Raw genomic sequence first — 72,089 nt, 5'->3', positions numbered from 1 at the left:
TCTTTATCCTCATACTGAAGATGGTCGAAGATTGCTTCAAGCGCCTTGACCCACTCGACAGCCACTAACGGATCAGTGCTACCTGCGAATTCCGGTGGATCCATTCTCTTAAAAGCAGAAAAGACGGCATCAGTGCCAACTGCCTGAGCTACTTGGCCTCTCACTTGGCCTCTACCCTGTCCTGTTCCTTGCAATCGAAGCTGCTGCTGAATCTGCTCGCTATGGACTTTGGCCTGCTCTTTAAGCAACTTGCCGAACTCGTCGACAACCCTCGAGGAAGAACTATCCTCACCCTCTGACGCCTTACGCTTAGGAGGCATACTCTACAATGTGCTCGCAAAATACATATCAATAAATAACAATGAATAGATGCAAAAGAAAACATACCCGGACAGTTGAAAGTAGACGAAGTCATATGCATTGGTCCGAAGAACGGTGCTCTGATACCACTAAATGTGACACCTCGACCCGTTAACAATAAAAATAGCAGCGGAATTTAAAATTTTCTTATAAAATGAAGGAAGGTTTCAAAATACATCACCATAAGATGTTTAAAAGTAAATAAATGATCATTCAAATGATATAACAAAATACAAAATATCATTCCTATGATCATGATCCAAAAATACTTGCAAAATAACATCTTCCTTCCAACTTCGTATGCATATGACTCCGGGCCACAATCAACGTCCTGGTCCGTCACTCTTATCTGCATCACATGAAATAACTGAAATGAGTATAAAACTCAGCAAGTGGAACTCTTACATAGCAATGATACATAGTATATTCTGTAAAACATGGCTTTGAAAACACAAAATACCATCAACTCTGAAACATGTATATCGTAGCAATAGCATAACAATGAGATGGTATTTCTCTTTACTATGGTGGATTGATACCAATAGTAACTCTGTCTGTGGTGCTCTTATCCCATCGATATAAATCGACAACTCTGAGGGATATAAACCTATGGTCGTTGATCAACTAATTGCATACAATCTCTGACTATGTATCTATCAATCCATAAAACATTTAAACTCTTTCTTTGGGACATTTTATCAAACACCTTGAATACTATATCTTTGTATTCCCTTTCAATACAATTGAGACATACAATGCCTCCAATAGATATAACAAATGAATCAATACATAACTATGAAGCAAATGAAGGGAATAACACATTACAACCTTTGAAACACAATACATATAACATCATGTGAGCACAAGGGATGAATTTCCACTTACAAACCACAAGAACACCTTGAATCTAACTCCTTGGTTGAAATCCTACAAAAATAACCCGTATATAACACCATCATCAACTCTATAATCAAGAACCAATGCCAAATAATCCATAAAACCAACATAAACAACAAACTCATATCATCTCTCTTCCAAAACCAAGAAATAACAACACCAAAAGCTTACCTTAGCTTCCTAGCTTGAATCGAAGATAGGAAGTGAAAGAAATAAGGAACCCTAGCCTTCCCAAGGAGAGAAATCCAAAAATGAGAGGTGAGAAATGAGAGAAATGGAGCAACACTTGTATATAAGCACTTGAAACTCCAAAAACACGCTTTTAAAAAATCGTTGGCCGCTCGGGCGGACATCTTTTTCCGCCCGAGCGCAGAACTCTCGGCCAGAAATCCAAAATTTTCGAAGTAGGCTCGCCCGGGCGGACATTTATTCCCGCTCGGGCGCGCACTCTACGCACTGCCACTCCAAAGATCGCTTCTGAAAAGCCTCTTCCCTTCATAATTTGGAAAAGTGGTAAACTACAAAGTTGTAGCTCTATGTCTTATCTTGAATCCCTCAAAATTTCAGATCAATTGGATGTCTGAGTAAAAGGTTATGCCCATTCACCCAACATGTGTCATTGGAGGAATGTCGAAACACACGAAACACTTCGGGGCACTTTTGGCTTACCTTCCACAATGATTTGAACAAAACTTAAAATAAGAAAGCTACACCTCTATGTCTTATCTTTCTAATGGAAAAGGCCTCACTTCATTTGGATCAATATACAATTTATCATGAATTTAATCGTAACGCCGCTACAAAAGCACTACACATCATCTATAACCAACCATACTATAAATCATAAATCGAAACTCTTAACATCCAAACTATACCTAAACATGACCAAGTAGTCAATAAACTTATGAAAACTTAAACCGTACCGTACACCAGGCTTGGCTATTACATTATCAAATCAAACTTATCAACGGATTTATCTTTTGTGGCGTTTGTCAATCGAATATCACGAGGGTTGCCAAGGACGGGTTCTTTGGAGGTTCTCTTGAACGAGATTGTTTCTATCGTTGATGAATTGTTGCTAGACCGCGTGATCTAGAGGCGATTTTCACACCTATCAATTACTTGTTTCAAAGATCGGGAAAAATTAAAGATCTCGTGGGCGGGATCGCATCACGAAACACCACCAATACCTACACCTGAAGCATCACATTCAATTTCAAAAGTATTAGAAAAATCAGGCAAAACAAGTAAAGGCGCATTAATTAACTTTTGTTTAATAATATTAAAAGACTTCTCTTGCTCTTCGGCCCAATGGAATGGAACGTTCTTCTTAATCACCGCCGTCATCGGTGCCGCCAGTGTGCTAAAATCTTTTACAAACCTCTCCTATAGAAGCTTGCAAAACCATGAAAGCTTCGAACTTGACCAACAGAAGCAGGCGTTGGCCAATCTCGAATAGCACTTACCTTGTCCTCATCCACTTGTATCCCCTGCGAACTTACCACAAAACCAAGGAAGACAAGTTTGCTTGTACAAAAATCACATTTCTTTAAATTAGCATATAAATTTTCAGCCCTTAGTGTGATTAGCACAAGTCTCAAGTGATTAACATGCTCATCCAAGTCTTTGCTATATACTAGGATATCATCAAAGTAAACAACAACAAATTTTCCTATGTATGCACGCAAGACATGGTTCATTAACCTCATAAAAATGCTAGGAGCGTTAGTTAAGCAAAAAGGCATGACCATCCACTCATATAACCCGTACTTGGTTTTAAAAGCCGTTTTCCACTCATCATCTTCCCTCATCCTAATTTGGTGATAACCACTTTTCAAGTCAATCTTGCTAAAAATACAAGCACCATGCAATTCATCTAACATATCATCTAGTCTAGGTATGTGATGCTTATATTTGATGGTTATATTATTGATTGTGATGTGAATCTTTGTGATTTTCACCTCTAAACTATGAAAAGTCTAGCAAAAATAATCACGAAATAAAAAACCGAAATTATAACGAACCTTCGAAGAACAAGTCAACGACAATCCACACAAGCACGATCGACAAACGCCACAAAGTTAAAAACTTTGATAAGTTTGATTTTTGAATAACAAAGCAAAAGCTTTAATTGTTTGAGAGAAAACTCAAGAACAATGATAAAATATCAATAATAATCTGAATAATGTTCAAAATTTCGTGAAAATATGTCTACATATTAGAAAAAGATTGCAAATCTAGTTACAAAAATAATCAAAACTCTAACTAGGAAACTAGGATTTTTTCGGAACTGGTTCGCGCTCGGGCGGTAGAATATTACCGCTCGAGCGCCAAGGGCTCTGCACTATTCGCGATCGGGCGGTAGAATGTTGCCGCTCGGGCGCCGGGTGTTCTGGAAATCACGTCTTGGACAGTCCATCTGGCGCTCGAGCGGTAGTTTTTTATCGCTCGGGCGCGAAGCATTTTGCCACTTTTCTTCGTTCATCACTTGAATGGTGTTCCATGCAGCACAAACCCTTCAGCACTCTGCTCCTTGCTTGTAAGTCCTTCTTCATTGCTCATAAGTCCGTGCAACGTGTCCTTGAATTTCTTCAATAATCCCCTCGTGATTGGTCCCTCCGGCAACTCCAAAGGGTCCCATGCTTTCCTTGGCGCCTGACCATCCGTGCTCGCATCATCCTCCCCTTCTTGAAAAGGATTTGTCCTCAAATCCATCTCGTCACCTACATCAAACAACGACAAGTCACTAACATTAAAAGTAGAACTCACGTTATTCTCACCTCGTAGATCGAGGTTGTAGGCATTGTCATTGATCCTTTCAAGGACTTGAAATGGTCCATCGCCCCTAGGTAATAGCTTTGAAAGTCTCTTCTCGGGGAACCTCTCCTTCCTCAAGTGTAACCACACCCAATATCCCTTCTCAAATATCACTTTCTTCTTTCCCTTGTTGGCTTGCGTGGCATTTTGCTCATTCTTCTTTTCAATATTGGCCTTGACCTTTTCATGCAAACCCCTAACAAATTCAGCTTTCTTTTTGCCATCCATGTTTAACTTTTCACTCACAGGTAAAGACATCAAATCCAACGGAGTCAAAGGATTAAAACCATAAACAATCTCAAATGGCGAATAATTCGTAGTTGAATGCATGCAACGATTATACGCAAACTCAACAAATGGTAAACAATCTTCCCAATTCTTTAAGTTCTTTTTAAGAATCGCACGCAAAAGTGTTCCTAACGTTCTATTGACAACTTCAGTTTGTCCATCCGTTTGAGGATGAAATGTAGTAGAAAACAACAATTTTGTGCCAAGTTTAGCCCATAACATCTTCCAAAAGTAACTCAAGAATTTAACATCGCGATCAGAAACAATAGTCCTAGGCATGCCATGCAACCTAACGAGTTCTCTAAAGAATAGGTCCGCAATGTGAGATGCATCATCAGTTTTGTGACAAGCAATAAAATGTGCCATCTTAGAAAACCTATCCACAACAATAAATATAGAATCCCTCCCCTTCTTTGTCCTAGGCAACCCCAAAACAAAGTCCATAGAAATATCAACCCAAGGTTCACTAGGGACGGGAAGTGGTGTATACAAGTCATGTGGTTGTGTTTTAGATTTAGCTTGCCTACAAGTAATACACTTATCACAAACACGCTCAACGTCACGTTTCATGTGTGGCCAATAGAAATGTTCATGCAATGCACTTAAAGTTTTAGCCACACCAAAATGTCCCATTAGGCCACCCCCATGCGCTTCCCTAACAAGTAATTCACGTATGGATGATTTAGGGATGCACAACCTATCTTCCTTAAACAAGAAACCATGATCCAAATAAAACTTGTCATGTGGACCATGCATACATATTTCAAATTCATTCTTAAAATCCTCATCTAGCACATATAATTCCTTCATATGCTCAAATCCCAAAACTTTAGACTCCAAAGTAGAGATTAGTACATATCTCCGTGATAGTGCGTCGGCCACTACATTTTCCTTACCTTGCTTGTACTTGATGATGTAAGGAAATGTTTCAATGAATGCCACCCACTTGGCGTGCCGTTTGTTCAACTTCTGCTGCCCCTTAAGGTGCTTAAGAGACTCATGATCCGTGTGAATCAAAAACTCCTTAGGCCTCAAGTAGTGCTGCCACGTCTCTAGAGTCCTCACAAGTGCGTAGAACTCCTTATCATACGTGGGGTAGTTCAAGGCTGCTCCATTGAGCTTCTCGCTAAAGTACGCCACTGGCCGTCCCCCTTGCATCAAAACTCCGCCAATACCTACATCTGACGCATCACATTCAATTTCAAAATTGTTAGAAAAATCAGGTAAAACAAGTAAAGGAGCATTAATCAATTTGTGCTTAATAAGATTAAAAGACTTCTCTTGCTCCTCGCCCCAATAGAATGGAACGTTCTTCTTAATTACCGCCATCATCGGTGCTGCAAGTGTGCTAAAATCCTTTACAAACCTCCTATAGAAGCTTGCAAGTCCATGAAAACTTCGAACTTGACCAACAGTAGTAGGCAATGGCCAATCTCGAATAGCACTTACCTTGTCTTCATCCACTTGTATCCCCTGTGAGCTTACCACAAAACCAAGAAAGACAAGTTTGCTTGTAAAAAAAACACATTTCTTTAAGTTAGCATATAGATTTTCAGCCCTTAATGTGATTAACACAAGTTTCAAGTGACCAACATGCTCATCCAAGTCTTTGCTATATACTAGGATATCATCAAAATAAACAACAACAAATTTTCCTATGTATGCACGCAAGACATGGTTCATTAACCTCATAAAGGTACTAGGAGCGTTAGTTAAGCCAAAAGGCATGACCGGATACTCATATAACCCGTATTTGGTTTTAAAAGCAGTTTTCCACTCATCACCTTCCCTCATCCTAATTTGGTGATAACCACTCTTTAAATCAATTTTGCTAAAGATACAAGCACCATGCAACTCATCTAACATATCATCTAGTCTAGGTATGGGATGCCTATACTTAATGGTTATGTTATTGATTGCCCTACAATCTACACACATACGCCATGAGCCATCTTTCTTAGGAACTAATAAAACAGGTACAGCACAAGGTGACATGGACTCACGCACAAAACCCCTATCTAACAACTCACTTACCTGCCGTTGAAGCTCCTTCGTCTCCTCCGGATTGCTCCTATAAGCTGGACGATTTGGCAATGCACTCCCGGCACCAAATCAATTTGGTGTTCAATCCCCCTCAAAGGCGATAGTCCTTGAGGTAGCTCCTCCGGCAATATATCATCAAATTCCTGCAATAGTGAAATAACAATGCTCGGAAGGGAACCGGCTATATCACTTGTGTTAAAGAGGATCTCTTTATAAAGAATCAACACAAGTAGTTCATGTGTGTGCAACAAGTGTTTCAACTCACTTTTTTGGGCCATACATGATTTCTTTTTGGCCTCTTTCCTCTCATTTTCTTTCATCTCTTTTTCTTCCCTCTCATTTTTCTTTTGTATGGCTATCTCACTCTTTTTATCACTCTTTTTTTCAGCCATCTCATTTTTGTTTTCAAAGGCTATCTCACTTTTTAGTTCACTCTTTTTTTCGGCCTCATCTCTCTTTTTTTTTTAAATGGTTCTCCAACACTTGCTTTGAGGACAATGGAAGTAAAACAATGGAATCTTTCTTCATCATAAATGAATACCTATTCTTGTACCCATCATGTGTCACCCGCCTATCATATTGCCAAGGTCTACCCAACAAGATATGACATGCATGCATGGGTGCCACATCACACAAAACCTCATCCACATACTTCCCAATAGAAAAAGACACCAACACTTGTTTGTTCACCTTCACCTCCGCACAATCGTTCAACCATTGAAGCCTATATGGTTGGGGATGCTTTAATGTAGGTAAACCCAATTTTTCCACCATCTCACTACTAGCCACATTGGTACAACTCCCCCCATCTATGATTAAATTGCAAACCTTTTGATTTACAAAACACCTAGTATGGAACAAGTTTTCCCTTTGGTTAATCTCCTCCTCCTTGACTTGGGCACTCATAATACGCCTAGTCACTAGTGCTTCACCTACAACCGCCTCATACCCCTCATCGAGATCCTCTAACGCAGGCATCTCATCATCGTCACTCTCACTTTGAGACTAATATTCACCATAGTCATTTAAAATCATCACCCTTTTATTAGGACATTCACTAGAAATATGCCCTAACCCTTGACACCTAAAACATTTAACATCTCTAGATCGATTAGAAGGAGTTTCAGATTTACCTTGTACTCCTTGCTTAGGCGCCTCTGGTTTGGTTTCAAATTTGGGCTTGGCCACCACTTTACTCTCCTCACGCTTCACTACATTTGACCTCCAAGAAGATGATGAACCCCCAGTTTGATTGGTGCGGCCAACTCCACGCCTTTTGAGTTGTTGCCCCACTTTTATGGCCATTTGCACCATCTCGTCTAGATCCAAGTAGTGCCGAAACTCCACTTGATCTTGAATTTCCCTGTTTAATCCACAAAAAACGTGCCATGGTCGCCTCAATATCCTCCTCAATGTTTGCCCTAATCTTGACTACTTCCATCTCCTTATAGTAGTCCTCAACACTCTTCACCCCTTGCCTTAAAGTTTGTAACCTCTTAAACATCTCCCTATAGTAGTGATTGGGCACAAACCTTTTTCTCATCACTCTTTTCATCTCATCCCAAGACTCAATAGGTCTCTCATTATACCTCCTTCTAGTGGTCACTAATTGATCCCACCAAATAAGAGCATAGTCTAAGAATTCCACCACCGCCAACCTCACCTTCTTTTGTTCGCAGTAGTGGTGACATTCAAACACAAACTCTACCCTCTTTTTCCACTCTAAATACGTCTTCGGGTCAGATTTCCCATGGAACGATGGAATTTTCATCTTAATGCTACCCATGTTACCATCTTCCCTATCCCCATCATATCTACCCCGTACGGCTTCTCTTTTTCCTCTACCGTATCCTCTACCTCTTCCACTCCTACCCCAATTTTCATTTTGACTCTCCTCGTCTCCTCCCAACTCGTACTCCTCATCCTCTCTACTCAAATCCTAGGTTTAGACTTACTCCCACTAACACCAACCTCAAGCTTATCCAACCTTTCATGTAACGACTCCATTTGGGTCGACATCATCCTACTAAAATGCCCAAACAACGCCTCCATTTGAACCTTAGACAACCCCGGGTTCGAACTATCTCCTACCTCCCTCTCCATCTAATTTTCAAATTTGTACCTGCAAGAAAAACGTTAGTAGAAACAAAATAATCCTCACCCAAATGCTCATGGTCACTCCAAAAAAATTCACTCGTCTTTTCTCTCAATTTTTTTTTTTGCTCACAACAAATACTCACTAGCCACTCCAAAGAAATAACACCCACACTCAAATATTTCCACTCGAATTTGATGCTTCTCTCGAAGGTGTGCTCAAGCTTTATATTTGAGTATATCAAACAATCAAGTTCCAACTTGTGAACAAATGCGACCGACTCACTTGTACTGTGTAGACAAGAAATTCGAATATATGAAATATATATATATATATATTTTTTTTTTGACTGTGAGAGGCAATTGAATATGACTCTCTAAAGAAAATAAAACAAGATATCAAAAAGAAATAATGGTGAATTTTCGGAATTTTTGTACTCCTTTTTTTTTTTTTTGGCTGAGTACTACTCGAAAATCCCAAAAAAAAAAGACACCAACAAATTTCGAGAATCACAGATTCACGAAAAATACGAAGAACGATAGAACAAACAGATCTGAAAGCGAAATTAAAGGATAATTAGATCTGCTAATAGAATGAATGATAAACTTACTTGAATTCAATTAACCTAAGCTCCGATACCAAATGATGTGAATCTTTGTACGACGAATAGCAAACACGATTAAAATCGAATCGCGCCCTCAATTCAATAACGAACAAAGAATCGTTGTTGTCCCGATCTTTTGAATCAAGTGTGTGTGTTGTGATTTTCACCTATAAACTATGAAAAGTCTAGCAACAATAATCACGAAATAAACAACCGAAATTATAACGAACCTTCGAAGAACAAGTCGACGACAATCCGCACAAGCACGATCGACAAACGTCACAAAGTTAAAAACTTTGATAAGTTTGATTTTTGAATAACAAAGCAAAAGCTTTAATTGTTTGAGAGAAAACTCAAGAACAATGATAAAATATCAATAATAATCTGAATAATGTTCAAAATTTCGTGAAAATATGTCTACATATTAGAAAAAGATTGCAAATCTAGTTACCAAAATAATCAAAACTCTAGCTAGGAAACTAGGATTTTTTCGGAACTGGTTCGCGCTCGGACGGTAGAATATTACCGCTCGAGCGCCAAGGGCTTTGCACTATTCGCGCTCGGGCGGTAGAATGTTGCCGCTTGGGCGCCGGGTGTTCTGAAAATCACGTCTTGGACAGTCCATCTGGCGCGCGGGCGGTAGTTTTTTACCGCTCGGGCGCGAAGCATTCTGCCACTTTTCTTCGTTCATCACTTGAATGGTGTTCCTATGCCTTCCGAACTCAATCCCATGCACCACAAACCCTTCAGCACTCTGCTCCTTGCTTGTAAGTCCTTCTTCATTGCTCATAAGTCTGTGCAACGCTTCCTTGAACTTCTTCAATCGTCCCCTCGTGATTGGTCCCTCCGGCAACTCCAAAGGGTCCCATGCTTTCCTTGGCGCCTGACCATCCGTGCTCGCATCAGATTGCCCTACAATCTACACACATACGCCATGAGCCATCTTTCTTAGGAACTAATAAAACACGTACAACACAAGGAGACATGGACTCACGCACGAAACCCCTATCTAATAATTCACTTACCTGCCGTTGAAGCTCCTTGGTCTCCTCCGGATTGCTTCTATACGCTGGACGATTTGGTAATGCACTTCCGGGCACAAAATCAATATGGTGCTCAATCCCCTTCAATGGTGGTATTCCTTGAGGTAGCTCCTCTGGAAATATATCATCAAACTCCTGCAAAAGGGAAACAACAATGCTCGGAAGATTTCCGGCTATATCACTTGTGTTAAAGAGAATCTCTTTGTAAAAAATCAACACAAGTGTATCATGTGTGTGCAACAATTGTTTCATGTCACTCTTTTGGACCATATATATTTTTTTTTTGGTCTCTTTCCTCTCATTTTATTTTTCCTTATTTTTCTTTTGTATGGCTATCTCAATTTTTTTATCACTTTTGTTTTTAGCCATTTCATTTTTTTTTCAAAGGCCATCTCACTTTTTAATTCACTCTTTCTTTCGACCTCATCTCTCTTCTTCTTTTTCAATTGGTCCTCCAACACTTGTTTTGGGGACAAAGGAAGTAAAACAATGGGTTCTTTCTTGAGTACAAAAGAATATTTATTTCTAAACCCATCATGTGTCACTTGCCTATCATATTGCCATGGTCTTCCTACCAAAATATGACAAGCATGCATTGGTACCACATCACACAATACCTCGTCAACATACTTCCCAATCGAAAACGCAACCAAAACTTGTTTGTTCACCTTCACTTCAGCACAGTCGTTCAACCACTGTAGCCTATATGGTTGAGGATGTTTCAAAGTAGGCAAGCTCAATTTTTCAACCATCTCAAGACTAGCAACATTGGTACAACTTCCTCCATCTATAATAACGTTGCAAACTCTTCCACTGACAAAACATCTAGTATGGAACAAGTTTTCCCGCTGATTCGTCTCCTCTTCTTCGACTTGGGCACTCATGATACGCCTAGTCACTAATGCCTCACCCACAACTGCTTCATATCCCTCATCAGGATCCTCTAATGCAGGCATCTCATCTTCATCCTCTCCATCATCTCCCTCACTATGAGATTCATACTCCCCATAATTATTCAACATTATCACCCTTTTATTGGGACATTGGCCTGCAATATGTCCAACTCCTTGACACCTAATACATTTAATATCTCTAGAACGATTAATAGGAGTTTCAGGTTTACCTTGCATTCCCTGCTTAGGCGCCTCCTATTTAATGTCAACTTTGGGCTTGACCACTACCTTGCTTTCTTCACGTTTGACAACGTTGGAACGCCAAGGTGTTTGTTGATGTATTCCCAGTTTGTGTGGTACGACCAACTCCTCTCCTCTTGAGTTGTTGCTCCACTTTTATCGCCATCTGCACCATTTCATCTAGATCCAAGTAATGTCTAAGTTCCACTTGGTCTTGAATTTCCATGTTCAAACCACACAGAAAACGAGCCATAGTAGCCTCACTATCCTCATCTATGTTTGCTCTAATCATGACTACTTTCAATTCTTTAAAGTAGTCCTCAACACTCTTCACACCTTGTCTCAAAGTTTGTAACTTCTTAAACATTTCTCTATAATAGTGATTTGGTACAAACCTCTTCCTCATTACGCTTTTCATCTCCGCCCAAGTTTCTATAGGCCTCTCATTGCATCTTCTCTTAGTGGTCACTAATTGATCCCACCAAATAAGTGCATAATCAACAAATTCAACCACGGCCAACCTAACCTTCTTTTGTTCGGAATAATGGTGACAATCAAACACAAATTCAACTCGCTTTTCCCATTCTAAATAAGCCTCTGGATCCGACTTACCATGGAACGACGGAATTTTCATCTTAATGCTGCCTATGTTATTATCTTCCTTATTCCCATCATCGTACCTACCACGTAAGGCTTCTCTTCTTCCCCTACCAAATCCTCTACCTCTTCCGCTTCTACCCCAATTCTCGTTTTGGCTCTCCTCTTCTCCTTCCAAATCATAATCATTCTCTTCTTCATCCACTCTACCCAAACCTTTAGGCTTAAATTTATTTTCACTCGTACTAACTTCAAGCCTATCCAACCTCTCATATAAAGGATCCAACTCGGCCCTCAACATTCTACTAAAATGCCCAAATAACGCCTCCATTTGAACCTTAGATAACCCTTGGTTCGAACTCTCTCCTACTTCCCTCTCCATTTTAATTTCAGATTTTGTACATGCAATAAAATATTAGTAGAAATAAAAGATTTTCCTCACCCAAATTCTCATGATCACTCCAAAGAAATAACACTCGCACTCAAATGTTTTTCACTAGAATTTGATAGTTCTCTTAAAGGTGTGCTCAATCTTTATATATATATATATATATATTTTTATCAAACTAACAAGATTCAACTTGTGAACACTTGCAACTGTTTCACATGGATTGCAAAAAAAAAGAACGACAGAATAACACAGAACAAATTTTTCGGGAATTCTGGATTATCAAAAGATGATAGAAAAAACGCAGATCTTAAAATAGAACAAAGGATAACACAAAACTTGAAACAGAACAATTTTTTTGTTTTTGTTTTTGGTAGATATGACAATAGAAACAAAAGGATACCACAGATCTGAAAACAGAATGAAATTTGAGACAAATATGAAAAATAACAACAACGATACTTACTTGAATTCAATGAGCCAAAGATCTGATAACAAATGATACGAATCCTCGTACGAATGAAAGGCAAGCACGAATATATAAATCGCACCCTCAATTCAATAACAAACAAGGAACGATTATTTTGTCCCGATCTTTTGAAACAAGTAACGATTTTGTGATATTCACCTCTAAGCGATTATAACTTAGCAACAAATATCAACGATAAAATAATTGAATTTCAAACGAACCTTCAAAGAACTTGTTTTGACAATCCGTGCGAAGAACAATCGACAAACGCCACAAAGATGCAATCTTTGATAAGTTTAATTTTGATAAACACAAAGCACAAGCTTTGCAAATTGAGAAAAAACTCAAGAACTTTTTTCTATCATTCATCATAATTCGTTCATGGTCTGATACACTGAATATATATTCAACAAAGTATGAAAAAGTAGTGTAAAAAGGCTTAATTATGATAACAAGCAAATTTGACACGGAAGTTGACAAAAGACCGCGGGTGTGCTGCAGACTGGACCGCGGGTACGTTGCCGCTTCGGAGAAGTTCGGATGCAAAGGACCGCGGGTGCGGTCCTTTTAGGAGCGCGGGTGCGCTCGCCTTCTGACCGCGGGTGCGGTATAGCTTCGACAATATTCTCTTAAATTTGATTATTATGGACCGCGGGTGCAGTCCCTGAACTGGCGCGGGTGCGCTGTACCTTCGGCAATTGCACTTGAATAACATTCCAAAAACCTCCAATATTATTCCCATGATTCTCAACCTCCTCTAATTTATACATCCAACTTGTAGAACTTCCTTGATAGCTCATCATGAGTCCTTGAAGTGCATCTTTAAACTTCTTGCTTCGTCCCCTCGTTATAGGTCCTTCGGGCAACTCCAACGACTCCCATGGTTTCTTTGGTGCTTGATCAACCACATTTGCATCACTTACCCGGAGGCCTACACGGGGTGCGTGTCCTACTATATTTGCGAAGATTTGGTGCAGATTTTGTTACCTAGTTATCTTTTTGTTATCTTTGATTTTGGGATGAATATATGGACGAATTTATCATTGTACAATACATTATTCATTGAGTTTTAATCATAGTTTTGAGTTTTCTCTCAACTTTTTCAAAGCGTGGCTTTGTATACACATTCGTGTGTCTCTCAAATCAAACTTATCAAAGTTTAATACTTTGTGGCGTTTGTCGATTGTTCTTCACTCAGATTGTCAAAGACGAGTTCTTTGAAGGTTCGCTTGAATTACGATTGTTTATCCTTCGTTAATATTTGTTGCTAAATTCTTCGTGATTTAGAGGAGAATATTACACACTTACTTGTTCAAAAAGATCAGGACAACACAACGATTCTTTGTTCGTTATTTAATTGAGGGCGCGATTCGATTTTAATCGTGTTTGCTATTCGCTCGTACCTCTGGGGCCTTTTCCCCTCACGATATGATATGAATCTTTGTACGAGCGAATAACAAACACGAATAAAATCGAATCGCGCCCTCAATTCAATAACGAACAAAGAATCGTTGTGTTGTCCCGATCTTTTTGAACAAGTAAGTGTGTAATATTCACTTCTAAATCACGAAGAATTTAGCAACAAATATTAACGAAGGATAAACAATCGAAATTCAAGCGAACCTTCAAAGAACTCGTCTTTGACAATCCGAATGAAGAACAATCGACAAATGCCACAAAGTATTAAACTTTGATAAGTTTGATTTGAGAAACACACAAATGTGTATACAAAGCCACGCTTTGAAAAAGTTGAGAGAAAACTCAAAACTATGATTAAAACTCAATGAATAATGTATTGTACGATGATAAATTCGTCCATATATTCATCCCAAAATCAAAAGATAACAAAAAGATAACTAGGTAACAAAATCTGCACCAAATCTTCGCAAATATAGTAGGACACGCACCCCGTGTAGGCCTCCGGGTAAGGGTCCGTGTACACTCGGGAAAATACTCTCCAGAAAACAATGGACACGGGCCCCGTGTAGGGGTCCGGAGCGGGGCCGTGTAGGCTCGAGAATTCTTCATCCTCGGCTGTAATGGGCACGGACCCCATGTACAGGTCCGTGTAGACTCGGCCGTGTTTTAATGGTATTCGTTTGGCCTTCAAGCTCACTCCCATGCCTCACGACTCCTTCAACCTTGCTTGCAAGCTCTTCTTGATCGCCCATGAGTCCATGCAATGCATCCTTGAATCTTTTTCCAACCATTAGCATGTCATGCCCGGTCAGATTCATATCATGCTCCCCTTCTTCAAAAAGATTTGTTCTCAAATCTTGCCCACCTATGCAAAAGTGAAGCAAGTTAGTAATAAGAAAGATTAAATTATCAACATGCTTACCTTTAAACTTAATTTTGTAGGTGCTATTGTTAGCTTGCTCCCTCGGCACTGGAAACTCCAACATCACCGTTGTCTTTCCTATAAACTCATACATTGCTCCATACGATAAATGAATAACGATACAAAATGACACTAATAAAATCTCATTAAGCATCACGAAAATTAAGTTCCTCCCCTTCTTAGACCTAGTTAACGCACAAATGAAATCCATACACGTGTACGACCATAGCTCACTAGGAATAAGACGTAGTTCATGTATGATAAATGAATCTAGCCGAAATGTCAATCTCTTATATGCAATGCATGTTCCACCATCCCACTCAACATACCTCTTCATATGTAACCAACACATATAATCATGCATTTTATCAAAGATAAAAACACCACTATATGCACCACCAGTAAGTAAGTCATGCAATGAATATATAATGAAGAATTTATTCTCCTTAAAGTTGTACTCATTATGAACATAAAAATTCTGATATTCATTCATGCTCTTTCCAACGCCATCATCAGACAAATATGAATCATGCAAATAGAACACACTTAATGTACTATCCATGTAATAATTTAGCACATCACAAAGATTTGAACAAAATGCATACAATTCATTGTCATAACAAAAACTCATCAATTTGACAACTCTTGAAAAATCACAATGACTAACATTTAAATTTGATCTATTCAATATGTCATCATTCTCAAATCTATGACACCAAGGCAACAAGGTTAAATCACAATTATACCTCATAAATATCACATTTTCAACCCATTCTCCCAATTCATGAAAACAAAGCGACAATGAATTAAGGTAAGGAAGTAAATCATACCTCATGGTTGTTGCGTTGGCAACTAACCTTATCTCACCTTGATTGCACCCAACGTGATGCGAATCCTCGTACGAATGAAAGGCAAGCACGAATATATATATCGCACCCTCAATTCAATAACAAACAAGGAACGATTATGTTGTCCCGATCTTTTGAAACATGTAACGATTTTGTGATATTCACCTCTAAGCGATTATAACTTAGCAACAAATATCAACGATAAAACAATTGAATTTCAAACGAACCTTCAAAGAACTTGTTTTGACAATCCGTGTGAAGAAAAATCGACAAACGCCATAAATATGCAATTTTTGATAAGTTTTATTTTGATAAACACAAAGCACAAGCCTTGCAAAGTGAGAGAAATCTCCAATAATTTTATATCAATCTTCAATGATTTCGTTCATCCCCCTTACAATACATTATATAAACAAATTACGGGTCAAAATTTTGCTTTTAACATTAAATCAAATGTTTACAACTCAAGCACAAGATAATTCTATATTCATTTCATTACAACAAACATAATATACATGCCTCGTTTTATTCATATTCTACAAACCAGTAATTAAATACAGTACATATCAAAAGTACAACTACTAGTTCATCTGCTACGCCCGTGATCACCACACTATGTCCATCTCTCATCTCTGTCGCGACCCTGATCCTGCCCCACCTGTTGTTATGCACACATACAGACATAACAACAGCCGGAAACTCCGGTGAGAACAAATCCCAGTATAAAACATGTATACATGCTGATACACAATCATAAATCATGAATCAAAGCAATAATAATGGGCTCCATAGTCTATGAAACCAATCTATATAAACATGCAATTCAAATCAAATCATGTCTTGACTCGAATCGACTCTACTCTAGGGATCCCGGTGTGAATAAGACGTCACACTGTCTGTCACCTACCCTCCCAATCGGGGTAACTGTACGTCTTATTCCTAGACTTCGGTCATGTCTGTATCGAATGTCTACAATCGGAGTGAATCTGATCCGAAGCGTCGATACCACCGAACATCTAGTTTGGCAAGTCTGCCAATGACTCTCCTATCTCAAAGGCTTGAATATAAATCTATAAACAAGACAGCATCCTATCAAGAGATTTTAATATAAATCTATAAACAAATCAAATTCATATCAAAAGATAAACAATAATTCTAGTATGTGATTTGGTTGGGAAACTCAAATTGAATCTCATTTGAGTTGTGTCTTCCCCAAACAAAACATGAATTATACCTTTCGTCGTAGTATAATCGTCGTCGTAGTCGAAGTCTTGTTCCCAAATTTACCAATACAAATCTGAAATGGCATAATCAATGTGTATTCTATCAAACTTCTACTCAATTCAACACATATATGAATTGATAATCAATCTCAATACAAATCGACGGTACAACGGCATAATCCTGCGATACCGATCACTCAATAACATCATAATCAATCACAATCAACTCATACTCCTCATTAAAATATAATGTATCATACTGAACTCTTCACTATCTTAACTCAATAGACATGCTGGAAAATCGACACCATCTCAAACGGTATCTAAAAATCGATCCGATTGTATTTCCATACTCACCATAATCATAAGAACATATAATATAACTCATATCTGATTTTCTCATACAACTCAACTTCAAAACATGCTGAAAGGAAACAATACGTACATTCCCTTGTAGCCTTCAAAGAGAGGAATCCAAATCTATATTTAGATTCAAGTTTTAATGTATAAATCTCACACAATCACAATTATAAATTTGGACAACTTGAGGAATTGTTGAAGATGCTCTCGGTTCTGAGTTCTGAAAATGAGAAAGACTAAATCAGTCCAATATCTATATATATATATTCCATGTGTCACAACAAGGAACAAAGGTGGATTTCTCGCATGCAACACCGCGGGTGCGGTCACTCTTCACCACGGGTGCGCTGTGCCCACGGCATGCCTTTCATTTTCTGAAATTCGACGACCGCGGGTGCGGTCCTTCCTTGACCGCGGGTGCGTTCTTGCTTCGAATAAAATTTCCTACCCTACTGGACATCAACCGCGGGTGCACTCTCTCTAGACCGCGGGTGCGGTGACCCTACTGTAAAAATGGCCATCTTTCTGTCCATGCACCGCGGGTGCGGTGCTTCTCTAGGCGCGGGGGCGGTCTCCCTTCAAGCAACATTTCATCTTTGCATTTTAAATATGACCATCTAGGGCATTACAGCCAAGGACTGTCCGAGAGGCTCGAGTAAAGAGAAGGTACAGGGTCGCATCTTTACCATGACGAAGGAAGATGATGGAGATAAGGAAGGTATGCTCGCCAGTGCAGGTACTTCGCTGGTCCTTCCTTTTATTTCATGTCTTGAGGATAAGAAGTTGTTGTTTAGAGGTTGTGATGGGTTTTTGGCTTCGATTGTTGATATGGATAGAATGGTTAAGTTGAATATTGATGATATTGATACGGTGAGAGAGTTCCCTGATGTATTTGAGGATGATGTTCCGAGTTTACCGCCGGACAGATATGTAGAGTTTGTGATTGATCTAGTTCCGGGTACGGTTCCTATTTCTAAGGCTCCGTATAGAATGGCCCCAACAGAGATGAAAGAGTTGAAGACGCAGTTGCAGAATCTTTTGGATAAAGGCTTTATTCGGCCGAGTTCTTTGCCTTGGGGAGCTCCGGTTCTTTTTGTTAAAAAGAAAGTGTAACGCCCCGAGAATTTAAAGGTCCACGCGAACCACATGCGCAAATTATTAAATTGATTGTGTATATTAATTAAATGTTTTAATTGCATTAATTAATAAGTTGTGCATATTTGCATGTTTAAAATATATTTTCTACATTGTTGCATTAAAATTGTATTTTTAAAGGTTATTCGAGTTGCGATCGAGGAACGGAGATCGAGGGCTGAAAAATTATAAATTGTTTTTATTAAATAATTGTTTTTAATTATTTAAAATATGATTGATGTTTTCTTTAGTATTTTTGAAAACATAGGGTTTTGAGGTGATTTTATACGCCGGGACGTAAATTTTATCGGTGTTGGTTTTTCAACTAAAATACGAACTTTTTGGCAACCCGGCTAATAAATTCACATATTTAATTAAAGAAAAACTTTGTTAATATTTTAATTATGTCCTAATTTAAACTAATGGGCTTAAATTTCAAGGCTTAATAGGCCTAAAGCCTAGTTAGTGGTTAATTAGAGTATATAATATATTAAAAAATCCCAAAACCCTATTCTACTCCATCAAACAATCGGCCACACACTATTTTAATTCTGAAAAACTCTCCCCACCCCACCCTACATACACACGGCACACACACTATCAAGCTAGAAGAAGTTTTCGAAGGTTGAAGCCAAAGAACAAGCCAAAGTCGTCTCCCGTTCTTCGTCGTCAACGGATTTTCGAGCGTATAAAACGCAAAGGCACGCCTTAATCTTCCTTTTCTCATCCATCATATCATAATATTATTTAAATTATGTGTGCATGAAAAGCTTGAAGTTATTTTCGCAATATTGCATAACCATGGGTAAAAGTCATGATTTAAAGTTTCAAAAGCATGTTTTTATGATACTAAGGGGCTGCCATGATGTCTAGGTATGGTTAAGTAAGGTTTATACATGTCTTAAGGTCAAACACACGCACCACACATGTTGTTAAATAAAGGAAACAAGCTGGTGCAAGTTTCATGCTGTCACGTTGTGACAGCAGCCTCGTAAGGGGAGAGGGGCTCGGCCTGAGGGGCTTCGGGCTGGGATAGTGTGTCTCACTAGGGTCCTTGGTGGGTGCACAACAGGCTGGTTCTAGGGCTGGGTCGGTGGCTAGGGACCTGGGCACAAAATCGTAGAGTCCATGCTTGTTGGGAGTCCTCGGCCAAGCCTGTTGCTGGTGTTGGGCTTCGGTTTCAGGCTAGGGGGCTGGTTCATAAGGTCATGTCGAGTTAGAAGGAGTATCTAGGGTCCTAAGCAAGTGCACATGGGTTGGGTTCAAGGGTGGGGCGTTGGCTGGAGCCACAAGCGCCATAACGTAGAGTCCTTCCTAGGTGAATTTCTCGGCTAAGCTTAAGGCATTATAGGGGCTGCACGCTTTAGCAGTTTAGGTAGGTTTCTGAGTGGTCTAAGGGTCCAGGTGGTTAGTTTAGGATGTTGGGCAGGTTTGGCTCGACTTAGTTCGGGGGTAACTCGTGAAAATCAAAAGTTGGCTCGGGGTCGAAGTTTGGTGTCAAATAGGGTTTTTAAATAAGGAAAAAAATGGAAAACGGCTCACGGGGGTCGAGTCGTGGTCCATAAGGGCTGAAATAATATAAAAAGACTAAATTTAGACTTTAGGAATTTTTTATTAAAGTTTGGGATTTTTCGGGATTAAAACACCGTCAAAACAATTAATTAAAATATAAATGAAAAAGTATAATATTTAAGCTAAATAAAATTATGGAAAAATTCATGTAAGATTAAATAATTATTTGGGACATGTTAGAGTCATGAAATCAAGAAAACGTCAAGAAACGTAAAATGTCAAGTCCAGGGGTAAAAAAGTCTTTTTACACCTAGAAATTAGTAAACGTCATGGCAGTGCCCTAAATGCTATTTTTATGGAATTATGATTATTTTTAAATGTTATGAAATGTTCATGATTAAATTATGATTTTTAATGTTTAAGGGATTTTGTGATTTAAGGAAGACATTTAAAAGACATGTTGCATGCTTGGTTTCAAAAACAAAATGTAAGGCTATTCATGATTTTTATAAAGTGATGAGAATGTAAATGTTGAAGGAAGTGAAGTGATTGTGACTAATTCGTTAATGTTGGCGACGTCGTGAGGGTTATGGTCCCAGTGGGAGCCCGACGATCGTGTTTCCATCATTACGAATATGTGGTAACGGTTATGTGGTAACAGTTTTGTGGTAACGGAAGAATGGGAATATCGTGATATGAATCTGAAAGGGCGTGACATGCTAATGGTTGGAAGAAGATTCAAGGATGCATTGCATGGACTCATGGGCGATCAAGAAGAGCTTGCAAGCAAGGTTGAAGGAGTCGTGAGGCAGGAGAGTGAGCTTGAAGGCCAAACGAATACCATTAAAACACGGCCGAGTCTACACGGACCTGTACAAGGGGTCCGTGCCCATTACAGCCGAGGATGAAGAATTCCCGAGCCTACACGGACCCCGCTCCGGACCCCTACACGGGGCCCGTGTCCATTGTTTTCCGGAGAGTATTTTCCCGAGTGTACACGGACCCTTACCCGGTGGCCTAGACGGGGTCCGTGTCCTACTATATTTGCGAAGATTTGGTGCAGATTTTGTTACCTAGTTATCTTGTTGTTATTTTTTGATTTTGGGATGAATATATGGACGAATTTATCATTGTACAATACATTATTCATTGAGTTTTAATCATAGTTTTGAGTTTTCTCTCAACTTTTTCAAAGTGTGGCTTTGTATACACATTCGTGTGTTTCTCAAATCAAACTTATCAAAGTTTAATACTTTGTGGCGTTTGTCGATTGTTCTTCACTCGGATTGTCAAAGACGAGTTCTTTGAAGGTTCGCTTGAATTTCGATTGTTTATCCTTCGTTAATATTTGTTGCTAAATTCTTCGTGATTTAGAGGTGAATATTACACACTTACTTGTTCAAAAAGATCGGTACAACACAACGATTCTTTGTTCGTTATTGAATTGAGGGCGCGATAAGATTTTAATCGTGTTTGCTATTCGCTCGTACAAAGATTCATATCATTTGGTATCAGAGCTTTAGGTTCCCTTTGATTCAAGTAAGTTTATCCTTTTTGTTTTTTTTTTTTTTCAGATCTGTGTTTATCCTTCGTTTGTATCAGGATCTGTTTTATCCGTTCGTTTTTCATCTTTCGTGAATCATTGATTTTCGAAATTTCTGAAATTTTTTTCTTTTTTTCGTGTGCAAAAATCCATCTTGTGCAAGAGGAAAAAAAAAGTACCAAAATTTCGAAATTTTACCATAGATTGATTTTGGTATTTTGTTCTATTCTCTTGTGGGAGCCATATTGAAGTGTCTCTCACAATCAAAAATAAAAAATAAAAAATATTTCAAATTTCTTGTTTTACGCAGTGTGTGTAAGTCAGTTTGCAAGTGTCGTGAAGATTGAACTTGTGGGTTTGATGCACACAAGCTACAAAGCCTGAAACTGTACCCTACGAGAGAACTCTCAAATTCGAGTGAAAATACTTGAGGGCGAGTGTATTTCTTGGAGTGACGTGCGAGGTTTTGTAGTGAGGACAAAAAAAAAAGAGAGAGAAAAAAAAAAGAGTCGAGTGAATTTTCATTGGAGTGACCGGTGAGGATTCGTGGTGAGGAAACTTATCTTTTATTGTTTTATACTAACCTTTTCTTGCAGGTATAATGATTGACGATCGTCAATTTCAATTAATATTAGGAGGGTTGGATAAAATGTGGGAGAAGGAGTTTAAACCCGTTCGTGAGAAATATAGGCGGTGCGGAATGAATGATCCACGTGAAGTTGATTGGGCTAGGAGATTCAAGGAGAGTGGAGCACCACGCCTGGTATCAGGTGATGATAGGAGGCGCAAATCGAGTGGTAGGCATGGAAGTGACTCGTGGAAGGAGTTTTTGACATCCGCACGAAGGTCGAGTGAGGAGAAGAAGGTCATGACTAGACCGAAGTTGGTTTTGAAGCATGGGTATCAAGGTACATCTAAAATTTCAAATGTTAGTACTTATGATATTCAATGTATTTGGTGTTTAGAGTTTGGACATGATATTATCCAATGTCCAAATGAGGAGGTGAATGTACTGGGTTCTAGAGTTGAATGTGAATCTAAGGATGCAGTCGAATGTGGAGTTGCAGTGAGCATTGTTGTTGAACCTAAAGTGGATGTTGAGAGAATTGAGGAGGTTGGTACTCCACTGATTTCTGACTTGAGCATAGAATGTTGTGCTGTGGAGAGTGAATCATTAGATGGTGAATTTTCTTCTATTATGTGCGCCATGGAGGAGAAAGAAGAAAGTAGTAATAATTTGTTGCACACATGTTATGATTCATCATGTACCTTTCTTGATCAACCTCTTTCAATTGTAATTACTGATGATCAACTGCAATTTAATTGTGAGAGTGAAAAAGAATTTAAAATGGCCGAAAGAATGAGTGATTAAAAGAGTGAGATGGCCATGAAAAGAAAAAAATATGAAAAAAATGAGATGAAAGAAAAAGAGGCCAAAGAAAAAGAAAAGAAAAATGAATTAAAGGCCAAAGAGAGTGAAAAGAGTGAGGATGAGAGTTATTTACTTTTGTATAAACCCCTTAAAGTACCTTTACAAAGAGGTTTATTATTATTGTGATGATATAGCCGGTTCAATCCCGAGCATTTTTACTTTGTCTTTGCAGGATTATGGTAATGTCATGATGAGAAGGAGAGCAAGTGTTGATGGTAGTATGATGCAATGGGATGATCCGCATGACCTTGTGATGCAAACGTGGTTGATCAAGCACCAAAGAAAACATGGGATTCATTGGAATTGCCCGAAGGACCTATAACGAGGGGACGTAGCAAGAACTTTAAAGAAGCACTTCAAGGACTCATGATGAACTACCAAGGAGGATCTACAAATTGGATGACTAAATTAGAAGAGGTTGGGAATCATGGGAATAATATTGGAGGTCTTTGGAATGTTATTCAAGTGCAATTGCCGAAGGTCCAGCGCACCCGCGCTAAAGCAGGGACTGTACCCGCGGTCCATGATAATCAAATTTAAGAAAATTTCCCGAAGCTGCACCGCACCCGCGGTCAAATCATTAGCGCACCCGCGGTTTGTTGCCGAAGCTACACCGCACCCGCGGTCTTTTGGCGCACTTCCGTGTCAAAGTTTCTAGTTATCTTATTTAAGCCTTTTCACACAAATTTTCTTATTTTTATTGTTTATATAATGTATTGTAAGGGGGATAAACGAAATCATTGAAGATTGATATCAAATTATTGGATATTTCTCTCAATTTGCAAGGCTTGTGCTTTGTGTTTTTCAAAATCAAACTTATCAAAGATTGCATCTTTGTGGCGTTTGTCGATTGTTCTTCGCACGGATTGTCAAAACAAGTTCTTTGAAGGTTCTTTTGAAATTCAATTGTTTTATCATTGATATTTGTTGCTAAGTTATAATCGCTTAGAGGTGAATATCACAAAATCGTTACATGTTTCAAAAGATCGGGACAACATAATCGTTCCTTGTTTGTTATTGAATTGAAGGTGCAATTTCTATATTCGTGCTTGCCTTTCATTCGTACGAGGATTCGCATCATTTGGTATCAGAGCTTTGGCTCATTGAAATTCAAGTAAGTATCTTGTTCTTAATTTTCAGATCTGTCTAAAATTTTGTTCTGTTATCAGATCTGTGGTATCCTTTCGTTTCTTTTGTCAAATCTTTCTATATATATAAAAAAAAATATCTAAGAAAAGAAAAATATAAATTTCATTCTGTTATCAGATCTGTGTTATTCCTTCATTTCTGTTTTCAGATCTGTGTAATCCTTTGTTCTGTTTTCAAATCTGTGTTATTCTAGTGTTCTTGGCTTTGTGCAATCCAAGTGAGACAGTTGCAAGTCTTACGAGTTGAATCTTGATAGTTTGGTATACAAATATAAAGATTGATCACATCTTTGAGAGAACTATCACATTCGAGTGAAAATATTTAAGTGCGAGTGTTATTTCTTTGGAGTGATTGTGAGAATTTGGGTGAGGAACATCTTTTATTTCTACTAACATTTTCTTGCAGGTACAAAATCTGAAAGTAAAATGGAAAAGGGAAGTAGGAGAAAGTTCGAACCATGGGTTGTCTAAGGTTCAAATGGAGGCGTTATTTGGGCATTTTATTAGAATGATGAGGGCCGAGTTGGATCCTTTATATGAGAGGTTGGATAGGCTTGAAGTTAGCACTAGTGAAAATAAATCTAAACCTAAAGGTTTGGGTACAGTCGAAGAAGAAGAGGATGATTATGAATTAGGAGTAGAAGAGGAGAGTCAAAACGAGAACTGGGGTAGGAGAGGAAGAGGTAGAGGATTTGGTAGGGGAAGAAGAGAAGCCTTACGGGGTAGGTACGATGATGGGAATAAGGAAGATAATAACATAGGTAGCATTAAGATGAAAATTCCGTCGTTCCATGGTAAGTCGGATCCAGAGGCTTATTTAGAATGGGAAAAGCGAGTTGAATTCGTGTTTGATTGTCACCATTATTCCGAACAAAAGAAGGTTAGGTTGGCCGTGGTTGAATTTGTTGATTATGCACTTATTTGGTGGGATCAATTAGTGACCATTAAGAGAAGATGCAATGAGAGGCCTATAGAAACTTGGGCTGAGATGAAGAGCGTAATGAGGAAGAGGTTTGTACCAAATCACTATTATAGAGAAATGTTTAAGAAGTTACAAACTTTGAGACAGGGTGTGAAGAGTGTTGATGACTACTATAAAGAGTTGGAAGTAGTCATGATTAGAGCAAACATAGATGAGGATAGTGAGGCTACTATGGCTCGTTTTCTGTGTGGTTTGAACATGGAAATTCAAGACCAAGTGGAACTTAGACATTACTTGGATCTAGATGAAATGGTGCAGATGGCGATAAAAGTGGAGCAACAACTGAAGATGAGAGGAGTTGGTCGTACCACACAATCTGGTAATACATCAACATCTTGGCGTTCCAACGTTGTTAAACGTGAAGAAAGCAAGGTAGTGGTCAAGCCCAAGGTTGACATTAAACAGGAGGCGCCTAAGCAGAGAGTGGAAGGTAAACCTGAAACTCCTATTAATCGTTCTAGAGATATTAAATGTTTTAGGTGTCAAGGAGTTGGATATATTGCTAGCCAATGTCCCAATAAAAGGGTGATGGTGTTGAATAATGATGGGGAGTATGAATCTCATAGTGAGGGAGATGATGGAGAGGATGAAGATGAGATGCCTGCATTAGAGGATCCTGATGAGGGATATGAAGCAGTTGTGGGTGAGGCATTAGTGACTAGGCGTATCATGAGTGCCCAAGTCAAAGAAGAGGAGACGAATCAGCGGGAAAACTTGTTCCATACTAGATGTTTTGTCAGTGGCAAAGTTTGCAACATTATTATAGATGGAGGGAGTTGTACCAATGTTGCTTGTCTTGAGATGGTGGAAAAATTGAGCTTGCCTACTTTGAAACATCCTCAACCATATAGGCTACAGTGGTTGAATGACTGTGCCGAAGTGAAGGTGAACAAACAAGTTTTGGTTGCGTTTTCGATTGGGAAGTATATTGATGAGGTATTGTGTGATGTGGTACCAATGCATGCTTGTCATATTTTGTTAGGAAGACCATGGCAATATGATAGGCTAGTGACACATGATGGGTTTAGAAATAAATATTCTTTTGTACTCAAGAAAGAACCCATTGTTTTACTTCCTTTGTCCCCAAAGAAAGTGTTGGAGGACCAATTGAAAAATAAAGAGAGATGAGGCCGAAGAAAAGAGTGAATTAAAAAGTGAGATGGCCTTTGAAAACAAAAATGACATGGCTAAAAGAAAAAGTGAGATAGCCATACAAAAGAAAAATGAGGGAAAAGAAAAAGAGAGGAAAGAGGTCAAAAAGAAAACATATATGGCCCAAAAGAGTGAGTTGAAACAATTGTTGCACACACATGATCCACTTGTGTTGATTCTTTACAAAGAGATTCTCTTTAACACAAGTGATATAGCCGGATCCCTTCCGAGCATTGTTGTTTCACTTTTGCAGGAATTTGAAGATGTATTTCCGAAGGAGCTACCTCAAGGATTACCACCATTGAGGGGGATTGAGCACCAAATTGATTTGGTACCCGGAAGTGTATTGCCAAATCGTCCAGCTTACAGAAGCAATCCGGAGGAGACTAAGGAGCTACAACTACAGGTAAGTGAGTTGTTAGATAGGGGTTTTGTGCGTGAGTCCATGTCTCCTTGTGCTGTACCTGTTTTACTAGTTCTAAGAAAGATGGCTCATGGCGTATGTGTGTGGATTGTAGGGCAATTAATAACATAACCATCAACTATAGGCATCCCATACCTAGATTAGATGATATGTTAGATGAGTTGCATGGTGCATGTATTTTTAATAAAATTGACTTGAAGAGTGGTTATCATCAGATTAGGATGAAGGAAGGTGATGAGTGGAAAACAACATTTAAAACCAAATATGGGTTATATGAGTAGATGGTAATGCCTTTTGGTTTAACAAACGCTCATAGTACCTTTATGAGGTTGATGAATCATGTCTTGCATGCTTACATAGGGAAATTTTTTGTGGTCTAATTTGATGATATTCTTGTGTATAGTAAAGATTTAGAAGAGCATGTTGAGCATTTGAGACTTGTACTAACAACACTTAGGGCTGAACATTTATATGCTAATCTTAAGAAATGTGATTTTTGTACAAGCAAACTTGTCTTTCTTGGTTTTGTGGTAAGTTCACAGGGGATACAAGTGGATGAGGACAATGTAAGTGCTATTCGAGATTGGCCAACGCCTGCTAATGTTAGTCAAGTTCGAAGCTTTCATGGTCTTGCAACCTTCTATAGGAGGTTTGTAAAAGATTTTAGCACACTAGCGGCACCGATGACGGCAGTGATTAAGAAGAACGTTCCATTCCACTGGGGCGAGGAGCAAGAGAAGTCTTTTAATATTATTAAACAAAAATTAATTAATGCGCCTTTACTTGTTTTGCCTGATTTTTCTAATACTTTTGAAATTGAATGTGATGCTTCAGGTGTAGGTATTGGAGGTGTTTTGATGCAAGGAGGACGACCAGTGGCGTACTTTAGTGAGAAACTCAATGGAGCAGCACTGAACTATCCAACGTATGACAAGGAGTTGTACGCGCTTGTGAGGACTTTGGAGATGTGGCAACACTACTTGAGGCCTAAGGAGTTTGTGATCCATACCGATCATGAGTCTCTAAAGTACCTTAGGGGACAACAGAAACTGAACAAGCGGCATGCCAAGTGGGTGGCATTCATAGGAACATTTCCCTTCATAATCAAATACAAACAAGGTAAGGAAAATGTAGTGGCCGACGCACTATCACGGAGGTACGTACTAATTTCTACTTTGGATTCAAAAATCTTAGGATTTGAATATGTGAAAGAATTGTATGCGATGGATGAGGATTTTAAGGAAGTATTTGAAACATGTATGCATGGTCCACATGATAAATTTTATTTGCATAATGGGTTTTTATTTAGAGAAGATAGATTGTGCATTCGTAAGTCATCAATTCGTGAATTACTTGTGAGGGAGGCACATGGTGGTGGTTTGATGGGGCACTTTGGTGTGGCTAAAACTTTGAGTTGTTTGCATGAGCATTTTTATTGGCCACATATGAAACGTGATGTTGAACGTGTTTGTGAAAAATGCATTACTTGTAGACAAGCTAAGTCTAGAACACAACCACATGGATTGTATACCACTTCTTGTTCCTATTTAACCTTGGATTGATATTTCTATGGATTTTGTTTTAGGTTTGCCAAGGACTAAGAAGGGGAGAGATTCAATATTTGTTGTTGTTGATAGATTCTCTAAAATGGCACATTTTATTGCTTGTCATAAAACCGATGATGCATCCAACATTGCAGATTAGTTCTTTAAGGATGTCGTTAGGTTGCATGGTATGCCTAGGACTATTGTATCTGACCGTGATGTTAAATTTTTGAGTTACTTTTGGAAAACTTTGTGGGCTAAGCTTGGCACTAAACTGTTGTTTTCTACTACATGTCATCCTCAAATAGATAGACAAACTAAAGTTGTTAATAGAACTCTAGGAACACTTTTGCGTGCTATACTCAAAAAGAACTTGAAAAATTGGGAAGAATGTTTGTCATTTGTTGAGTTTGCTTATAACCGTAGCGTGCATTCTACTACGAATTATTCACCATTTGAGATTGTTTATGGTTTTAATCCTTTAACTCCTTTGGATTTAATGTCTTTGCCTGTGAGTGAAAGGTTGAACATAGATGGCAAGAAGAAAGCTGAATTCGTTAGAAGTTTGCATGAGAAGGGTCAAGAATAACATCGAGAAGAAGAATTTACAATATACGAAGCAAGCCAACAAGGGGAGGAAAAAGATGGTTTTTGAAAAGGGAGATTGGGTGTGGTTGCACTTAAGAAAGGAAAGATTTCCAGAAAAGCGACGTTCGAAACTCTTACCTAGGGGTGATGGACCATTTCAATTGCTTGAAAAGATCAACGACAATGCCTACAAATTAGACCTACCAGGTGAGTACAATGTCAGTTCTGCTTTTAATGTTAGTGATCTTTCGTTGTTTGATGTAGGAGATGATCAAGATTTGAGGACAAATCCTTTTCAAGAAGGGGAGAATGATGCAAACGTGGTTGATCAAGCACCAAAGAAAACATGGGATTCGTTGGAATTGCCCGAAGGACCTGTAACGAGGGGACGTAGCAAGAAGTTTAAAGAAGCACTTCAAGGACTCATGATGAACTACCAAGGAGGATCTACAAATTGGATGACTAAATTAGAAGAGGTTGGGAATCATGGGAATAATATTGGAGGTCTTTGGAATGTTATTCAAGTGCAATTGCCGAAGGTCCAGCGCACCCGCGCTAAAGCAGGGACCGCACCCGCGCTAAAGCAGGGACTGCACCCGCGGTCCATGATAATCAAATTTAAGAAAATTTCCCGAAGCTGCACCGCACCCGCGGTCAAAGCATTAGCGCACCCGCGGTCTGTTGCCGAAGCTACACCGCACCCGCGGTCTTTTGGCGCACTTCCGTGTCAAAGTTGCTAGTTATCTTATTTAAGCATTTTCACACAACTTTTCTTATTTTATTTTGAACAAGGATCCGATTAATCCCGAAAGAATTGAGTTAGAGCCCGGGTCTCCACAACAGGTGGGGTATCAGAGCAGTAGGTTCTGTAGACTGATATAGAATAGAATGAGTGGGGTAGATCGAGTCTTCTTCCTTTCTTTTGATGTGCTAGCATTATTTATTTCTTTCCTTATTACATGTTGTATTGTTATCTGAATTGATTTACAACATATACTTGTAAAGACTGAATCAGAACCGATTCTGGATCAGAGGTATATGATCAGAGGAGGGCTGAGACAGATTGTATAGATTGTATCCTAATCTGTTTGATAATCAGATATGCCGCCTAGAAGAATACCACAACCAGCTGCAGGTCAAGTGCTAGAACAAGGTAGTACGTCAGGTACTCAGATGGATGTTACTGCGACACCGATGGAGACTTTTTTGAAGAGATTTCAATCATTCCATCCACCTACCTTGAAGGGCACAGAAAATGCAGTGGATTGTGAAAGCTGGTTGGATGATATAGAGATGTTATTTGAATCACTTGCCTATACAGATGAACGTAGGGTGAAGCTGATTGGGCATCAATTGCAAGAACTGGCCAAGAGTTGGTGGCTAACGGCGAAACGAGCCTTAGAACATCGAGGTATTGATATTACTTGGAAAGTCTTTAAAGATGAATTTTATCAACGTTTCTTTCCAGTTTCATACAGAAAAGACAAAGGGGCAGAGTTCGCCAACTTGAGACAGGGCCAGTGGAACATAGAGGAGTATGTTGCCAAATTTTCGTCCTTGCTTCGATTTGCACCTCATGTAGCAGGGAATGATGAGGCAGTTGCCGATTAGTTCATAAATGGTTTGAATCCGGATATCTTTACCCTAGTGAACACGGGGCGACCCAACACTTTTTCTTAGGCGCTGAATCGAGCGAAGGGAGCAGAGGCTGGCTTGATTAGGCAGCGAGGAGCTTCCTATAGTGTTCAGGGTCAGAGACCGCCACCGTTCGCCACACAGTTTCCACCACCTCCTCCTCGATTTGATAGTGGAATCAGTAGTAGTTGGAAGAAAGATTCTTTGAAAGCTAAGGGTAAGCAGTTCAAGAGAGCAGGGAGCAGTTCATCGAGCTCCAGTGGGTCAAGACAGAGAGGTCCTGGCCAGAGTACAGATGTGATAGGTGTATATTGTACTACTTGTGTAGGCCGACATGCCACAGAGCAGTGTCAGGGAGTGATGGGCAGATGTAACATATGTAAGCAACAGGGACATTTCGCCAGAGTTTGTCCCCAGAGAGGTGCTCAGAGATTTCAGAGTGCAGGGTCATCAGCATCAGTGACTCAGCCTGAGAGGCAAGCTTCGTCTATCCATTCCTTCCAGCTCACGCCTACACAGTCTCAACCTAGAGCCAGAGGTGGCCAGACAGTGAGCCAACCTCCCAGACAACAGGCTAGGGTGTTTGCACTGACCGAGGAGCAAGCCCAGGATGCGCCAGACGATGTGATTGCAGGTAACTGTTTTCTTTGCGGTTATCCTGCATATGTATTGATAGATACAGGTGCATCACATACATTCATATCAGAACGTTTTGCATTGACACATGCATTGCCTGTAGAGTCATTGTCTACTGTAGTGTCTATTTCTTCTCCGTTGGGGAGTGGTCTGATATCTGTAACTTCAGTTAGACATTGTATACTATAGTTTGAAGGGCATGAGATCGATTTAGATTGTGTTGTACTTGGTTTATCTGATTTTGATTGTATTGTCGGGATTGACATGTTGACTAAGTACAGAGCCACCGTAGACTGTTTTCACAAGATTGTCAGATTCAGACCTGAAATGACAGAGGACTGGAAATTCTACGGTAAGGGTTCCAGATCTCGGATTCCCTTAGTATCTGCTTTGACTATGAGTAGATTGTTGCAACAAGGAGCAGAAGGGTTCCTTATTTATTCAGTAGATTTACTGAAATCGAGCCCGGCATTGGCAGATTTGCCAGTCGTACGGGAGTTTGCAGATGTATTTCCAGATGAGATCCCGGGGTTACCTCCAGCCCGAGAGGTAGATTTTAGCATTGATCTTATTCCAGGTACCGTTCCTATTTCGAGAGCCCCATATAGGATGGCGCCAATAGAATTGAAAGAATTGAAAGCACAACTAGAAGATCTTCTAGCCAAGGGATATATCAGACCCAGTGTATCTCCTTGGGGCGCACCAGTGTATCGACTACCGGCAACTGAACAAGGCGACGGTAAAGAACAAATATCCATTGCCTCGTATCGATGATTTATTTGATCAGTTGCAGGGATCCTCTGTTTATTCCAAGATCGATTTGAGATATAGATATCACCAGCTGCGAGTACGAGATATTGATATACCAAAGACAGCATTCCGAACCAGGTATGGACATTACGAATTTATTGTCATGCCTTTTGGTTTAACGAATGCTCCAGCGGTGTTCATGGGGTTGATGAACCGTGTCTTTCAGAGGTATTTAGATGAGTTTGTGATTGTTTTTATCGATGATATTTTGGTGTACTCCAAGAATATGACTGAGCATGCCAATCATTTGAGAATTGTGTTTCAAACACTAAGAAATAAAAGATTATATGCGAAACTGTCAAAGTGTGAGTTTTGGCTGAGACAGTTTGTCTTCTTGGGTCATATCATATCTGGAGATGGTATTTCTGTGGATCCGAGTAAAGTGGAAGCTGTGATCAGTTGGCCGAGACCGACTTCGGTGCCTGAGATACGCAGTTTCATGGGTCTAACAGGGTACTATAGATGATTCATCAAAGATTTCTCCAGTATTGCGAAGCCGATTACCCAGTTGACACAGAAAAATGCGCCGTTTGTGTGGTCTGAAGATTGTGAATCCAGCTTCCTAGAGTTGAAGAAGAGGCTGACCAGTGCACCTGTCTTGATGATTCCTTCAGGTACTGGCGATTTCGTTGTATATTGTGATGCATCTCACAGAGGGCTGGGATGTGTTCTTATGCAGCGGGGTCATTTGATCGCATATGCCTCTAGACAGCTGAAGCCACAGGAGATTCGGTACCCCGTTCATGATCTTGAATTGGCGGCTATCGTATTTGCCTTAAAGATTTGGCGTCATTATCTTTATGGTGAGAAATTTGAGATTTACTCTGACCATAAAAGCCTGAAGTATCTGTTTTCTCAGTCAGAGTTGAACATGAGGCAGCGTAGATGGCTTGATATACTGAAAGATTTTGATTGCGAGATCAAGTACTATCATGGAAACTCAAATGCAGCAGCGGACGCCTTGAGTCGAAAGGTATGTTCCTTATCCTTATCGACGATAGGTGTTTCGAATTTAGTTGAAGATTGTTGTTTGTCTGGTTTAGCATTTGACACAGATAGTAGACCATTAAAACTTGCCCCGATTCAAGTTGAGCCAGATTTGATTATGAAAATCAAAGAAGCTCAAAGAACAGATCAGAATATACAGCAGTCAATTCAGATGGTCATATCAGGACATCAGTCTGAATATCAGGTACATGATTTTGTCCTGTATGTGAATAACCGTATTGTAGTGCCAGATGTTTCAGAGTTGAAACAACAGATATTGTCAGCAGCGCACTGTAGTCGGTTCAGCATTCACCCTGGTGGCAGAAAGATGTACAACGACTTGAAGACACAGTTCTGGTGGAAACAGATGAAATCAGATATTGCCGAATATGTGTCTAAGTGCTTAAATTGCCAACAGGTGAAGGCCAAAAGAAAGAAGCCCGGAGGTTTACTTCAGAGTTTGTCTATTCCTGAATGGAAATGGGATCACATTTCCATGGATTTCGTGACGAAGTTACCTCGATCATCCCGGGGTTGTGATGCGATTTGGGTTGTGATAGACATATTAACCAAATCAGCGTGTTTTATTCCGTACAGAATGACGTACAGACATGATCAGATGGATGAGATATATGTTTGAGAGGTAGTCAGATTACATGGTGTGCCGAAGTCTATCGTATCAGATCGTGATCCACGATTCACTTCTCACTTTTGGCACAGTCTGCAGCAGGCTTTAGGTACAACATTGAACCTAAGCACTGCTTATCATCCCCAGACAGATGGACAGTCAGAGCGGACTATCCAGACTTTAGAGGATATGCTGAGAGCTGTAGTGCTAGACTTTGGCACTAATTGGCAAGATTCACTACCGTTGTGTGAATTCTCGTACAACAACAGCTATCAAACGAGCATACAGATGGCACTGTTTGAAGCATTGTATGGCAAGAAGTGCAGATCTCCGTTGTACTGGGATGATATATCCGAGGTACCAGAACTTGAGCCTGATATGATTCGAGAGATGACTGATAAGGTGAAGATAATCCAGAAGAGAATGAGAACAGCACAGGAAAGGCAAGCCAAATATGCCAATATCAGATTTGGCAAGCGTGGGAAATTGTTTCCTAGATACATCGGTCCATACGAGATTCTTGAAAAGATTGGCGATCGAGCCTATCGACTGGCTCTTCCTCCTTCTCTATCCTGGATACATGACGTTTTTCATGTATCGATGTTGCGTAAATATATGCCTGATGCTTCTCACGTCATTCGGCCTGACGAAGCTGAGCTGGATCAAACGTTGATTTAAATTGAAGAACCGATACAGATTCTTGATCGGAAAGAGAAACAACTCAGAACAAAGACTATTCCACTAGTGAAAATCCAGTGGAATCGTCATGGCACCGAGGAAGCGACTTGGGAGACAGAAGCAGATATGAGACAGAAATATCCCGAGTTATTCTCATGATGTGAGTATTTATTCAGTTTTTGGATTTTAATGCTGCTATTACTCGCTTTGATTAATTGATTTCAAGTTCGAGGACGAACTAATATCTAAGAGGGGGAAAAATGTAATGCCCTAGATGGTCATATTTAAAATGCAAAGATGAAATGTTGCTTGAAGGGAGACCGCCCCCGCGCCTAAAGAAGCACCGCACCCGCGGTGCATGGACAGAAAGATGGCCATTTTTACAGTAGGGTCACCGCACCCGCGGTCCAAAGAGAGTGCACCCGCGGTTGATGTCCAGTAGGGTAGGAAATTTTATTCGAAGCAAGACCGCACCCGCGGTCAAAGAGGGACCGCACCCGCGGTCGTCGAATTTCAGAAAATGAAAGGCATGCCGTGGGCACAGCGCACCCGCGGTGAAGAGTGACCGCACCCGCGGTGCTGCATGCGAGAAATCCACCTTTGTTCCTTGTTGTGACACATGGCATATATATATATAGATATTGGACTGATTTAGTCTTTCTCATTTTCAGAACTCAGAACCGAGAGCATCTTCAACAATTCCTCAAGTTGTCCAAATTTATAATTGTGATTGTGTGAGATTTATACATTAAAACTTGAATCTAAATATAGATTTGGATTCCTCTCTTTGAAGGCCACAAGGGAATGTACATATTGTTTCCTTTCAGCATGTTTTGAAGTTGAGTTGTATGATAAAATCAGATATGAGTTATATTATATGTTCTTATGATTATGGTGAGTATGGAAATACAATCGGATCGATTTTCGGATACCGTTTGAGATGGTGTCGATTTTCCAGCATGTATATTGAGTTAAGATAGTGAAGAGTTCAGTATGATACATTATATTTTAATGAGGAGTATGAGTTGATTGTGATTGATTATGATGTTATTGAGTGATCGGTATCGCAGGATTATGCCGTTGTACCGTCGATTTGTATTGAGATTGATTATCAATTCATATATGTGTTGAATTGAGTAGAAGTTTGATAGAATACACATTGATTATGCCATTTCAGATTTGTATTGGTAAATTTGGGAACAAGACTTCGACTACGACGACGATTATACTACGACGAAAGGTATAATTCATGTTTTGTTTGGGGAAGACACAACTCAAATGAGATTATTGTTTATCTTTTGATATGAATTTGATTTGTTTATAGATTTATATTAAAATCTCTTGATAGGATGCTGTCTTGTTTATAGATTTATATTCAAGCCTTTGAGATAGGAGAGTCATTGGCAGACTTGCCAAACTAGATGTTCGGTGGTATCGACGCTTCGGATCAGATTCACTCCGATTGTAGACATGACCGAAGTCTAGGAATAAGATGTACAGTTACCCCGATTGGGTGTGTAGGTGACAGACAATGACGTCTTATTCACACCGGGATCCCTAGAGTAGAGTCGAGTCGAGTCAAGACATGATTTGATTTGAATTGCATGTTTATATAGATTGGTTTCATAGACTATGGAGCCCATTATTATTGCTTTGATTCATGATTTATGATTATGTATCAGCATGTATACATGTTTTATACTGGGATTTGTTCTCACCGGAGTTTCCGGCTGTTGTTATGTATGTATGTGTGCATAACAACAGGTGGGGCAGGATCAGGGTCGCGACAAAGATGAGAGATGGACATAGCGTGGTGATCACGGGCGTAGCAGATGAACTAGTAGTTGTACTTTTGATATGTACTGTATTAAATTACTGGTTTGTAGAATATGAATAAAACAAGGCATGTATATTATGTTTGTTGTAATGAAATGAATATAGAATTATCTTGTGCTTGAGTTGTAAACATTTGATTTAATGTTAAAAGCAAAATTTTGACCCGTAATTTTGAACAAGGATCCGATTAAACCCGAAAAGAATTGAGTTAGATCCCGGGTCCCCACATTGGCAATATGGCCTGCAGTGCCACATCGATAACAAGTATGAGTACCAAATCTGCACTCTCCCCTATGATGCCTATTGCACTTGGGACCCAACGGTTTCTCTGGATCAAATGGGACTGTCGGTGCTTTAGAACTCGGCTCTATCTTGCCTTTCCCCTTGTAATTGCCTTGTCCTCTTTGGCTCAAACCTTGACCTCTTTGGGCAATGGCCTGCTGCCTCGCCTGTCTCTCCCTGGAAATGTCTTTCTCATCTTGCTCGGCCAACAATGCTTTAGCAACAATCTCTTTAAATGTCACCGCTTTGGACATATTGATGTCCCTTCTGATCTCTGCTCGTATCCTCTAATGAAATGAGCACCATTGTCTTTGTCATTGGAGGCAATGTATGGGGCAAACAGACAGCCCTCCTCGAACTTCAGAATGTACTCATCGACATTCATACCTCCTTGACGAAGCTCTAAAAATTCAGTCACCTTCCGAGCTCTAAGTGCATCTGGAAAGTACTTGTCATAGAAAAGATCAGTGAACTCTTGCCACTTCAATGCCGGAACATCCACACTAACCTTGGTAGCATTCCACCAAATGCGTGCAGCTTTGACTAACATGAATATTGCACAACCAATTCTGTCCTTGTCTTCATAGTTAAGATGAACAAATATCGCCTCAAGTGCTTTGATCCACTCTACGGCCATCAATGGATCAGTGCTTCCTGCAAACTCAGGTGGATCCATCCTCTTGAAAGCAGTAAATATCCCATCGGTTCCAACTGCTTGAGCCACTTGGCCTCTCCCTTGGCCTCTACCTTGACCTGTTCCTTGCATACAGAGCAACTGTTGGATCTGCTCACTGTGGACCTTGGGGAAGGTATAAATCATGATTCTTCTGTGATCTCTAGCACTATTTTAATTTCAGGCAGAGTAGCTACGACATTGATTGATACAGGTGCTACTCATTCTTTTATGTCTGAACTATTTTTGAGATCTTTGGGTTTAGTTCCTTCTATTCTTCCCCTCCAGTTTAATGTTGTATTACCTTCTGGAGATGTGTTGTGCCCAACGTCTATTGTGTATGCGTGTACTGTTCAAATTGATGAGCGAGTGGTCTATGCTGATTTGATTGTTATTCCGATGGTTGCATTTGATATTATACTTGGCATGGATTGGCTATCAACCTATCGTGCAGTGATTGATTGCGTTGCTAAGACGGCGTTCCGGACCAGGTATGGTCATTATGAATTTCTTGTTATGTCTTTCGGCCTTACTAATGCTCCTTCAGTCTTCATGGATCTTATGAACCGGGTGTTCAAGCCGTATTTGGATAGCTTTGTCATTGTTTTCATCGATGACATAATTATTTATTCCAAGACCAGAGAGTTTCATGCAGAGCACCTCAGATTTGTTCTTCAGTTGTTGAGAGAGAAGAGGTTGTATGCTAAGTTGAAGAAATGTGAGTTCTGGTTGGAGCAGATTTCTTTCTTAGGCCATGTTGTCTCGAAAGATGGTATAGCTGTTGATCCAGTGAAAATAGAGGCGATACAGAAGTGGCCTATCCCTACCACTGTATCAGAGGTACGCAGTTTTCTTGGTTTGACGGGTTATTATCGTCGTTTTATTGCAGACTTTTGTGCCATTAACCAATCTGACACGGAAGACTGTGAAGTTCGAGTGGTCCAATGAATGCCAAAGTGGATTTCAAGAGTTGAAAGATAAGTTGACGACAACTCTGATACTTGCATTGCCCAGTGGTTCAGAGGACTTTTTTGTTTATACCGATACGTCGAAGAAGGGTCCCGGTGCAGTGCTGATGCAACGTGGAAAGGTTATAGCCTATGATTCTCGTCAATTGAAAGACTATGAGAAAATTATCCTACGCATGATCTGGAACTGGCAGCTGTGGTTTTCGCCTTGAAAATCTAGAGACATTACTTATATGGCGAAAAGTGTGAAATTTTCACGGACCACAAGAGTTTAAAGTATTTGTTTTCTCAGAAAGAACTCAATATGCGTCAGAGACGGTGGTTAGAGCTTGTCAAAGACTATGATGTGACGATTAGTTATCACCCAAGGAAAGCGAATGTTGTAGCAGATGCATTGAGCCGTAAGTCGAGTTCTTCTTTGAGTGCTATGATTCAGAAGCCGTTGTTGTTAGACTTGCAAAGAGAGGAGATAGCTTTGGTAGTGCCGGGAACCAATGCTTGCTTTCCAGCGTTGGTCATTCGGGCTACGTTGACGGACAGGATCCGTAGAGAGCAGGCCAATGATTTACAGTTGATAGAGATGAGAGTCAGAGCAGAAGAGACAAGTAATTTAGAGTTTGAGATGAATAGAGATGGTTTGGTGACATTTAGAGGCCGTATATGTATTCCTGCTGGTGATGATATTCGGCGAGACGTCTTGACAGAGGCACATACCGCGCCATACTCGATACATCCAGGTAGCACCAAGATGTATCAAGATCTTCGTAGACTCTATTGGTGGCCAGGTATGAAGAAGGATATTGCCATGTTTATTTCTCAGTGCCTAACTTGTCAGCAGGTGAAAATCAAACATCAGAGACCTGCTGGGACATTGCAATCATTGCCGATTCCTCAATGGAAATGGGAGCACATTACGATGGATTTCGGGGTTGGTCTTCCCAGAATGCAGAAAGGCTATAACTCTATTTGGGTTATTGTTGATCGGTTGACCAAGTCAGCGCATTTTCTTCCATTCAAGACGACGTATTCCATGAACAGTATGTCGAAGAGTACATAGCAGAGATTGTTAGACTTCATGGTGTTCCTGTGTCGATTGTGTCTGATCGTTGCCCTAGATTTACTTCAGAGTTTTGGAAGAGTTTGCACAGAGCTATGGGTTCACGGTTAGCATTCAGTACAGCATATCACCCCCAGAGCGACGGTCAATCAGAGAGAGTTATTCAGATTTTAGAGGATATGCTCAGAGCTTGTACTATCGACTATCCTGGTAGCTGGGATTCCCAATTGCCTCTTGTTGAGTTCACGTACAATAATAGCTACCAAGCGACGATTGGCATGGCACCGTATGAAGCACTTTAAGACAGAAAGTGTAGATCTCCCTTGTATTGGGACGAGATTGGCGAGAGGAAGATGTTGGGTCCAGAGTTGGTCCAACAGACAGCCGATGTTGTTGCTGTTATCCAAGAGAGGATGAAGACAGCACAGTCGAGACAAAAGAGCTATGCTGATGTACGTCGTTGGCCGTTGCAGTTTAAGGTTGGTGATCATGTGTTGATGTGAATCTTTGTACGACGAATAGCAAACACCATTAAAATCGAATCGCGCCCTCAATTCAATAACGAACAAAGAATCGTTGTTGTCCCGATCTTTTGAATCAAGTGTGTGTGTTGTGATTTTCACCTCTAAACTATGAAAAGTCTAGCAACAAATAATCACGAGATAAACAACCGAGATTATAACGAACCTTCGAAAAACAAGTCGACGACAATCCGCACAAGCACGATCGACAAACGCCACAAAGTTAAAAACTTTGATAAGTTTGATTTTTGTTTGACAAAGCAAAAGCTTTAATTGTTTGGGAAAAAACTCAAAACAATGATAAAATATCAATAATAATCTGAATAATGTTTTTTAAAAGTTTACATGGTATTCTAGCTTATATATAGGAAACAAAACCCTAAATATAGAAAATTGCATAATTAAAGATAACAAATCAATAATTAATTTAGAGTTTAATTAAACTAAGGAAACTAGAATTCTCCTCGCAGCAGTCGCGCCCGGGCGGTAGGATATTACCGCTCGAGCGTCAGGTCTTCTGGCTTGTTCCCGCTCGGGCGGTAGAATTTGACCGCTCGAGCGCCTAGGGTTCTGGAAATTTTGCTTCCTCCAATTCATCCTCTACTTGATTGTGATGCAGCCCGAACCCCTCGAGCCTTGTTTCCAACCCTTCATTGGTTGGATGAAGGGCAACATTCAACATCTTCAAGCGTCCTCTCGGGATTGGTTCTTGGAACGCATAGTAGCTGGCTAGATTCATATCACACTCCCTTTCTTTAAAAAGATTTGTCCTCAAATCTTGTTTGTACGAGCGAATAACAAACACGAATAAAATCGAATCGCGCCCTCAATTCAATAACGAACAAAGAATCGTTGTGTTGTCCCGATCTTTTTGAACAAGTAAGTGTGTAATATTCACCTCTAAATCACGAAGAATTTAGCAACAAATATTAACGAAGGATAAACAATCGAAATTCAAGCGAACCTTCAAAGAACTCGTCTTTGACAATCCGAATGAAGAACAATCGACAAATGCCACAAAGTATTAAACTTTGATAAGTTTGATTTGAGAAACACACAAATGTGTATACAAAGCCACGCTTTGAAAAAGTTGAGAGAAAACTCAAAACTATGATTAAAACTCAATGAATAATGTATTGTACAATGATAAATTCGTCCATATATTCATCCCAAAATCAAAAGATAACAAAAAGATAACTAGGTAACAAAATCTACACCAAATCTTCGCAAATATAGTAGGACACGCACCCCGTGTAGGCCTCCGGGTAAGGGTCCGTGTACACTCGGGAAAATACTCTCCAGAAAAAAATGGACACGGGCCCCGTGTAGGGGTCCGGAGCGGGGTCCGTGTAGGCTCGAGAATTCTTCATCCTCGGCTGTAATGGGCACGGACCCCGTGTACAGGTCCGTGTAGACTCGGCCGTGTTTTAATGGTATTCGTTTGGCCTTCAAGCTCACTCCCATGCCTCACGACTCCTTCAACCTTGCTTGCAAGCTCTTCTTGATCGCCCATGAGTCCATGCAATGCATCCTTGAATCTTTTTCCAACCATTAGCATGTCATGCCCGGTCAGATTCATATCATACTCCCCTTCTTCAAAAAGATTTGTTCTCAAATCTTGCCCACCTACGCAAAAGTGAAGCAAGTTAGTAATAAGAAAGATTAAATTATCGACATGCTTACCTTTAAACTTAAGTTTGTAGGTGCTATTGTTAGCTTGCTCCCTCAGCACTGGAAACTCCAACATCACCGTTGTCTTTCCTATAAACTCATACATTGCTCCATACGATAAATGAATAACGATACAAAATGACACTAATAAAATCTCATTAAGCATCACGAAAATTAAGTTCCTCCCCTTCTTAGACCTAGTTAACGCACAAATGAAATCCATACACGTGTACGACCATAGCTCACTAGGAATAAGACGTAGTTCATGCATGATAAATGAATCTAGCCGAAATGTCAATCTCTTATATGCAATGCATGTTCCACCATCCCACTCAACATACCTCTTCATATGTAACCAACACATATAATCATGCATTTTATCAAAGATAAAAACACCACTATATGCACCACCAGTAAGTAAGTCATGCAATGAATATATAATGAAGAATTTATTCTCCTTAAAGTTGTACTCATTATGAACATAAAAATTCTGATATTCATTCATGCTCTTTCCAACGCCATCATCAGACAAATATGAATCATGCAAATAGAACACACTTAATGTACTATCCATGTAATAATTTAGCACATCACAAAGATTTGAACAAAATGCATACAATTCATTGTCATAACAAAAACTCATCAATTTGACAACTCTTGAAAAATCACAATGACTAACATTTAAATTTGATCTATTCAATATGTCATCATTCTCAAATCTATGACACCTAGGCAACAAGGTTAAATCACAATTATACCTCATAAATATCACATTTTCAACCCATTCTCCCAATTCATGAAAACAAAGCGACAATGAATTAAGGTAAGGAAGTAAATCATACCTCATGGTTGTTGCGTTGGCAACTAACCTTATCTCACCTTGATTGCACCCAACGTGATGCGAATCCTCGTACGAATGAAAGGCAAGCACGAATATATATATCGCACCCTCAATTCAATAACAAACAAGGAACGATTATGTTGTCCCGATCTTTTGAAACATGTAACGATTTTGTGATATTCACCTCTAAGCGATTATAACTTAGCAACAAATATCAACGATAAAACAATTGAATTTCAAACGAACCTTCAAAGAACTTGTTTTGACAATCCGTGTGAAGAACAATCGACAAACGCCATAAAGATGCAATTTTTGATAAGTTTGATTTTGATAAACACAAAGCACAAGCCTTGCAAATTGAGAGAAATCTCCAATAATTTGATATCAATCTTCAATGATTTCGTTCATCCCCCTTACAATACATTATATAAACAAATTACGGGTCAAAATTTTGCTTTTAACATTAAATCAAATGTTTACAACTCAAGCACAAGATAATTCTATATTCATTTTATTACATCAAACATAATATACATGCCTCGTTTTATTCATATTCTACAAACCAGTAATTAAATACAGTACATATCAAAAGTACAACTACTAGTTCATCTGCTACGCCCGTGATCACCACGCTATGTCCATCTCTCATCTCTGTCGCGACCCTGATCCTGCCCCACCTGTTGTTATGCACACATACAGACATAACAACAGCCGGAAACTCAGGTGAGAACAAATCCCAGTATAAAACATGTATACATGCTGATACACAATCATAAATCATGAGTCAAAGCAATAATAATGGGCTCCATAGTCTATGAAACCAATCTATATAAACATGCAATTCAAATCAAATCATGTCTTGACTCGAATCGACTATACTCTAGGGATCCCGGTGTGAATAAGATGTCACTGTCTGTCACCTACCCTCCCAATCGGGGTAACTGTACGTCTTATTCCTAGACTTCGGTCATGTCTGTATCGAATATCTACAATCGGAGTAAATCTGATCCGAAGCGTCGATACCACCGAACATCTAGTTTGGCAAGTTTGCCAATGAATCTCCTATCTCAAAGGCTTGAATATAAATATATAAACAAGACAGCATCCTATCAAGAGATTTGAATATAAATCTATAAACAAATCAAATTCATATCAAAAGATAAACAATAATTCTAGTATGTGATTTGGTTGGGAAACTCAAATTGAATCTCATTTGAGTTGTGTCTTCCCCAAACAAAACATGAATTATACCTTTCGTCGTAGTATAATCGTCGTCGTAGTCGAAGTCTTGTTCCCAAATTTACCAATACAAATCTGAAATGGCATAATCAATGTGTATTCTATCAAACTTCTACTCAATTCAACACATATATGAATTGATAATCAATCTCAATACAAATCGACGGTACAACGGCATAATCCTGCGATACCGATCACTCAATAACATCATAATCAATCACAATCAACTCATACTCCTCATTAAAATATAATGTATCATACTGAACTCTTCACTATCTTAACTCAATAGACATGCTGGAAAATCGACACCATCTCAAACGGTATCCGAAAATCGATCCGATTTTATTTCCATACTCACCATAATCATAAGAACATATAATATAACTCATATCTGATTTTCTCATACAACTCAACTTCAAAACATGCTGAAAGGAAACAATACGTACATTCCCTTGTAGCCTTCAAAGAGAGGAATTCAAATCTATATTTAGATTCAAGTTTTAATGTATAAATCTCACACAATCACAATTATAAATTTGGACAACTTGAGGAATTGTTGAAGATGCTCTCGGTTCTGAGTTCTGAAAATGAGAAAGACTAAATCAGTCCAATATCTATATATATATATATTCCATGTGTCACAACAAGGAACAAAGGTGGATTTCTCGCATGCAGAACCGCGGGTGCGGTCACTCTTCACCACGGGTGCGCTGTGCCCACGGCATGCCTTTCATTTTTTGAAATTCGACGACCGCGGGTGCGGTCCTTCCTTGACCGCGGGTGCGTTCTTGCTTCGAATAAAATTTCCTACCCTACTGGACATCAACCGCGGGTGCACTCTCTCTGGACCGCGGGTGCGGTGACCCTACTGTAAAAATGGCCATCTTTCTGTCCATGCACCGCGGGTGCGGTGCTTCTCTAGGCGCGGGGGCGGTCTCCCTTCAAGCAACATTTCATCTTTGCATTTTAAATATGACCATCTAGGGCATTACAGCCAAGGACTGTCCGAGAGGCTCGAGTAAAGAGAAGGTACAGGGTCGCATCTTTACCATGACGAAGGAAGATAATGGAGATAAGGAAGGTATGCTCGCCAGTGCAGGTACTTCGCTGGTCCTTCCTTTTATTTCGTGTCTTGAGGATAAGAAGTTGTTGTTTAGAGGTTGTGATGGGTTTTTGGCTTCGATTGTTGATATGGATAGAATGGTTAAGTTGAATATTGATGATATTGATACGGTGAGAGAGTTCCCTGATGTATTTGAGGATGATGTTCCGAGTTTACCGCAGGACAGATATGTAGAGTTTGTGACTGATATAGTTCCGGGTACGGTTCCTATTTCTAAGGCTCCGTATAGAATGGCCCCAACAGAGATGAAAGAGTTGAAGACGCAGTTGCAGGATCTTTTGGATAAAGGCTTTATTCGGCCGAGTTCTTTGCCTTGGGGAGCTCCGGTTCTTTTTGTTAAAAAGAAAGTGTAACGCCCCGAGAATTTAAAGGTCCACGCGAACCACATGCGCAAATTATTAAATTGATTGTGTATATTAATTAAATGTTTTAATTGCATTAATTAATAAGTTGTGCATATTTGCATGTTTAAAATATATTTTCTACATTGTTGCATTAAAATTGTATTTTTAAATGTTATTCGAGTTGCGATCGAGGAACGGAGATCGAGGGCTGAAAAATTAGAAATTGTTTTTATTAAATAATTGTTTTTAATTATTCAAAATATGGTTGATGTTTTCTTTAGTATTTTTTAAAACATAGGGTTTTGAGGTGATTTTATACGCCGGGACGTAAATTTTATCGGTGTTGGTTTTTCAACTAAAATACGAACTTTTTGGCAACCCGGCTAATAAATTCACATATTTAATTAAAGAAAAACTTTGTTAATATTTTAATTATGTCCTAATTTAAACTAATGTGCTTAAATTTCAAGGCTTAATAGGCCTAACGCCTAGTTAGTGGTTAATTAGAGTATATATATATTAAAAAATCCCAAAACCCTATTATACTCCATCAAACAATCGGCCACACACTATTTTAATTCCGAAAAACTCTCCCCACCCCACCCTACATACACACGGCACACACACTATCAAGCTAGAAGAAGTTTTCGAAGGTTGAAGCCAAAGAACAAGCCAAAGTCGTCTCCCGTTCTTCGTCGTCAACGGATTTTCGAGCGTATAAAATGCAAAGGCACGCCTTAATCTTCCTTTTCTCATCCATCATATCATAATATTGTTTAAATTATGTGTGCATGAAAAGCTTGAAGTTATTTTCGCAATATTGCATAACCATGGGTAAAAGTCATGATTTAAAGTTTCAAAAGCATGTTTTTATGATACTAAGGGGCTGCCATGATGTCTAGGTATGGTTAAGTAAGGTTTATACATGTCTTAAGGTCAAACACACGCACCACACATGCTGTTAAATAAAGGAAACAAGCTGGTGCAAGAACGTGACAGCAGCCTCGTAAGGGGAGAGGGGCTCGGCCTGAGGGGCTTCGGGCTGGGATAGTGTGTCTCACTAAGGTCCTTGGTGGGTGCACAACAGGCTGGTTCTAGGGCTGGGTCGGTGGCTAGGGACCTGGGCACAAAATCGTAGAGTCCATGCTTGTTGGGAGTCCTCGGCCAAGCCTGTTGCTGGTGTTGGGCTTCGGTTTTAGGCTAGGGTGCTGGTTCATAAGGTCATGTCAAGTTAGAAGGAGTCTCTAAGGTCCTAAGCAAGTGCACATGGGTTGGGTTCAAGGGTGGGGCGTTGGCTGGAGCCACAAGCGCCATAACGTAGAGTCCTTCCTAGGTGAATTTCTCGGCCAAGCTTAAGGCATTATAGGGGCTGCACGCTTTTGCAGTTTAGGTAGGTTTCTGAGTGGTCTAAGGGTTCCAGAGGGTTAGTTTAGGATGTTGGACAGGTTTTGGCTCGACTTAGTTTGGGGGTAACTCGTGAAAATCAAAAGTTGGCTCGGGGTCGAAGTTTACGTGTCAAATAGGGTTTTTAAATAAGAAAATAATGGAAAACGGATCACGGGGGTTGAGTCGTGGTCCATAAGGGCTGAAATAATATAAAAAGACTAAATTTAGACTTTAGGAATTTTATATTAAAGTTTGGGATTTTTCGGGATTAAAACACCGTCAAAACAATTAATTAAAAGATAAATGAAAAAATCTAATATTTAAGCTAAATAAAATTATAGAAAAATTAATGTAAGCTTAAATAATTATTTGGGACATGTTAGAGTCATGAAATCAAGAAAACGTCAAGAAACGTAAAATGTCAAGTCCAGGGGTAAAACGGTCTTTTTACACCTAGAAATTAGTAAACGTCATGGCAGTGCCCTAAATGCTATTTTTATGGAATTATGATTATTTTTAAATGTTTATGAAATGTTCATGATTAAATTATGATTTTTAATGTTTAAGGGATTTTATGATTTAAGGAAGACATTTAAAAGACATGTTGCATGCTTGGTTTCAAAAACAAAATGTAAGGTTATTCATGATTTTTATAAAGTGATGAGAATGTAAATGTTGAAGGAAGTGAAGTGATTGTGACTAATTCGTTAATGTTGGCGACGTCGTGAGGGTTATGGTCCCAGTGGGAGCCCAACGATCGTGTTTCCATCATTACGAATATGTGGTAACGGTTATGTGGTAACGGTTTTGTGGTAACGGAATAATGGGAATATCGTGAGGGGAAAAGGCCCCAGTGGGATCCCATTTATGGGAAAAGGTCCTAGAGGGAGCCCCGACGATCGTATTTCTATTCGAATAATGATAGGCCAGGGCCCAGTTGACCGGTGAGAGTGTTGCTGGTGTCCCCCGACGTCCAGTATTGTGGTTATATATAGATGGATCCATCGACCTTCATGTAATGATCAGGAAAGTCACAATTAACGATCTGAATTCAACAAAGGAAAAAGAAAAGGAAAATGAAAAATGTTTATGATCATGAAAAATGTTTTATGTCATGTCATGTTGAGGAAAAAGAAAAAAGGTTGAGGTTTGTGAAATGCATGTCATGAAAATGTTTATGCTTAAGTTTATGCATCATGAAAATATTTATGAAAAGGGCTCATGTTTGAAGTTTATGTATCTTCATGAAAACGATATTTTAAGTACAAATATTTTTCACTGTTATATGTTGACTGTATTACGTATTACTTGCTATAAAGATGATGGTGTGTTGAGTCTTTAGACTCACTAGGTGTGATGGATGCAGGTGAGGATGTGGGAGGACTTGATGGATGATTAGACTGGACTGATAGCGCACACAACCCGAGGACCAGCGCTTCTATTATTCCGCATTATGACTTTTGACTCATGCTTTATGATTAAAGATTTTTAAGATTATTTATTTATGCATTTGAGAGATTTTTGAGAGGTTTAGTATGGGCTATTCTTTTCAAATTATTGCTTTTTAGGTTTGGTAAACATGCGACGATTTTTTTTGATGACTGTTGCACTCGATTTTTAAAATGCTAGTGGGTTGATGTTTTATTTTAAAAGGGCAAAATATTTTATAGTCATGGCCGAAAATTTAGTGGAAAAAAAAAATTCTAGTACTTTTAAATAATAAAAAGGGCAGGACGTTTCAAGTGGTATCAGAGCAAAGGTCCTGTAAAGGGTTGTGCAACCATCTGCGCCAGAAAGATCGGTCGTCAAGCCTCAATTTGTAAATTTACATGCTTTATATGATTTTATGATATTACCTGCATAATTTATGTATCATATGTTTACGTCACATATTTAATAGATTTATGAGGATATATGATTTATATGCTTTAGAATTTTTATACGTAATACGATATGAAATGAAAAATTATTTGATTTCAACGCATGTTGGTTTGGGTTGGAATTGGACTATATTGATTCTGGGTTTTAGTATTGACGTCCAATTTTTGGGCCATAAGTTCATCATGAATATTATGAATGCTTTGGGACACGTAGATTTTCTAAGAAAATATTTATGATTCATGGTTACTAGTCGAATTATTTTTTGGGAATTAGACATAAGTAATAATTATTCGAGGATTGCAACGACTTTGGGATTAAGAAAATGTATAAATTGGGATTTTAAGTTTTGATGAAAGATAATATTGGTTATAGGAATTGATTTTTGGGTGATTAAGTTTAAATTATCAAAATTTATGTTATGGGAAACCCGTAGAAGTGAGTTAAGAATGCCAAGAACTTATGGGTTAATCGTAAGATTTTCGAAATTAAGGACCAATTAGGACAATTTTCGAGGAAATTAACAATTTATTTTGCAATTATTATGGAATTTGGGAACTAGTCTAACAATAAGTGAGAATTGAATGGGTTAATTGATAAGAGTTTTCGATGATTTAGACTTTTAAGAATATTTGAAACCTTGAGATATTTTGGTTATAGTGTTATAAGGAATGTTGATCATGGGTTTTTAAGGATAAATCGATATTAGGCTTGAAAAATCTAAGAATTTGAAGGTGTGTTTGGGATTTTAAGATTTAAATTGATAAGTTGACGAACATTTTGGGTATAAATTAAGGAAAGTAATATACGATAAGTATGGTCATCCATATTTTATATTGGGAATTTTAAGAAAAGTCGAAATTCGAGAAAATAATAACAGAGCGCTTAGTCATTATGGGTCTTTTTAAGTTGCGATTTGAAAATAAGGATTTAGAAGGAAAAATTTATTTGGGATCAAGGAGACGTAAGGACATTCTAGAATTTAAGTTTTATCATAGTAGCGCAGCGGAAGCGTGGATTTTTGGAATACTAGAACTAAGTCTAAACATTGAGTTATTAAGGATAAGCGAATTTCGAGGACGAAATTCAATTTAAGGGGGGAGATTGTAACGCCCCGAAAATTTAAAGGTCCACGCGAACCACATGTGCAAATTATTAAATTCATTGTGTATATTAAGTAAATGTTTTAATTGCATTAATTAATAAGTTGTGCATATTTGCATGTTTAAAATATATTTTCTACATTGTTACATTAAAATTGTATTTTTAAAGGTTATTCGAGTTGCGATCGAGGAACGGAGACCGAGGGCTGAAAAATTAGAAACTGTTTTTATTAAATAATTGTTTTTAATTATTTAAAATATGGTTGATGTTTTCTTTAGTATTTTTGAAAACATAGGGTTTTGAGGTTATTTTATACGCCGGGACGTAAATTTTATCGGTGTTGGTTTTTCAACTAAAATACGAACTTTTTGGCAACCCGGCTAATAAATTCACATATTTAATTAAAAAAAAACTTTATTAATATTTTAATTATGTCCTAATTAGAACTAATGGGCTTAAATTTCAAGGCATAATAGGCCTAAAGCCTAGTTAGTGGTTAATTAGAGTATATAATATATTAAAAAATCCCAAAACCCTATTCTACTCCATCAAACAATCGGCCACACACTATTTTAATTCTGAAAAACTCTCCCCACCCCACCCTACACACACACGGCACAAAGACTATCAAGCTAGAAGAAGTTTTCGAAGGTTGAAGCCAAAGAACAAGCCAAAGTCGTCTCCCGTTCTTCGTCGTCAACGGATTTTCGAGCGTATAAAACGCAAAGGCAAGCCTTAATCTTCCTTTTCTCATCCATCATTGAAAGGGGATCGGTTACGGTGACCGAAAGCGCAACGGAAGTTTAAAATTTTTAATTTTCATCAAGAAATTTCGGCCACCTAGTGAAAGTGTGTAGCAAATACAATAAAACACCAAATAATGTCATACATAGTGTGTTAAGAAATGTACCTATCAATCAAAAGGATTGATGTTTTGGCTCCAACCAAGTTGTATACAACTTGGCTCTTGAATGGTAGAAACTATCTTCAAGCTTTCCAAGTTCTTGAATCTTTCCTTCAAATTAGGCCCACCACCAACTAGGTAGATCCCCTTTTATTTTGCACTAGAAAAATAAAAGGATTTTTCAAAGAGAAGAATATTTCATCCTCAACCATTGAAGAAGAAAATGGAGAAAAACTTGGAGAGAAAGTTTGAGGGAAATTTCGGCCATGCTTGTGGGGAGGGAAGAGTGAATGAGTTGTCTTGGTTTATGAAAAAGTAGAGACCAACTTTTGCATGCCAAGCCTTGGTAACCCAAAAAGTAGTCTCCAACTCTTCACCTCTCATGCATGCATATATTATATGGTTTTTAACAAATTAAAAACCCATGCACTTAATTTAATTATGGTTAGCGTACAGTACGGTACGGTCCCTTCAAGAACCATTCAATTATGGTTAGCGTACAGTACGGTCCCTTCAACTCATATATCCCGACCGATTCGACAACCATTGGTTTATCGAGAGTTGTCAATGAATCGATACTATGTGTCATGTCGTAGTTGCATCGATGGTGTAATCTATGAAACCCCATTCATAATTACCACCATACTCTAATCAGAGATTTCAACCTACATACACATGAGAACACATAGGATATCCATACCCGAAGGTAAGCGGTGAATCCCCGACTACAATGCATCGACTCCTATATGTTTCGACAGAACACCCAACCTTGCCACCTGATGATCCCATGAGAGTCGGTAAACAAGTCAAAGTGTAATTCTAGCACATAGAGTCTCAATGTTGTCCCGGGTCATAAGGACTAATGGTGTACAACCATAAACCGGGACTTTTCCACTCGATAAGTGATAACCACTTGGAAAGTCCTTTATGGAGGGTTGTTCAGTGCACTCTACCAGGAGCACCTATCTGCATGCTCGGACATCACAATGTCCCATACCAATGAAACATGGTACTCACATCGCAGATACTAGTCTCGAACTCTAGCGGCCTATATCCTTCTTAGCGGCGGCTGAATCGACTAGGAACTGTTTAGAATATACAGTATTCCAAATATGAGTTTCATGATACTCATCATATAAGCATCTCATATTCTTTCTACTATTTGTATATTCAAGTGCTTTATCTATGCAACTAGCATGGGTATACAGATAAAGATGTGCCAAAACAATAATTTCAAATATTATTAAAATAAAGATTGCTTATAAATATAGTTTCATTGTGAACACTCGCCCAACACTTGGCTCGACGGGTACCTACTCTAACAATCTCCCACTTGCACTAGAGCCAACTACCCATATGCTTCAAACCCATTGATTCGCGATGTATCTCGAATAATGGTCCAGGTAAAGGCTTAGCTAGTGGATCAACAACATTATCTGCGGAGCCGACTATGTCAAAAGACACTTCTCTACTTTCCACAATCTCTTCGAGGATGTGGTACTTTCTCAATACATGTTTGGACTTCTGATGAGACCTTGGCTCCTATGCTTGAGCTAAAGCTCCCGTGTGGTCACACAACACCGGGAGAGGAGCAACTCCATTAGGATTGACGTCCAACTTTTAGACAAAATTCCTTATCCAAACAGCCTCCTTTGCTTCATCTGATGCAGCAATGTATTCGGCCTCTGTGCTGGAATCCGCAATATTGCCTTGCTTGGAACTCTTCCAAGAGACAGCAGCACCATTGAGCAAGAATACAAACCCAGAGGTTGACTTCGAGTCATCGATATCGCTTTGGAAGCTAGACTCGGTATAGCCTTCCAATTTCAGTTCTCCACCCCATAGACCAAGAACAATTTATTGGTCTTTCTCAACTACTTGAGGATGTCTTTCACAGCTTTCCAGTGTGGAAGACCAGGGTTCGATTGATATCTACTCACTACTCTTAGTGCGAAAGCCACGTCAGGACGTGTAGATATCATCTCATACATGATGCTACCAATCGCATATGCATAAGGAATGCTTGTCATCGGCGCTATCTCTGCATCAGTCTTGGGAGACATAGACTTGGATAGGGACACGCCATGACACATTGGTAGATGTCCTCTCTTGGACTCATCCATCGAGAACCGCTTCACGATGGTATCAATGTATGTGGACTGGGTGAGACCAAGCAATCTTCTTGATCTATCTTTATAGATCTGTATTCCCAATACAAAAGATGCTTCACCCAAGTCCTGTATCGAGAACTTATTTGCTAATCATATTTTAGTTGATTGCAACATTCCTACATCATTCCCAATTATTAGAATGTCATCAACATAAAACACCAGGAATGTCACAACACTCCCACTGACCTTCTTATACATACAAGGTTCCTCAGGATTCTTAGCAAAACCAAACTCTTTGATTGTACTGTCGAATATGAGGTTCCAACTCCTAGATGCCTGTTTTAGACCATAAATAGATCTTTGAAGTTTGCATACCATATGCTCACTTCCGATAGATGTAAACCCTCCAGGTTTGAGACATGTAAATCTCTTCCTTAATATCCCCATTAAGAAAGGCTGTCTTGACATCCATCTGCCATATCTCATAGTCATACCATGCAGCTATGGCTAGCAATATCCTTATAGACTTGAACATTGCAACTGGTGAAAAGGTTTCCTCAAAGTCAACTCCTTGTCTTTAAGTATATCTTTTTGCCACCAATCGCGCCTTGAAGGTCAATACCTTCCCATCCGCCCCAAGTTTCCTCTTGTAAATCCATTTACACCCTATGGGAACAATTCCCTCAGGTGGATCCACGAGATTCCACACTTGGTTCGAATGCATGGAATTCATCTCAGATTCCATAGCTTCAAGCCATTTGGATGAATCGGCATCATATAACGCTTCCTTGAAGGTCCTTGGATCACATCCCTCGTTAGGCTCATCATGGCCCTCTTCAAGAAGTAGACCATACCTCATAGGTGGTCTCGAGACTCTCTCGGATCTTCTAGGAGCTTGTATCTCCTCTCTTGGCTCCTCGGGTGTGGGTTCTACAACTGTGGGTGTCTCTCGAACCTCTTCGAGTTCTATCATCTCGCCTTTTCTATCTAATAGAAATTCTCTTTCCAAAAAGGTTGCATTCCTAGAAACAAACACCTTTGTTTCTTGGGGATGATAGAAATAAAATCCAACATAATTCCTTGGATATCCCATAAAGTAACATAAAATGGATCGACTATCCAATTTATCTCCCACTACCTGCTTCACATAAGCAGGGCTCCCATATTCTAAGATAAGAATATTTGGGAGGCTTACCCATCCATATCTCATATGGTGTCTGCCTTTGAATTGACATTTAATGGAATATCTTTCAATTTTAAGTTATAGAGATCGTTTTTCAAGTTCACCAGTACCAATCAAACATTCATTCATGTAAATGTTGCAAACACCTTTGCAAAATAAACAAGAATATCCATATTTATCAGCATAGAAATGGAAACAATGTTTTTCACCAAATCCGGTACAAACAAAACATCTCTTAAAATTAACTTAAAATCATTGTTCATAAGCAAGTAATCATCTCCAATAGCTTTGGCAGCAACTCTTGCCCCATTGCCCATCCTTAAGAAGGTCACACCTTCCCTAAGCTTTCTACTTCTTCCCATCGCCTGCAAATCATTACAGAGATGTGAGCCACATCCGGTATCCAATACCCAAGAAGTAGAGTTAATTGAAATGTTTATTTCGATATAGAACATACCATTTCCAGAACTCTTCTGGGCCAGATATTCCTTGCAATTTCGCCTCCAATGTCCAGGCTTCTTGCAGTGATGACAAACATCACTAGTCTTGTCAGCCTTAACTGGTGTGGCTTCCACAACGGGATTCGGAGACTGCCTCAACAAGGGAACGTTCTTCTTGGGACGTTGGAAAGAACGCTTCTTTCCCTTCCCATGTGGATCAATCTTCGTACTAGATGAAGAACCCACATAAAGAACCAACTTCTCTTTCTTGATGGTTGATTCAAACATAACAAGCATATTCACCAACTCCTCAAGGGTCGGCTCTATCTTGTTCATGTTGAAGTTCACCACAAAAGGATCAAATGAGCTAGGCAATGATAACAGCAACACGTCGGTGGTCAACTCCGAAGGCAAGATCAGATCCATGCCAACGAGCTTGTCCACGAGCCCAATCAACTTTAGGCCATGCTCATGGACCGAGGCCCCATCTCGCATGCGCAAAGTGATCAGCTCCTTGACGGTAGCATGCCTAAGAGGCCGTGTTTGCTCACCAAAGAGCTCCTTGAGATGCAAATGAATGTCAGCAGCACTCTTTGCATCCTCAAAACGCCTCTGCAGCTCATCATTCATAGAAGTCAGCATATAACACCTGGCTATCAAGTCATGGTCACACCATTCCTTGTAAGCCTGCAATTCCTCAGGAGTGCAGTCAGTCGGAGCCTCAACAGGGGGCGACTCAGTCAGTGTATATGCTACCCTTTCCGAATTCAAGACGATTTTTAGGTTTCTTAGCCAAGTGAGGTAATTAGGTCCAGTTAATATGTGTTTGTCGAGTATTACGGATATCGGATTGCGAATCGAAGACATTGTCAATTTGTACTGAAAAGTAAAAACAGATAAATGTTGATGACTATTTTAAAATATTTAGTAAGATATGAAGTTTGGACTTTTACTTCATAAATATTTGCTCCCACTGTTTTGACATTTCCACTACCCTCTAGTGAAAACGGGAAACTCTTTTCCTCAGTAGGTACGTAAGGTCCAATTAGCGAATTATGATCCCGAATAATATCAGCCAATCACAATTCCTAAAAGGTAGTTTCCAATTGCATCACAATGCAACCCTTACGTAAACTTTTATCTCACGTTTGATTAGGACCCAATAATATGACGTCGTTCATCTTCACGTGTCAAGCCTTACCCATCGATGTTGAACCTTAATGGACGGTCGCCATGAGTTCCCCCAATAATATGAGCCGAAATCATGGGAGTTCCACGTAATTCACATCACCATGTCAATGGATGTCACAGCTTTCCAGCACCCAAAGCTCCCCAATAATATGAGCCGAGCCCCGAATACGGGTAGCGTTCATCATGCACCCATTGTCGATGGAAGACAAGGAAATTATAAACAAATTTATAATTCCCCTTTTCGGGCTTGATATTAATTTTGAATCTTATTCAAAATGAGGGTTTTTAATTTTGAAAGGTCTCATCATTAATTTTATTTAAAAGCTCGCCATGTTTGATCGTATGTTTGTCGGATTCATGCAACTTTGTTATTATCATAATAATAACGCACATACTCATTATTTATAACATATCATGCATATATTATAAATAGTAAACAAAACAAGGATGATCAATCGCCCCAATACTAACGGACCGTGTGAGCTAAACACGGGCCTAGCTCCAATCCTAGGGAAATGCACGGGATGAAAATGCAACTATTACATAAGCTTCCAATATTTACATGTCTTCGATCTTCATAATCATCATGGCCACCATCTTCCAATCTTGATCATCCACTATACTAATATTTACAAATAAATATCCATGGCAAATAGGGATACATCTCATGGGGTGGGAACGGGCCATAAACCAAGCCTACTTTATAAATTGATAATTATTACACTCATTCAACACAAAATATCCTAGCATACACCTAGCAAATTGGGCTTGGGCTTTTGATCATCCTTCATGCACAATATCACATATCATACACATCAATTAATTATCACAATAATTAATTGATCCAATATTATATATCTTGATCCAATCACTAACCGCCACGACTATAAACTAAATTAACAAAGTATACAAACACCTTTGTCTACTTTCAAATTAATTTATTCATAACCGAATTTCTTGTAAATCACCATTTACTATAAATATTTAAAGTCCAACTTAAAATATTTATTTCATGAGAAAATATTTGCAACTTTTGTAATTTTAAACTTAAGGGCCCAAAAACTTATTTTTCACCAAAAACATTTTGGCCCATCTAAAATTTGCAAATATGTTAACCATCTAATGGCCCAACAACATCAAGGCCCATGACACTTTGATTATCCAAAACACTTTTGGAAACCCTAGTCGTCATCGCCGTCGCCGGAGCTCCGTCGCCGGATTCCGGCCAACTTACCAAAAATTTTTTTTTTTTATTAAAAAACATGGGGCTGTTCGGGCAGCCCCTCGGGCTGCCCTAGCTGCCCGAAATGGGCAGCCCCTCGGGCAGCCCAAGCTGCCCGAAATGGGCAGCAACTTGCTGCCCAAAATTCCCACAAAACCGGCCTTGATTCGATGCAAAATTTTGTTCTCATGCGGTTAGAAATCGATCTCAACATAATATCTTGTAATTGCTACACAAAATCGTAACCATAGCTCGGATACCACTTGAAAGGGGATCGGTTACGGTGACCGAAAGCGCAACGGAAGTTTAAAATTTTTAATTTTCATCAAGAAATTTCGGCCACCTAGTGAAAGTGTGTAGCAAATATAATAAAACACCAAATAATGTCATACATAGTGTGTTAAGAAATGTACCTATCAATCACAAGGATTGGTGTTTTGGCTCCAACCAAGTTGTATACAACTTGGCTCTTGAATGGTAGAAACTATCTTCAAGCTTTCCAAGTTCTTGAATCTTTCTTTCAAATTAGGCCCACCACCAACTAGGTAGATCCCCTTTTATTTTGCACTAGAAAAATAAAAGGATTTTTCAAAGAGAAGAATATTTCATCCTCAACCATTGAAGAAGAAAATGGAGAAAAACTTGGAGAGAAAGTTTGAGGGAAATTTCGGCCATGCTTGTGGGGAGGGAAGAGTGAATGAGTTGTCTTGGTTTATGAAAAAGTAGAGACCAACTTTTGCATGCCAAGCCTTGGTAACCCAAAAAGTAGTCTCCAACTCTTCACCTCCCATGCATGCATATATTATATGGTTTTTAACAAATTAAAAACCCATGGACTTAATTTAATTATCTCAAACATTTTTGAGATTAATTAAAAAATTACTTGAATTTACTCAAGTCCACTAGTTAAATAATTTATTTAAATTGAGCTCTACAAGACTCAATATGATTTAATTAATTCAACACTTGAATTAATTTAATTATTTGGACTCTACTAGGTCCACTAGTGTTTAATTAATTCAACACTTGAATTAATTTAACTTAGTCCATAATAATGTTTATGAAAATCACAATTTTCAAATACATTATTCACTTGGCCAACTTTTAATTTAGGAACACTTCCATAAATTAAAATTTACATTTCTCTCATAGAAGTTACACTTTTAATTTTCTTTACGCTTATAAACTCATTTATAAGCCGTTCAACACATTGAACTAATTTCTCCTTTATAGAAGTCATACTTCTAATTTTCCTTACGCTTATAAACTCCTTTATAAGCCGTTCAACACATTGAACTATTTTTACTTCTCAACGGGATCTAGAAAGCTAGTACTTGTGTGGCCCTCAATGGTTCATTGATACAACTAGCCATGGGTTCACATCTCCATGTGATTCGGACTAAACATGTCCTTATATGAGCATACCCCAATTGCTCCATTCTTACTTATCAACACCTTGATAACAAGAACGTCAGAACTCAAGTCCGATAGTACCCAACCAATCATGTTAAACGCCTAGCAGCATCGCTTACATGATTCCCTAGGTATCAAATGATAGTGCCTGCAAGAACCATTCAATTATGGTTAGCGTATAGTACGGTCCCTTCAACTCATATATCCCGACCGATTCGACAATCATTGGTTTATCGAGAGTTGTCAATGAATCGATACTATGTGTCATGTCGTAGTTGCATCGATGGTGTAATCTATGAAACCCCATTCATAATTACCACCATACTCTGATCAGAGATTTCAACCTACATACACATGAGAACACATAGGATATCCATACACGAAGGTAAGCGGTGAATCCTTGACTACAATGCATCCACTCCTATATGTTTCGACAGAACACCCAACCTTGCCACCTGATGACCCCATGAGAGTCGGTAAACAAGTCAAAGTGTAATTCTAGCACATAGAGTCTCAATGTTGTCCCGGGTCATAAGGACTAATGGTGTACAACCATAAACCGGGACTTTTCCACTCGATAAGTGATAACCACTTGGAAAGTCCTTTATGGAGGGTTGTTCAGTGCACTCTACCAGGAGCACCTATCTGCATGCTCGGACATCACAATGTCCCCTACCAATGAAACATGGTACTCACATCGCAGATACTAGTCTCGAACTCTAGCGGCCTATATCCTTCTTAGCGGCGGCTGATTCGACTAGGAACTGTTTAGAATATACAGTATTCCAAATATGAGTTTCATGATACTCATCATATGAGCATCTCATATTCTTTCTACTATTTGTATATTCAAGGGCTTTATCTATGCAACTAGCATGGGTATACAGATAAAGATGTGCCAAAACAATAATTTCAAATATTATTAAAATAAAGATTGCTTATACATAGAGTTTCATTGTGAACACTCGGCCAACACTTGGCTCGACGGGCACCTACTCTAACAATCATATCATAATTTTGTTTAAATTATGTGTGCATGAAAAGCTTGAAGTTATTTTCGCAATATTGCATAACCATGGGTAAAAGTCATGATTTAAAGTTTCAAAAGCATGTTTTTATGGTACTAAGGGGCTGCCATGATGTCTAGGTATGGTTAAGTAAGGTTTATACATGTCTTAAGGTCATACACACGCACCACACATGCTGTTAAATAAAGGAAACAAGCTGGTGCCAGTTTCATGCTGTCACGTTGAGACAGCAGCCTCGTAAGGGGAGAGGGGCTCGGCCTGAGGGGCTTCGGGCTGGGATAGGGTGTCTCACTAGGGTCCTTGATGGGTGCACAATAGGCTGGTTCTAGGGCTGGGTCGGTGGCTAGGGACCTGGGCACAAAATCGTAGAGTCCATGCTTGTTGGGAGTCCTCGGCCAAGCCTGTTGCTGGTGTTGGGCTTCGGTTTTAGGCTAGGGGGCTGGTTCATAAGGTCATGTCGAGTTAGAAGGAGTATCTAGGGTCCTAAGCAAGTGCACATGGGTTGGGTTCAAGGGTGGGGCGTTGGCTGGAGCCACAAGCGCCATAACGTAGAGTCCTTCCTAGGTGAATTTCTCGGCTAAGCTTAAGGCATTATAGGGGCTGCACGCTTTTGCAGTTTAGGTAGGTTTCTGAGTGGTCTAAGGGTCCAGGTGGTTAGTTTAGGATGTTGGGCAGGTTTTGGCTCGACTTAGTTCGGGGGTAACTCGTGAAAATCAAAAGTTGGCTCGGGGTCGAAGTTTGGTGTCAAATAGGGTTTTAAAATAAGAAAAAAAATGGGAAACGGCTCACGGGGGTCGAGTCGTGGTCCATAAGGGCTGAAATAATATAAAAAGACTAAATTTAGACTTTAGGAATTTTTTATTAAAGTTTGGGATTTTTCGGGATTAAAACACCGTCAAAACAATTAATTAAAAGATAAATGAAAAAGTATAATATTTAAGCTAAATAAAATTATGGAAAAATTCATGTAAGCTTAAATAATTATTTGGGACATGTTAGAGTCATGAAATCAAGAAAACGTCAAGAAACGTAAAATGTCAAGTCCAGGGGTAAAAAAGTCTTTTTACACTTAGAAATTAGTAAACGTCATGGCAGTGCCCTAAATGCTATTTTTATGGAATTATGATTATTTTTAAATATTTATGAAATGTTCATGATTAAATTATGATTTTTAATGTTTAAGGGATTTTGTGATTTAAGGAAGACATTTAAAAGACATGTTGCATGCTTGGTTTCAAAAACAAAATGTAAGGCTATTCATGATTTTTATAAAGTGATGAGAATGTAAATGTTGAAGGAAGTGAAGTGATTGTGACTAATTCGTTAATGTTGGCGACGTCGTGAGGGTTATGGTCCCAATGGGAGCCCGACGATCTTGTTTCCATCATTACGAATATGTGGTAACGGTTATGTGGTAACAGTTTTGTGGTAACGGAAGAATGGGAATATCGTGATATGAATCTGACAGGGCATGACATGCTAATGGTTGGAAGAAGATTCAAGGATGCATTGCATGGACTCATGGGCGATCAAGAAGAGCTTGCAAGCAAGGTTGAAGGAGTCGTGAGGCAGGAGAGTGAGCTTGAAGGCCAAACGAATACCATTAAAACACGGCCGAGTCTACACGGACCTGTACAAGGGGTCCGTGCCCATTACAGCCGAGGATGAAGAATTCCCGAGCCTACACGGACCCCGCTCCAGACCCCTACACGGGGCCCGTGTCCATTGTTTTTCGGAGAGTATTTTCCCGAGTGTACACGGACCCTTACCCGGTGGCCTACACGGGGTCCGTGTCCTACCATATTTGCGAAGATTTGGTGCAGATTTTGTTACCTAGTTATCTTGTTGTTATCTTTTGATTTTGGGATGAATATATGGACGAATTTATCATTGTACAATACATTATTCATTGAGTTTTAATCATAGTTTTGAGTTTTCTCTCAACTTTTTCAAAGTGTGGCTTTGTATACACATTCGTGTATTTCTCAAATCAAACTTATCAAAGTTTAATACTTTGTGGCGTTTGTCGATTTTTCTTCACTCGGATTGTCAAAGACGAGTTCTTTGAAGGTTCGCTTGAATTTCGATTGTTTATCCTTCGTTAATATTTGTTGCTAAATTCTTCGTGATTTAGAGGTGAATATTACACACTTACTTGTTCAAAAAGATCGGGACAACACAACGATTCTTTGTTCGTTATTGAATTGAGGGCGCGATAAGATTTTAATCGTGTTTGCTATTCGCTCGTACAAAGATTCATATCATTTGGTATCAGAGCTTTAGGTTCCCTTTGATTCAAGTAAGTTTATCCTTTTTGTTTTTTTTTTTCAGATCTGTGTTTATCCTTCGTTTGTATCAGGATCTGTTTTATCCGTTCGTTTTTCATCTTTCGTGAATCATTGATTTTCGAAATTTCTGAAATTTTTTTCTTTTTTTCGTGTGCACAAATCCATCTTGTGCAAGAGGAAAAAAAAAGTACCAAAATTTCGAAATTTTACCATAGATTGATTTTGGTATTTTGTTCTATTCTCTTGTGGGAGCCATATTGAAGTGTTTCTCACAATCAAAAAAAAAATAAAAAATATTTCAAATTTCTTGTTTTACGCAGTGTGTGTAAGTCAGTTTGCAAGTGTCGTGAAGATTGAACTTGTGGGTTTGATGCACACAAGCTACAAAGCCTGAAACTGTACCCTACGAGAGAACTCTCAAATTCGAGTGAAAATACTTGAGGGCGAGTGTATTTCTTGGAGTGACGTGCGAGGTTTTGTAGTGAGGACAAAAAAAAAGAGAGAGAAAAAAAAAAGAGTCGAGTGAATTTTCATTGGAGTGACCGGTGAGGATTCGTGGTGAGGAAACTTATCTTTTATTGTTTTATACTAACCTTTTCTTGCAGGTATAATGATTGACGATCGTCAATTTCAATTAATATTAGGAGGGTTGGATAAAATGTGGGAGAAGGAGTTTAAACCCATTCGTGAGAAATATAGGCGGTGCGGAATGAATGATCCACGTGAAGTTGATTGGGCTAGGAGATTCAAGGAGAGTGGAGCACCACGCCTGGTATCAGGTGATGATAGGAGGCGCAAATCGAGTGGTAGGCATGGAAGTGACTCGTGGAAGGAGTTTTTGACATCCGCACGAAGGTCGAGTGAGGAGAAGAAGGTCATGACTAGACCGAAGTTGGTTTTGAAGCATGGGTATCAAGGTACATCTAAAATTTCAAATGTTAGTACTTATGATATTCAATGTATTTGGTGTTTAGAGTTTGGACATGATATTATCCAATGTCCAAATGAGGAGGTGAATGTACTGGGTTCTAGAGTTGAATGTGAATCTAAGGATGCAGTCGAATGTGGAGTTGCAGTGAGCATTGTTGTTGAACCTAAAGTGGATGTTGAGAGAATTGAGGAGGTTGGTACTCCACTGATTTCTGACTTGAGCATAGAATGTTGTGCTGTGGAGAGTGAATCCTTAGATGGTGAATTTTCTTCTAATGTGTGCGCCATGGAGGAGAAAGAAGAAAGTAGTAATAATTTGTTGCACACATGTTATGATTCATCATGTACCTTTCTTGATCAACCTCTTTCATTTGTAATTACTGATGATCAACTGCAATTTAATTGTGAGAGTGAAAAAGAATTTAAAATGGCCGAAAGAATGAGTGATTAAAAGAGTGAGATGGCCATGAAAAGAAAAAAATATGAAAAAAATGAGATGAAAGAAAAAGAGGCCAAAGAAAAAGAAAAGAAAAATGAATTAAAGGCCAAAGAGAGTGAAAAGAGTGAGGATGAGAGTTATTTACTTTTGTATAAACCCCTTAAAGTACCTTTACAAAGAGGTTTATTATTACTGTGATGATATAGCCGGTTCAATCCCGAGCATTTTTACTTTGTCTTTGCAGGATTATGGTAATGTCATGATGAGAAGGAGAGCAAGTGTTGATGGTAGTATGATGCAATGGGATGATCCGCATGACGTTGTGATGCAAACGTGGTTGATCAAGCACCAAAGAAAACATGGGATTCATTGGAATTGCCCGAAGAACCTATAACGAGGGGACGTAGCAAGAACTTTAAAGAAACACTTCAAGGACTCATGATGAACTACCAAGGAGGATCTACAAATTGGATGACTAAATTAGAAGAGGTTGGGAATCATGGGAATAATATTGGAGGTCTTTGGAATGTTATTCAAGTGCAATTGCCGAAGGTCCAGCGCACCCCGCGCTAAAGCAGGGACCGCACCCGCGGTCCATGATAATCAAATTTAAGAAAATTTCCCGAAGCTGCACCGCACCCGCGGTCAAATCATTAGCGCACCCGCGGTCTTTTGGCGCACTTCCGTGTCAAAGTTTCTAGTTATCTTATTTAAGCCTTTTCACACAAATTTTCTTATTTTTATTGTTTATATAATGTATTGTAAGGGGGATAAACGAAATCATTGAAGATTGATATCAAATTATTGGATATTTCTCTCAATTTGCAAGGCTTGTGCTTTGTGTTTTTCAAAATCAAACTTATCAAAGATTGCATCTTTGTGGCGTTTGTCGATTGTTCTTTGCACGGATTGTCAAAACAAGTTCTTTGAAGGTTCTTTTGAAATTCAATTGTTTTATCATTGATATTTTTTGCTAAGTTATAATCGCTTAGAGGTGAATATCACAAAATCGTTACATGTTTCAAAAGATCGGGACAACATAATCGTTCCTTGTTTGTTATTGAATTGAAGGTGCAATTTCTATATTCGTGCTTGCCTTTCATTCGTACGAGGATTCGCATCATTTGGTATCAGAGCTTTGGCTCATTGAAATTCAAGTAAGTATCTTGTTCTTAATTTTCAGATCTGTCTAAAATTTTGTTCTGTTATCAGATATGTGGTATCCTTTCGTTTCTTTTGTCAAATCTTTCTATATATATATAAAAAAAATATCTAAGAAAAGAAAAATATAAATTTCATTCTGTTATCAGATCTGTGTTATTCCTTCATTTCTGTTTTTAGATCTGTGTAATCCTTTGTTCTGTTTTCAAATCTGTGTTATTCTAGTGTTCTTGGCTTTGTGCAATCCAAGTGAGACAGTTGCAAGTGTTACGAGTTGAATCTTGATAGTTTGGTATACAAATATAAAGATTGATCACATCTTTGAGAGAACTATCACATTCGAGTGAAAATATTTGAGTGCGAGTGTTATTTCTTTGGAGTGATTGTGAGAATTTGGGTGAGGAACATCTTTTATTTCTACTAACATTTTCTTGCAGGTACAAAATCTGAAAGTAAAATGGAAAAGGGAAGTAGGAGAAAGTTCGAACCATGGGTTGTCTAAGGTTCAAATGGAGGCGTTATTTGGGCATTTTATTAGAATGATGAGGGCCGAGTTGGATCCTTTATATGAAAGGTTGGATAGGCTTGAAGTTAGCACTAGTGAAAATAAATCTAAACCTAAAGGTTTGGGTACAGTCGAAGAAGAAGAGGATGATTATGAATTAGGAGTAGAAGAGGAGAGTCAAAACGAGAACTGGGGTAGGAGAGGAAGAGGTAGAGGATTTGGTAGGGGAAGAAGAGAAGCCTTACGGGGTAGGTACGATGATGGGAATAAGGAAGATAATAACATAGGTAGCATTAAGATGAAAATTCCGTCGTTCCATGGTAAGTCGGATCCAGAGGCTTATTTAGAATGGGAAAAGCGAGTTGAATTCGTGTTTGATTGTCACCATTATTCCGAACAAAAGAAGGTTAGGTTGGCCGTTGTTGAATTTGTTGATTATGCACTTATTTGGTGGGATCAATTAGTGACCACTAAGAGAAGATGCAATGAGAGGCCTATAGAAACTTGGGCTGAGATGAAGAGCGTAATGAGGAAGAGGTTTGTACCAAATCACTATTATAGAGAAATGTTTAAGAAGTTACAAACTTTGAGACAGGGTGTGAAGAGTGTTGAGGACTACTATAAAGAGTTGGAAGTAGTCATGATTAGAGCAAACATAGATGAGGATAGTGAGGCTACTATGGCTCGTTTTCTGTGTGGTTTGAACATGGAAATTCAAGACCAAGTGGAACTTAGACATTACTTGGATCTAGATGAAATGGTGCAGATGGCGATAAAAGTGGAGCAACAACTGAAGAGGAGAGGAGTTGGTCGTACCACACAATCTGGTAATACATCAACATCTTGGCGTTCCAACGTTGTTAAACGTGAAGAAAGCAAGGTAGTGGTCAAGCCCAAGGTTGACATTAAACAGGAGGCGCCTAAGCAGAGAGTGCAAGGTAAACCTGAAACTCCTATTAATCATTCTAGAGATATTAAATGTTTTAGGTGTCAAGGAGTTGGACATATTGCTAGCCAATGTCCCAATAAAAGGGTGATGGTGTTGAATAATGATGGGGAGTATGAATCTCATAGTGAGGGAGATGATGGAGAGGATGAAGATGAGATGCCTGCATTAGAGGATCCTAATGAGGGATATGAAGCAGTTGTGGGTGAGGCATTAGTGACTAGGCGTATCATGAGTGCCCAAGTCAAAGAAGAGGAGACGAATCAGCGGGAAAACTTGTTCCATACTAGATGTTTTGTCAGTGGCAAAGTTTGCAACATTATTATAGATGGAGGGAGTTGTACCAATGTTGCTAGTCTTGAGATGGTGGAAACATTGAGCTTGCCTACTTTGAAACATCCTCAACCATATAGGCTACAGTGGTTGAATGACTGTGCCGAAGTGAAGGTGAACAAACAAGTTTTGGTTGCGTTTTCGATTGGGAAGTATATTGATGAGGTATTGTGTGATGTGGTACCAATGCATGCTTGTCATATTTTGTTAGGAAGACCATGGCAATATGATAGGCAAGTGACACATGATGGGTTTAGAAATAAATATTCTTTTGTACTCAAGAAAGAACCCATTGTTTTACTTCCTTTGTCCCCAAAGAAAGTGTTGGAGGACCAATTGAAAAATAAAGAGAGATGAGGCCGAAGAAAAGAGTGAATTAAAAAGTGAGATGGCCTTTGAAAACAAAAATGACATGGCTAAAAGAAAAAGTGAGATAGCCATACAAAAGAAAAATGAGGGAAAAGAAAAAGAGAGGAAAGAGGTCAAAAAGAAAACATATATGGCCCAAAAGAGTGAGTTGAAACAATTGTTGCACACACATGATCTACTTGTGTTGATTCTTTACAAAGAGATTCTCTTTAACACAAGTGATATTGCCGGATCCCTTCCGAGCATTGTTGTTTCACTTTTGCAGGAATTTGAAGATGTATTTCCGGAGGAGCTACCTCAAGGAGGATTACCACCATTGAGGGGGATTGAGCACCAAATTGATTTGGTACCCGGAAGTGTATTGCCAAATCGTCCAGCTTACAGAAGCAATCCTGAGGAGACTAAGGAGCTACAACTACAGGTAAGTGAGTTGTTAGATAGGGGTTTTGTGCGTGAGTCCATGTCTCCTTGTGCTGTACCTGTTTTACTAGTTCTAAGAAAGATGGCTCATGGCGTATGTGTGTGGATTGTAGGGCAATTAATAACTTAACCATCAAGTATAGGCATCCCATACCTAGATTAGATGAGTTGCATGGTGCATGTATTTTTAATAAAATTGACTTGAAGAGTGGTTATCATCAGATTAGGATGAAGGAAGGTGATGAGTGGAAAACAACATTTAAAACCAAATATGGGTTATATGAGTGGATGGTAATGCCTTTTGGTTTAACAAACGCTCCTAGTACCTTTATGAGGTTGATGAATCATGTCTTGCATGCTTACATAGGGAAATTTTTTGTGGTCTAATTTGATGATATTCTTGTGTATAGTAAAGATTTAGAAGAGCATGTTGAGCATTTGAGACTTGTACTAACAACACTTAGGGCTGAACATTTATATGCTAATCTTAAGAAATGTGATTTTTGTACAAGCAAACTTGTCTTTCTTGGTTTTGTGGTAAGTTCACAGGGGATACAAGTGGATGAGGACAATGTAAGTGCTATTCGAGATTGGCCAACGCCTGCTAATGTTAGTCAAGTTCGAAGCTTTCATGGTCTTGCAACCTTCTATAGGAGGTTTGTAAAAGATTTTAGCACACTAGCGGCACCGATGGTGGCAGTGATTAAGAAGAACGTTCCATTCCACTGGGGCGAGGAGCAAGAGAAGTCTTTTAATATTATTAAACAAAAATTAATTAATGCGCCTTTACTTGTTTTGCCTGATTTTTCTAATACTTTTGAAATTGAATGTAATGCTTCAGGTGTAGGTATTGGAGGTGTTTTGATGCAAGGAGGACGACCAGTGGCGTACTTTAGTGAGAAACTCAATGGAGCAGCACTGAACTATCCAACGTATGACAAGGAGTTGTACGCGCTTGTGAGGACTTTGGAGATGTGGCAACACTACTTGAGGCCTAAGGAGTTTGTGATCCATACCGATCATGAGTTTCTAAAGTACCTTAGGGGACAACAGAAACTGAACAAGCGGCATGCCAAGTGGGTGGCATTCATAGGAACATTTCCCTTCATAATCAAATACAAACAAGGTAAGGATAATGTAGTGGCCGATGCACTATCACGGAGGTACGTACTAATTTCTACCTTGGATTCAAAAATCTTGGGATTTGAATATGTGAAAGAATTGTATGCGATGGATGAGGATTTTAAGGAAGTATTTGAAACATGTATGCATGGTCCACATGATAAATTTTATTTGCATAATGGGTTTTTATTTAGAGAAGATAGATTGTGCATTCGTAAGTCATCAATTCGTGAATTACTTGTGAGGGAGGCACATGGTGGTGGTTTGATGGGGCACTTTGGTGTGGCTAAAACTTTGAGTTGTTTGCATGAACATTTTTATTGGCCACATATGAAACGTGATGTTGAACGTGTTTGTGAAAAATGCATTACTTGTAGACAAGCTAAGTCTAGAACACAACCACATGGATTGTATACACCACTTCTTGTTCCTATTGAACCTTGGATTGATATTTCTATGGATTTTGTTTTAGGTTTGCCAAGGACTAAGAAGGGGAGAGATTCAATATTTGTTGTTGTTGATAGATTCTCTAAAATGGCACATTTTATTGCTTGTCATAAAACCGATGATGCATCCAACATTGCAGATTTGTTCTTTAAGGATGTCGTTAGGTTGCATGGTATGCCTAGGACTATTGTATCTGACCGTGATGTTAAATTTTTGAGTTACTTTTGGAAAACTTTGTGGGCTAAGCTTGGCACTAAACTGTTGTTTTCTACTACATGTCATCCTCAAATAGATGGACAAACTGAAGTTGTTAATAGAACTCTAGGAACACTTTTGCGTGTTATACTCAAAAAGAACTTGAAAAATTGGGAAGAATGTTTGTCATTTGTTGAGTTTGCTTATAACCGTAGCGTGCATTCTACTACGAATTATTCACCATTTGAGATTGTTTATGGTTTTAATCCTTTAACTCCTTTGGATTTGATGTCTTTGCCTGTGAGTGAAAGGTTGAACATAGATGGCAAGAAGAAAGCTGAATTCGTTAGAAGTTTGCATGAGAAGGGTCAAGAATAACATCGAGAAGAAGAATTTACAATATACGAAGCAAGCCAACAAGGGGAGGAAAAAGATGGTTTTTGAAAAGGGAGATTGGGTGTGGTTGCACTTAAGAAAGGAAAGATTTCCAGAAAAGCGACGTTCGAAACTCTTACCTAGGGGTGATGGACCATTTCAATTGCTTGAAAAGATCAACGACAATGCCTACAATTAAACCTACCAGGTGAGTACAATGTCAGTTCTACTTTTAATGTTAGTGATCTTTCGTTGTTTGATGTAGGAGATGATCAAGATTTGAGGACAAATCCTTTTCAAGAAGGGGAGAATGATGCAAACGTGGTTGATCAAGCACCAAAGAAAACATGGGATTCGTTGGAATTGCCCGAAGGACCTATAACGAGGGGACATAGCAAGAAGTTTAAAGAAGCACTTCAAGGACTCATGATGAACTACCAAGGAGGATCTACAAATTGGATGACTAAATTAGAAGAGGTTGTTGGGAATCATGGGAATAATATTGGAGGTCTTTGGAATGTTATTCAAGTGCAATTGCCGAAGGTCCAGCGCACCCGCGCTAAAGCAGGGACCGCACCCGCGGTCCATGATAATCAAATTTAAGAAAATTTCCCGAAGCTGCACCGCACCCGCGGTCAAAGCATTAGCGCACCCGCGGTCTGTTGCCGAAGCTACACCGCACCCGCGGTCAAACAAGCACCGCACCCGCGGTCTTTTGGCACACTTCCGTGTCAAAGTTGCTAGTTATCTTATTTAAGCATTTTCACACAACTTTTCTTATTTTATTTTGAACAAGGATCCGATTAATCCCGAAAAGAATTGAGTTAGAGCCCGGGTCTCCACAACAGGTGGTATCAGAGCAGTAGGTTCTGTAGACTGAGATAGAATAGAATGAGTGGGGTAGATCGAGTCTTCTTCCTTTCTTTTGATGTGCTAGCATGATTTATTGCTTTCCTTATTACATGTTGTATTGTTATCTGAATTGATTTACAACATATACTTGTAAAGACTGAATCAGAACCGATTCTGGATCAGAGGTATATGATCAGAGGAGGGCTGAGACAGATTGTATAGATTGTATCCTAATCTGTTTGATAATCAGATATGCCGCCTAGAAGAATACCACAACCAGCTGCAGGTCAAGTGCTAGAACAAGGTAGTACGTCAGGTACTCAGATGGATGTTACTGCGACACCGATGGAGACTTTTTTGAAGAGATTTCAATCATTCCATCCACCTACCTTGAAGGGCACAGAAAATGCAGTGGATTGTGAAAGCTGGTTGGATGATATAGAGATGTTATTTGAATCACTTGCCTATACAGATGAACGTAGGGTGAAGCTGATTGGGCATCAATTGCAAGAACTGGCCAAGAGTTGGTGGCTAACGGCGAAACGAGCCTTAGAACATCGAGGTATTGATATTACTTGGAAAGTCTTTAAAGATGAATTTTATCAACGTTTCTTTCCAGTTTCATACAGAAAAGACAAAGGGGCAGAGTTCGCCAACTTGAGACAGGGCCAGTGGAACATAGAGGAGTATGTTGCCAAATTCTCGTCCTTGCTTCGATTTGCACCTCATGTAGCAGGGAATGATGAGGCAGTTGCCGATTAGTTCATAAATGGTTTGAATCCGGATATCTTTACCCTAGTGAACACGGGGCGACCCAACACTTTTTCTGAGGCGCTGAATCGAGCGAAGGGAGCAGAGGCTGGCTTGATTAGGCAGCGAGGAGCTTCCTATAGTGTTCAGGGTCGGAGACCGCCACCGTTCGCCACACAGTTTCCACCACCTCCTCCTCGATTTGATAGTGGAATCAGTAGTAGTGGGAAGAAAGATTCTTTGAAAGCTAAGGGTAAGCAGTTCAAGAGAGCAGGGAGCAGTTCATCGAGCTCCAGTGGGTCAAGACAGAGAGGTCCTGGCCAGAGTACAGATGTGATAGGTGTATATTGTACTACTTGTGTAGGCCGACATGCCACAGAGCAGTGTCAGGGAGTGATGGGCAGATGTAACATATGTAAGCAACAGGGACATTTCGCCAGAGTTTGTCCCCAAAGAGGTGCTCAGAGATTTCAGAGTGCAGGGTCATCAGCATCAGTGACTCAGCCTGAGAGGCAAGCTTCGTCTGTCCATTCCTTCCAGCTCACGCCTACACAGTCTCAACCTAGAGCCAGAGGTGGCCAGACAGTGAGCCAACCTCCCAGACAACAGGCTAGGGTGTTTGCACTGACCGAGGAGCAAGCCCAGGATGCGCCAGACGATGTGATTGCAGGTAACTGTTTTCTTTGCGGTTATCCTGCATATGTATTGATAGATACAGGTGCATCACATACATTCATATCAGAACGTTTTGCATTGACACATGCATTGCCTGTAGAGTCATTGTCTACTATAGTGTCTATTTCTTCTCCGTTGGGGAGTGGTCTGATATCTGTAACTTCAGTTAGACATTGTATACTATAGTTTGAAGGGCATGAGATCGATTTAGATTGTGTTGTACTTGGTTTATCTGATTTTGATTGTATTGTCGGGATTGACATGTTGACTAAGTACAGAGCCACCGTAGACTGTTTTCACAAGATTGTCAGATTCAGACCTGAAATGTCAGAGGAGTGGAAATTCTACGGTAAGGGTTCCAGATCTCGGATTCCCTTAGTATCTGCTTTGACTATGAGTAGATTGTTGCAACAAGGAGCAGAAGGGTTCCTTATTTATTCAGTAGATTTACTGAAATCGAGCCCGGCATTGGCAGATTTGCCAGTCGTACGGGAGTTTGCAGATGTATTTCCAGATGAGATCCCGGGGTTACCTCCAGCCCGAGAGGTAGATTTTAGCATTGATCTTATTCCAGGTACCGTTCCTATTTCGAGAGCCCCATATAGGATGGCGCCAATAGAATTGAAAGCACAACTAGAAGATCTTCTAGCCAAGGGATATATCAGACCCAGTGTATCTCCTTGGGGCGCACCAGTGTATCGATTACCGGCAACTGAACAAGGCGACGGTAAAGAACAAATATCCATTGCCTCGTATCGATGATTTATTTGATCAGTTGCAGGGATCCTTTGTTTATTCCAAGATCGATTTGAGATATAGATATCATCAGCTGCGAGTACGAGATATTGATATACCAAAGACAGCATTCCAAACCAGGTATGGACATTACGAATTTATTGTCATGCCTTTTGGTTTAACGAATGCTCCAGCGGTGTTCATGGGGTTGATGAACCGTGTCTTTCAGAGGTATTTAGATGAGTTTGTGATTGTTTTTATCGATGATATTTTGGTGTACTCCAAGAATATGACTGAGCATGCCAATCATTTGAGAATTGTGTTGCAAACACTAAGAAATGAAAGATTATATGCGAAACTGTCAAAGTGTGAGTTTTGGCTGAGACAGTTTGTCTTCTTGGGTCATATCATATCTGGAGATGGTATTTCTGTGGATCCGAGTAAAGTGGAAGCTGTGATCAGTTGGCCGAGACCGACTTCGGTGCCTGAGATACGCAGTTTCATGGGTCTAGCAGGGTACTATAGACGATTCATCAAAGATTTCTCCAGTATTGCGAAGCCGATTACCCAGTTGACACAGAAAAATGCGCCGTTTGTGTGGTCTGAAGATTGTGAATCCAGCTTCCTAGAGTTGAAGAAGAGGCTGACCAGTGCACCTGTCTTGATGATTCCTTCAGGTACTGGCGATTTCGTTGTATATTGTGATGCATCTCACAGAGGGCTGGGATGTGTTCTTATGCAGCGGGGTCATGTGATCCCATATGCCACTAGACAGCTGAAGCCACACGAGATT

At 39.3% G+C, this 72,089-nt stretch overlaps 2 pseudogenes; both read left to right on the top strand.

The window, feature by feature from the left end:
• Positions 1–24,993: 24,993 nt before the first annotated feature.
• Positions 24,994–61,157, top strand: LOC142556921 (uncharacterized; annotated as a pseudogene).
• A 3,181-nt stretch (positions 61,158–64,338) lies between these two features.
• Positions 64,339–72,089, top strand: part of LOC142556920 (uncharacterized) — a 16,458-nt pseudogene continuing 8,707 nt past the window's right edge.

Source organism: Primulina tabacum, chromosome 9, assembly GCF_025594145.1.
Source record: "Primulina tabacum isolate GXHZ01 chromosome 9, ASM2559414v2, whole genome shotgun sequence".
In the NCBI taxonomy this organism is placed as follows: domain Eukaryota; kingdom Viridiplantae; phylum Streptophyta; class Magnoliopsida; order Lamiales; family Gesneriaceae; genus Primulina; species Primulina tabacum.
Note: the sequence above shows the minus strand (reverse complement) of the source record. Positions and strands in the feature narration are given on the sequence as shown.